The sequence below is a fragment of the Macaca fascicularis genome, chromosome 8 (genome assembly GCF_037993035.2).
Source record: "Macaca fascicularis isolate 582-1 chromosome 8, T2T-MFA8v1.1".
NCBI classification, from domain to species: Eukaryota; Metazoa; Chordata; class Mammalia; order Primates; family Cercopithecidae; genus Macaca; species Macaca fascicularis.
The window spans coordinates 13891266-13957188 of record NC_088382.1 but is presented as its reverse complement, the minus strand read 5'-3'; the positions used below and the strand labels follow the sequence as shown (position 1 = coordinate 13957188).

General features: G+C 49.7%; 1 protein-coding gene and 1 pseudogene across 4 annotated transcripts; one reads left to right on the top strand and one right to left on the bottom strand.

The window, feature by feature from the left end:
- Positions 1 to 22555: 22555 nt before the first annotated feature.
- Positions 22556 to 26012, bottom strand: LOC135964635 (presequence protease, mitochondrial-like). Of its 4 annotated transcripts, XR_010577156.1 has the most exons (4): positions 25473 to 26012; positions 23864 to 24840; positions 23689 to 23785; positions 22556 to 22685 (listed from the first exon to the last, which is right to left on the bottom strand). XR_010577156.1 is itself a non-coding variant. In XM_065518819.2 (2 exons), the coding sequence occupies exons 1-2, from the start codon at positions 25550 to 25552 to the stop codon at positions 24603 to 24605; spliced, it is 318 nt and encodes a 105-aa protein (XP_065374891.1). In that variant the 5' UTR covers positions 25553 to 26012; the 3' UTR covers positions 23558 to 24602. The 4 variants fall into 4 exon arrangements, 1 of the variants encoding a protein (XP_065374891.1); XR_010577155.1 differs by having other exon boundaries at positions 23689 to 24840; XR_012417058.1 differs by lacking the exon at positions 22556 to 22685 and having other exon boundaries at positions 23558 to 23785.
- A 6958-nt stretch (positions 26013 to 32970) lies between these two features.
- On the top strand, positions 32971 to 33862 carry LOC135964495 (uncharacterized; annotated as a pseudogene).
- Positions 33863 to 65923: the final 32061 nt, after the last annotated feature.

Below are 65923 nucleotides of genomic sequence, written 5' to 3'. Positions count from 1 at the left end.
ATATCCTGGGAAGGAGATGATGATACCAGTGGCAATATCGCAGGGGGTGTGCACCCTTCTGTGATATAGTTTTTCACTTTCAGTGGGGGAGAGGATAACATGAATCCCAATACCGCTGAAGGTGTACAGGCCCCTGTGATGTAGTTCCCAATGTACAGGAGAAAGAGAAGAATATTGCTCTCAATATCGCAGGGGGTGTAACCACCCTGCCCCCTGTATATTGCTCCTAATATGCAGCGGGGTGGAGGCTGAGAGTACTCCCAATATCCCAGAAGGTGCACATACACCTGTGATATAGTTCCTAATATCCAGCGGGAAAGAGGATGATTTTACTTTCGATATCACAGGGGGTATACAGGGCCACCAACCCTGGGATATCGTTCCTAATATCCAGGCAGGAAGAAGATGACATGGCTGACAATATCGAAGGGGGTGGACACCTCTTCAGTGATATGGTTCCTCTTATCCAGGGGGTGAATGGATGATATTACTCCCAATAAAGTAGGAACCGTACAGCCACCCTGGGATTTTTGTCCTTAATAACCACAGGGGAGAGGTGATATTACTACCAACGTTGCAAGGGGTGTACACCCCTCCTGTGATATTATTTCTTATGTCCAGGAAAGGAGAAGATGGTATTAGTACCAATATTGAAGGGATGGACAACCCCCATGGGATAGTTTTCTAAAGATACAGGTTGAAAGAGGATGAGATTCCATCCAATATAACAAGGGGTGTACATCCTGCCTGTGATATGAATCCTAAAACCTAGAAGAAGAGAGAATGACATTGCTTCCAAAAACACACAGGGTGTACGCCCACCCTGTGATATTGTTCCTGTCATCTAAAGGAAGACATGATAATACTACTCCCACTACCGGAGAAGGTACACACCCCCTGTGATATTATTCCTCATAACTTGTGGGGGAGAGCATGATATTACTTCCAGTATGACAGTGGCTTGATACCCAGTCTGTGATATTGCTCCTAATTTCCAGTAGGTAAAGTATGATGTTCCTGCCAAGAGAGTAGTGGGTGTACAACTGCCCTGTGATATGTCTCCGAATATTCAGGGAAACACAGGGCGACATTACCTCAAATCTCCCAAAAAGTGTACACTCATTGTGTGATATGGTTCCTAATATCCGGAGGTGCAGAGGATGGTGTTCGTTCTCCTGTCGCAGGCTGTGTATACACAACCTGTGAAATTGTTCCTAATATCCTGAATAAAAGAGACTGCTAATAATGGACACACATTGCAGGGGGGAGTAATTGGCTATTACGATCCACATCGCAGGGGGTGAGGCACTCCCCATGATATGGGGAGTAATAGCAACCCCCTCTCCCCCCTGGCTACTACGATCCACATCGCAGGGCAGTCCAGGACACCACCCCTGCCCCAACCTTGACCGAGACAGTGAGTGTCATGGGACCACCTCAGGGCGGGTGGCAGCTCAGCTTGAAGGTATCCCTGCTTCCAAAAACCAACTGCTCCTGCTAGTTTGAATCTGGCCACAGGGTCTCTGTTGGTGAGACAGGTGACCATGAGGCAGACATCGTGAAATCTAGCACGACAGAGCTCAATGCCCCCATGAGAGGCACCATAGCACTCAGACTTTGCAGACATACCAGCGAAGGCCACAGCAGGCCCTGAGGGAGGAACAAGCTGACCAAGATCCTGGGGTCCTGCCACACAGCCTTTAAACCAGGGACTGGAAACTGTTTCCCTAAAGAGCCAGGAGTCAGTATTTTCAGCTTTGCCAACTGATCTTTGCCTCAAGAATGCAACTCTGCCATGGCTACACCACAGCAGCCTTCTGCAGGTGGCCTGTGAAGAGATGGGCATGACTGCACCCACATCAAACTTTACTTATGGACATGGACACTTCTCAGTGTCATGAATTGTTATTTTTTTTATTTGTTCAGCCATTTGGAAATGTAAAATCCATTCTTGATTCACGGGCCACAAGAGCAGGCAGGTACGGGCTGCCCCTGGCCGACCTCTGGAATGAGCTTAGAGAAGGAAATGACAGGCTGGGCCAGTGCAGCCTCCTCACAGCAGATTCGCTGCAGGAGGGTCCTGCGTAGCAACCACTTCTCATCCTTCATCTTGGCTTCAAGTGCAGCTCAGGTGGAGAAAGAGGGAACAGAACAGGCCTCAGCAACAAGAAGGAAGGAGATGCAGGGTCAAGCAGCCGTGTGGATCCATCACACTCAACATTCACACCAAGCGGAGCACAGGCAGGACCAGCCCAGGGGGGGCTGAAGTGGAGGCTCTGTGGGGTGGGGGCTCTCTTGGTGGGCAAGATTCTCTACCTAAAACTCAAATAGAAGATCTACACAGCAGTAGTTACAGAAAACACACACCAAGAAAAAGGCCAAAATAAAAATAGGACACCAAGTTTGGCCAACCGGGTCTCACAAGCCAGTAGGTAAGAAAACCCAGGAGGGCCCACCAGAGGGGCTGGGGGTGGGTTCCTGCCTGCAGGGGGCCTGGGACACCCCATTCCCACAGACGAGGACCCAAGCTTTGGGGAGGAAGCTGTCAGAGTCATCAGTGAGCTGTTCAGAGCTGGAGCCATAGAGCAGGGGAGGAGCCCTGGCCACGTCCCTGTGCAGGCTCAGAAGCTGGGGTAGAGGCACAGCCCCAGGGGCCGATGCAAACAGTACCGCTGGCCCTCCTCCTGCCCAGAGGATACTCAGCTCCCAAGGGGCCACCAAAGTCTCAAAACCAGGGACACACCACCTGACCCTCATGCCCAGGCCTCCTGGACCAGGCAATGTCCAATACAGGCAGGCAGTCTGGGCTTGGAGCCAGGACAGGGATGGACGGTCCTGCTACGCAGGCCTCCTGTTCCCTACCAGCTGGGCTGGTTGCACTGTAGTTTTGTTCTGGCAACATATTGCTACCCACTTTGGCCACACCAGTCCTCGGCTCCCTGGCTAGGCCCAGTGCTGTCCAAACCACCTACACAGGCCCCACACACCCAGTGCCCACCAGTCTCCCATCAGCCAGGAGGACCCATGCTCACCCCCCGAAGTATCCGTGGGAACCTACATCCCACAGGGACCCACAGCTCAGGGCCAACCTCCATGGGGCCTCTTGGTTGTGGTGGTAGAGGTGGGGGGATTTGACCTCCAGCCCTCCCTTCCTGGCCACTGTGTTTTGTGGGGATCATTCAGTCCTGGGAGCTTCCTAGGGACCGCAGAAGGAAGAGAACAGGGTGGTCATGGCGGCCTCAGCCCCAGGCTCTGGGCCCAAGTGCAAGAGTCTTTCGCTTCTGGTTTGATCTGGGCGGTAACAACAGGTCAAGTCATTCATACAAGGATTGGCTTCAATATAACGCATCAAGGGACTGTGGAGGACACAGATCAGCCTCCAGGCCAGTTACACCTGGTGACTTCGCCAGTGCAGGCTGGGGAGTGGAAAAGCTGAGCCCTGACCTCCCCACCTACCCTGCCCACCAGATGCCAGTAGCGGCCAGGGATCCCTGACTTCAGGCAGAGGCAGACAGCACAGTTGCTGCCTCCTTTGATCCCATCCTAGGGCCCACAGGGCCTGGAGAAACCTGGCAGGGGCTGAATTGGGAGAATCAGGCAGGGAGATGCCAAGTGAAGAATGTGAGGGACTGGGTATGAGGGGCACTAGGGCACAGGGTCTGCTTCCCCTGGAGAGGTGGCAGTGAGACATAGAGTAGCCAAGCCTCCGCAGGCGCCACCCTGCTGCCCGGCACGTGTGGTGCCCAAACCCACCCCAACGGCTGCAGGAAGGTTCTTCATCAACAAAAGGGGAGGATGCACCCACACCTATATAGGCATTGGTGCCCACACACATCAGAGAAGAAAATTACTGCTGTGCTCAAGGTGTGGGGAAAGGAGCAATGTCCCCTTCCTCCCCATGGTGGGTCCAAAGTTACCTGCTCCTGCCAGCACCCCCACCCCCAACTCCACCGGCTGCTGACCTCCACCACAGTGCCATGTCACGTGCCAGGAACAGCTCAGCGGTACATCCCAAAGGGTGCTATCCTGGAGCGGCTGTGCTGGGCAAGTGACACCTTTCCTAGTCACAGAGGTTTTCTTTCTTTACCGCTCCTGGCCCTGGGCCTCGGTTTCCCCCACTGTGGCACAGTGTAAAAATCCCATCTTAAAGGCTAGGAACCCAGAAAGGTCACCACACCTGGTGAAATGGGCGGTGAAACTCCCTGCCTTGGACCTCTTGCTCCAGGACTGATGTCCATTGGGACACGGCCAGGCCAGCATCCTGGGGAGGGCTGCATTCCTTGCCTGGGGAACCTTGCTCCCAGTTAGGAATCACTGGAGTTGAGGCCCCTAATGGATTGGGGGAGGCACAGGGGTAGAATGGAGGTAGCCCCATCATATGGTCCTGTGTAGACCCCAGAAAACAAGCATTGAGTTCAGACTCTTGTCTGGAGGTGGCCACATGAAAGGATTTGGGCTTTGGGGTGTGATGAGGGTCTGGGGTCAGGGAACAAAGTATTCTGGTTTGGACACGCAGGATGTTCTCTGCAGCTCACTCAGGTACAGAGTGTGTTGCTAAGTATATGCTTTTAAAAACCCTAGGAGGAGGGGAACACAAAGGGCCCTGAAGTCAAGGGCATGGTCCAGTCTTTCCACCTCCCCAGCTGAAGACAAGCTGAGGACAATTCTCTGAGTTTCATAACAAAGAAGAGAAGAAAGAAATCAAAAAGACCTGGAGGATAGGCAAGCCAATGAGGGCTGACTGGGATTACCCTGCCTAATCCTCAAAACAAGCCTTCCCTATCTGTCCTCTGGGCCAGGTGAGGAAACAGGTCACAGTAGGACATTCAGACCCTGGGCAGGCAGTTGGCAGCCTGGAGCCCAGGAGGTGCAAACACATTTTTACTGAGGCACATCCTGCACAGCCCTAAATCCATTAAAACTTGAGGCAATACAGCACATGCTTCTGTGAGCACAGGGTTGGGGCTGGGGTTACAGATTAACAGCATCTCAAGGCAGAAGAATTTTTCCTAGTACAGATCCAAATGGACTTTCTTATGTCTTCATCTTTCTCCATAGACACAATAACAGTCTGATCTCTCTTTCTTTCCCCCACACAGAGAGTGTCACCACTGTATGTCAGCCACTAGGGGACAGGCTTCGGCCTCGCCATGCAGGAGACCTTTCAGGACAGACCTGAGGAAGGTGGGCAGAGTGGGTAGGGAGAGGAGGGCCTGGCCTGAGGAAAGAGCAGGCTGGGCCTGAGGTTGTCGGGGGCCTGAGGTTGTCGGGTGCCCGCATGGGCCTCTGGGCAGCACCAGGATCTGATGGGACCAAAGGACAGGCCAGTGGGCCGTGTGGGGCCTGTGACTCTGAGTCAGCAGAGAATATGCCTGAATTACATCCTGAAAGGTGCACCCTGACTCTGAAGCTGAGGACACCTAAGGCATGGAGGTGGGGTGGAGGTGGGGGCAGAGCAGGGGATGGGGAGGGAGCCTGTGCCGGTCCAGGTCAGAGGTGGTGGCTTGGCCCCAGTGGCTCCAGATGCAATGAAGAGCCAAGAGGGACTTTCCTGAGGGACTTAGATGCCGGGGTGGAGGAGCACTGCAAGGTTTCAGCCTGAGTCCCCGGGAGGATGGAGTCACCAGGAGCTGAGGTGAGGAAGACTGAGCGGTGGGGGGTTGTGCGGGGGTGCAGAGGCCTGAGCTCAGTTTGGCCCCTGCAGATTTGAGACGCCCACTCCATGCACAGGCAGAGACGGCAGGGGAGGGGAAGAGGCTGCAGCTCAGGTAGCCCTGGAATGTGCAGCCCGACATGCTGGGGCACTGGGTCCTGGTGCCCTCATGGCTGGGAGCTGCTTCCCTCCTGGGATGCCACAACTCCTTTCGGGCACATCTGCAGCTCCTGTGCCCACCACAGAGGGGAAGTGGGAAAGGCATCTGTGCCTATGCATGTTCTCCTTCACCTTGTCCTAGGCAGGTCCCAGGCAGCACCTCCCCTCCCAAGTGGCTCCCCTTGGCCCCTGCCCCTAGTGTTCACAGACAGACCCTCGAAGAGTTCTGGAGTCAGCGGCTCACTTCTAATGAATAGAACCAGGCAAAAGAGATGGCGGTCTCTCCTGAGATTGAACTGGGGGGGGGTGCCGCAAGTTTTGTCCACTGGAACTCTCCCCCTGGCTCTTGATAGGTGCTAGTTCTGGCAAAGCCAGTCACCTGCCCAGGGCAGAGGGTGGCCTGAAGCTGATGCCACGGAGAGACTGGGGCCTTCAGTCCAACAGCTTGTAAGCAACAGAATCCTGCCAGCAACACAGAAGCGAGCGTGGAAGCAGCTCCTCCCCTGATGAGCCTGAGCCTTCAGAAGACACGGCAGCCCTGGGCAGACACCTGCTGCAGCCGCGGAGAGCCCCTGGCGCAGAGGGCTCAGTGAAGCCTGCACTCCTGGCCCCAGGAGTAATCATTCCTGTGGTATAACTGTGTGCTGGTGTGGCTGGGCCACAGTTTGGAGTAATCTGTCAAGGGACAATAAAGAACAAACACACACCTCAGGTCCTACTGGGTGGAAGCTGTACGGTCAGCACGGCATGTAATATCTTCCTCTTGAATTAGAAGATTCATTGCTAAGGCCAACGATTAAAAAAAAAATACCTCTAGTTGTAGCACCATTAAAATACATGACTTGCAAAAAACAAAACAAAACAAAACAAAAAAACTAAAAAAGAGCCATAGCTATTCTCTTCCATCTTAGCTACAGGAATATATTAATATATGTTAATTCCTTGACTGACTGAGCAATGGGCCAAACTCATGAGAACAGATATGTGAGGACCGTCAGTGACCGCCCTGACCCCAGCCCTTACATACACACAAACTGTTCAACATAAGCCGTAACCTGGGGGGTCTTGACACTCTAAATTTTATTGTTTTTAATTAACTATTTCTATTCCCTAAACAATACCTGTTCATCGGAGAGAAAAATAGCATTACCTATACTAAGCAAAAGAAAGGAAATAAAATGCTCAGAAACATTCACATATGTATGCAGACTCTCACACACACACTCACACACACACGCACAGGCTCACACTGTGTCTAGGACTGCCTTTTCACTTATTTCTATGTCCTGAACATATTTCCACGTCAGTAGACATTTATCCTCGTAGCAGTAACAGCAATTAAATATTATTACAGCGTCTATTTTTACCATCATTTATTTAACTCATCATGTTTGAACTGTTAGGTTGTATCTATCGTTTTTTGTAATACAGGCAATTTGATGACAAATGACCCATCCCCTAATGTTCAATACAAAATATCAATTATATAAGGAGATAAGGGGTATTTGGCTAAAATAAAATTCAGCGTGCCCCACCTTCTCCACATGTACTATGCTCTAAAAAGGCATGAGTAATTAAATTAGCCCTTCTATTCTCCAGCACAGATCCTGAGCCCAGCGGTGGGTGCGGGTGCTTAGAGCACCGGTCTCCTCTCCTACCCGCCAGAAGGCAAAGGCCACTCAACTGCCACCTTAAGACACCCAGGATTCTCCTCTTCTTTTTTATTAATAGAATAAAGCTCAGGGTCAGTGCATGGGAGCAGCGCTCTCCGACTTTGCATTCATCAGAGTAACCTAGGTGGCCTGTTTAAAAATACACATTCCCTGGCTGCGCTCGCAGAAACTGGACCTCAGTGGTTTAGTGGGGGTGTGCATAGGCCAGGTGATTCTGAGGACCACAAGGGGTTAGGAATTGCCCCGTTAATTCTGGCCAAGGGAGAGATCAGACCATCCAGTATAGTCCGCAGCATATTTCTTTTCCCTCTTTTGCAATGAATATTTGATTCTCAGCGGGATGAGCCCCAGGATGAGGCACACATCCAAGAAAAATCCATGCCTCTCCATCTTTTCCCCAGGATTGCCCTTTGGCGAGACTCTCCTTTGCGACTGCTTCACTTTCCCTGGTTCATAGAACAAACCTCTTCTTAGTCTCTTTTGTTGTCTCTTATCTGTTCAACAAACACCCACTGCACAGGACCGTCCTCCGGTAAGCCGTCGAGTGGGGCCGTTTGGGAGCCCTTCTTCGTGGGGTGAGCCCTGAAGGAACCGGGGCCCCATAAGCCCGTGCTTTTGTGGGGGTTGCCCCCTCTCCCATCGCAGGGTAACTGGCACCAGGCTGTTAAGCTGCGGATGGGCAACCGCACATCCCATTGGGTGTGCGTATTTCAGCACGTGGAGTTGGCCAGTGAAGCCGGCCGAGGTCGGCACAGCGTACAGCAGCGGGCCTGTCCGTGGGGAGGAAGGGTCGTCCCGCCTCCCCTCCAGGCTAGTCCTGTTGCGCCTCCTCCTGCCTCACTCTGACTTTCGCGCACCCAGGCGTCTCTGAGGGTCGCGCCCCGATACCCTCCTCCACCCCAAGGCTTCTTCTCCCCAAGGGCCAGGTTGGGGGCCCAGGAGGGCCACAGCCTCCGTAGGCCCGGGAAATCGCAGCTTCGTCAAAGCTAAGCCCGCCGTGCTCAGCTTTTCCCACCACCTGGAGGATCCACTCTCCGTCCGTCCTTCCCGACCTCAGGCTGCACAGAAAACTTGGGGGCGGGGATCGAGGAAGCCGCGCCCCGAGGCTCCCAGCGCAGCCCCAGGAGGAATCCTGCCGGCAACAAGAAGCTGTGCGCGCGGCCGGGCGCGAGCCTCCGCGTCCAGGTGGGGTCTCCGCGCCCCAATTCCACCACGCCCCGCCATCGGCGCTCCCCGCAACTGCGGGGTTTCCACCCGTCCTGGCGTTCGCGCCCACTCAGGGTCTCCCTCGCCCCCCCCCCCGGTAGATGCTCCCCGCGTTCTATCCCGCCCCGCCCTGGCGCGCCCGGTAAACGATGTTACCCCGCCCCCCTGCAGTCTCCCCTCCCCAGGACGCTGCCCCTGCCCCCACTTGTGGTGCTCGGGGCATCTCTAAAGCCCCCAACCAGAGTCCTCCAACCCACCCGCGAGGGTCGCGCACCAGCAACGCGGCCCAACCCTCAGGGACCTCGCCCACCTGTGGCTCTACCCCCGCCTCTGCGGCCTTCCCCACCGCTAGCGCGGCCCCCACCTACGACGACCCCCGCGTAGGCCCTCCTGCCCACACGTGTCCCCCCGCTAGCCCTTGCCCCTACCCCTGCCCCTAGCCGTGCCCCTGCCCCTAGCCGCTCCCCCTCCCCCGCAGCCCCTCCAGTGCGCTCGGGCCCCGCCCATTGGCGCTGGGGCCGAGCAGGGGCGCTGGCCTGGCGGCGGTTCCGAGTCGGGCGCGCGCGGGCAGGGTCCCCACTGCCTGCTGCGCAGCCGGACTAGCGGCTGCCCTCCGCCTTCTCGCCATGGACGCGGACGACTCCCGGGCCCCGAAGGGCTCCTTGCGGAAGTTTCTGGAGCACCTCTCCGGGGCCCGCAAGGCCATCGGCATGCTGACCAGCGGCGGGGATGTTCAAGGTGCGCGCGCCCCCACCGGCGGCGAGGGAGGGACGGACGGAGAAGGGGAGAACAGGGCGAAGTGGATGTGGCAAGGGCCGCGAAAGACAAGAAACCTTTGGCGAGGGAAGAAGAACCGATCTCTGGAAGTCACCAGGGCGGGTGGAAGGTCAGGGGTTCAAGGTTATTTTGGAATTTAGGTGCTGTGCTTCCTGCACGGTGGCTCATGCTTGTCATTCCAGTGCATTTGGAGGCCGAGGCAGGAGGATCGCTTGAGCCCAGGAGTTCCAGAGCAGCCTGGACAACATAGTGAGACTCTGTGTCTACAAAAAATAAAAAAACAAAGAAAAACACATTAAGATGCTGTATGTATTGGAAAATATTTATAGGTCATTCTTTTGAGCTCCATGTCCAAAAGCTTGCTAAAATGCTTGGGAGTTTGTGTACAGGCACGTGAGATTAGGATACATTGGCAGAATCGCGGTGTTCTCTGTTACCCTGGTTTTGCCACCTGGGAGGAGTTACACATATTGAAGGTTAGTAAGTCCACGCCTCTTCTCTTCTGGGGAAAAAGGTACTTTGGAAACCAATATTATGTGGGAACGTGGCTTGGTTGGTACAGCCTCGGCTTAACAGGAGACAGCTGCCCTCAGCCCTGCAGGTGGCCTCAAATACTGTGGCCTCGAGCCCACATGGGTCACACCTGGGCTGTCCCTGGGGAAGCCCGCCACAGCGGGTCGCCTGGGCATTCTTTCCCTGGCAGAGCTGAAGTCACAATTTTTTTGTAGACTCTGTAAAGAGCTTTACCCTTCCGAGATATGATCTTGAACCTGTTGGAGCATTTGGACGCATTTCTTTTAAGGAAGTTCACCTCCAGATGTGCTCAGAGGGCCTGGTCTTAGCTGCCACAGATTTACAAATTCTTACAGTAAGTAGGTTATTCCTCGAGAATTTATCTGTTGTGCCCCCATTCTTTTTGCCATTTTATTCTGATTCTATATTAGTACTTGATTTTCCCTGACGTAGAAGACTATTGCCTGTAGCTAGAGATCAGAGAACACATTCCCATTCAAGTATTAACTTCAGGGGAATTATCTGTCAGATGTGAAATTATGGTAAAATTCCATATATTAAAATGACCATAGCTACCATTTTTTGAAAATATTTTGTATACTAGGAGCTTTACAATTCTTATCTCCAAGCCTAGATACATGATCCCAAGAGAGGCATGCCCTCATTTTGGAAGTGGGGAGAAAGACTCACAAAGAAAAATAACTTAGTTAAGGGCATGAGGTGCGTATGTGATTGTGGTAGGAGCAAAACAGATCCTAATTCCAAATATTGTACTGTCCCTTAGACCACCAAGAGTACTTATGTCTGGCTCTGTCACCCAGGCTGGAGTGTAGTGGTGCCATCATAGCTCACTGCAGCCTCAAACTCCTGGGCTCAAGTGATCCTCCTGCCTCAGCCTTCTGAGTAGCAGGGAAGACAGGAATGCACCATCATGACCAGCTAATTGTTATTATTAATATTATTATTATTATTTATGTAGAGACAGGATCTCACTATGCTGCTGAGACTGGCCTTGAACTCCTGGCCTCCTCTAGTGAGCGTCCTGCTTTGGCCTCCCAAAGAGCTGGGATTACAGACATGAGCCATCATGTCATGCCTCCACCATGCTTTTCAGGGGTGTTTCTTGGTGAAGCTCCTTAATCTAGTTAATGCTCAAAAGTGAGCAAAACCCAACTTGCTCAAAATTACACAGATATTCTTTGGGTGGTTTTGTGAGGGGAACGGAAAGTAACTTTTTATAGCGATGGGAGTCAAGGTGGCAAAAATCATATTAAGGCTTAATACCAACGCCATGGGCTGCTTTTCTTCCCCCAGTAGAGTTCATATTATTTAATTATAAGATAAAATTGAAAATCTCTTTCTTATATTCCTGACTCCCCAGGCCTTGAATGAAGAAAGTGTTTCTCAGGCTAGTTTTTTTTTTTTTTTTTCCCCTGCTTCTTTGGGTATATTCTGTTGTCCCAAGACATGTCTGGAAACTGAAATTAATTTTCGCTCAACCTAAAATAAGCTCCGCAGCTCTGGATCACGGACTGACCATGACTAAGTGCCCACCGCCACGTCACGCTGTGCCACACACCAAGAGTGACTCATTGTCTTCGTCACAGGTTGTGGCTTCTGCAGGGCCTGATGCCTGATGGAGCTGAGTGTACTAGGAAGTCCAGGTGCATCCTTAGGGTGGGCTGGATGCGAAAGCGGTGTCCTTTTTGCCTGTGGTGACATGAACATCAATACAGTATTTATAGAAAGTTCATATAAGTATCAACCTTTCCAATCCTAGTGAGAATAGCTAGCGTTTAGTGACTCTGTTATGTGGCAGGCCCTCAGTGATGCTGGTCACTGACTTATCCCGACTTTACACATGAGCAAGGGATGCCTGAGATGTTCCAGCTTCCGTGAGTTCACAGAGCTCCGTGGTGTGGCCAGGCCCTGTGGCTGCAGCAGGGATGTTCAGGGCTGCGTGTAGCTGTGTCTTCACTGGTGACCTTCCCTCGCCCAGCACCACGCCTGGCACTTGACAGGAAAGCAAGTGTTTGCTGCCTGCCTCCTGCTTGGAATCTCCACTGAGGAGCAGGAAACCAGGGGTTCTAGCTGTCTTCTTCATTTATGAAATCCTTTACAGGAATTCAACCCTCTCTAATCAAAAGTACCCAACATCCTCAGGTCTATATGTATAAACTGTTAAGACTTCAAGATTAGCACCTTAAAACCGAAGTCAGAAGTGTGAAGTTTCAATTGACTGAACATGCATTAGGTCAATGACACACATATTTATTGGACACCAGGCTTGAGCCCACATGGGCACCTTTGGTGTCTAAAGCAATATTCCTTGGGTGGTTTTGTGAGGGCAACGGAAAATGACTTTTTATAGCTATAGGAGTCAAGATGGCAAAAATGATATTAAGGCTTAGTATCAATGTGATGGGCTGCTTTTCTTCCCCCGGTAAAGTTCATATTATTTAATTATAAGATAAAATGGAAAATCTCTGAAGCAATGCTTCAGAGCCCAGTAGGATGGAAGGGGAAACTGAGAACAGTGCCATTTCGCCTCACACAGCTCCGGCGCCCCTCACCATCCTGTGCACACACATTCTTTGATGGGATCTTTTCAGTGTAAAGTGCGGTAATTGATTTTGCGGAAATTACTGGGTCTGGGAGGCAGATGATGAGTGATAGTGTCACCCCGTGGCACAGTGGGAGATTTGTGTGATGGCATCATTTTCTATGAATGCAGACCGCTTTGTGTGCCATACTCGGAGGACCCTTCGAAGCTAGACAGTTTCTCTTCTTTCAAAAGAAGCATGTTTTCCTTCTTGGTTACAGAAAACTAAAAGCTTTTGATACAGGACTCCAACTTTTTATCAGGGAGAATCAGGGCTCTTTAAATAAGCTCTACCAATCGGATGAGCCGTCAGAAACAATTAAAATTAGAAAGATGAAGATACGGTAACAACGTGGTCAGGGCAAACCTCAGGATACCAGATTGCACGTTCACAGTTGCCTTTCTGCTAAGAACGTGCGGGTGAAAATGGAACAGAGGGCCATGTGTCAGTAGTTGGGTTGTGTTTTGTGTTTCTTTTCTACAAGCCCTTTCTGGTGTGTTTGTGTATATTAGAGAGTAGCTGCCCAGAGGCTGTCGTTTCCCTCCCCACTCCTGGGTTCTCTCCATCTTCACCCCCAACTCCCAGTGCTTTGTTTGGAATTGCAGTCATTGTGCTTGTCAGGATGGAAGAGGCAGCCAGACACATGGCAGACCAGAGCACTGAGAGGCAGAGACTTACTTATAAGTCCCGCCCTGGCCCTGCAGTCTGGAGTGCTGATTAGGGTCTCAGTGTTTTCCTCTGCAGAATGGAGGCATCACTCGGTCTCTGTCTTCTCTCCCTGTCTCTTTCTTCACTCCCCTCTTCCCTAACACACATCCACAGTGAAAGTCTTCAGGAGCCAAAAGAGAAAAGGCTGGACTGTGCTGGGCCCCCCCGACCCCAGGGCCCATTTGCTGTCTTTCCAGCTTCCATGTGCCCAGAGTCGCCTGGGGCAGCCTTCGGAGGTGCAGATCCTGACTGTGTGGGTCTGAGTGAGGCTCCGACTCTCACCGGTAGGGGGAGGGCGCCGGTGCTGTGGGTCCCCCTGGGGCCAGTGTGGCGGTTTCCACATCGTGCAGATCAGCTTCTCCACTTCTCCAGATTTCTCCAACGTGAGATGCTCCCAGGAGTCCTTTGGGATTGTTTTCTGACTTTGACCAGGATTTTGACGGAGAAGATTCATTAATATAGGACCCCTTGTCTTAACGTATATATGTAAATGATCTGATCTGAAGTTTTCTGAATGGAAAATGATTGAAAGGTTGGCATGTAGTAGACTTGGGGAGTCATTCCTTCATATCTTTTCAGCTGTGTCTTACCACAATTAAGATTTTGTTTCTGTGTGTGTGGGGTTTTTTTGAGATGGAGTCTCCCTCTGTTGCCCAGCCTGGAGTGCAGCGGCTTGATCTGGGCTCACTGCAACCTCTGCCTCCTGGGTTCAAGCGGTTTTTCTGTCCCAGCCTCCCAAGTAGTTGGGATTACAGACTTGCGCCACCACGCCCACCTGGGTTGTGTGTGTGTGTGTGTGTGTGTGTGTGTGTGTGTGTGTGTGTGTGTGAGTGTGTATCTTTAGTAGAGATGGGGTTTCACCGTGTTGGTCAGGCTGATCTCGAACTCCTGACCTCAAGTGATCCACCCACCTTGGCCTCCCAAAATGCTGGGATTACAGGCCTGAGCCACCACACCTAGCCTTATTTCAGTGTTTCTGTAATCATTTCACACATTAACGGACCACCTTCGGTGAGTCAGAGCAGGCTTTAGGCAAAGGAACCAAGCCCTTTATGCCCCTGGAGCTCTCACTCCTGCGGTGAGATGCGGGTACAATGTGCCTGTAGCTGGACCTGAGAAGAAAAGTTCCTGTCTTATGAAAGGGCCCAGGGGAGCCTCTAGTTGGGGTCCTTTGACCTGACCCCACGGTGAGGGAGGAGTCAGTAGAGGAGGGTGGCCCAGAGGAGGACCTTGGATTTGCCTTAGGGGAACTGGGAAGCAGGTGGAGGGAAGCCAACTGACTGGGAAGCAGACTGACTGTCTCCGATAAGGGTGGCTCTGTGGAGAGGAGAGGACAGGAGGGGAGGTCATGAGTTTAGGGTCTCACAAGGAGCGGCCACAGATGAAAGCTTATGGGGTGGGGCATGTGGCAGGGCAGCCCTATGCCCACAGACACACCCTGCCGAGGAGACCCAGGGACTTGAGTGTGTTGGGGCGGCGGGTAAATGGGCACTCAGCTATTACCGCTGGAAGGCAGAGCGTGTGAGCTGCGGCAGACAAAGGCAGGTGGGGTAAAAGGAGAGTCTTCACAGCAGTGCTTAGAATAGTAGAAAGTGGGAAAACCAGCAAAAACCTATCAATAGGAGATTAATGAATCCATTATGACACCTGGAATGGAAGGAATTTTTGTCAGCGTTTAATAAGGAGCTTTGTGCTGGTCGAAAGTCAGGAGGTGCACAGTACACTCAAGGGCGGTATTGAAGAGCCGATTCCAGAGCAGCTCTGCACAGCAGATCCCCCTGGGGCCAGAGGGGCCGTTTGCAAATCCAAGCAGATCCGCTTCTTGGAGGTTTCTCCAACGGGAGCATCTCCCAGGATTGGGGCCTGCGTGGGTGGTTTGTGTTATTTATGCAATTTTAAATGATCTAGTTGCCACATTAAAGAAAGGCTGGCCGGGACAGGGGGACACTGGGTGCCATGACTCACGCCTGTAATCCCAGCACTTTGGGAGCCCAAGGCAGGTGGATCACTTGAGCCCAGGAGTTTGAGGCCAGCCTGGAGAGCATGGAGAGACTCAGTCGCTACCAAAAATACAAAACAATGAGTCGGATGTGGCGGTGCACACCTACAGTCCCAGCCCCGTGGGAGATTGAGGTGGGAGGATTGCCTGAACCCAGGAGTTGGAGGCTGCAGTGAGCTGTGACTGCACAGCTTCACTCCAGCCTGGGCAACAGAGTGAGACCCTATCTAAAGAAAAAAAAGTAAAAAAAAAAAAAAGCAAAAAAAAAAAACCTGTTTTATATTCAGCATTCAGCCCACTATTTTGATAACAATCAGTTATTGTGTTGATTAATATTTTACACCGTTTTCCGTACTAAGTCTTTGAAATCCATTGTGTAAAGAATCTTAAAGTTCATCTCCATGTGGACGGGGTGCACGTGGCCAGCGACTCCTCTGAGGGACAGTGTGGTCACGGCGATGGGTGGCGTGTCCTGCCTGTATGTAGAAGGTCCCCGTGTGGGTGTTTCTGCGAAGGCCCTGAGGGATGTGCGGGGGAGGGCTGACACCCTGCCACGCAGAGGACCCTGGAATGCAGCACGCTGCCAGTGCCCCCCCGCCCCAGCCCCTCTGCTGCCTGAGCTCTTTCCCAGATGTCCACTTAGCTAACCTCCCTTCCCTTCTTCCCTTTCCTTCTTTCCCCAAACGTCACTCTCAGGCAAGTCTGCAGGCTCTCCGATTGTCAATGGCAGCCCTTCCTCCTCCCCACCCTCTTAACACCCCCACCCCACTTGTTATTTTTCTCCGTAGTGCTTATGGCCATCCACCCCTGGGCATCATGCATTTGTTCACTGTGTTTCTTGCTTTCGGGTCTCTCCTGATCGGAAGAAGCTCCGCCGGGACCAGAGACTTTCTATTTTCTCACCGGCACATCCACATAGCGCCCGGCAGCGATGGCGCTTGGGGCACTTGAGGTGGACAGTGAGCCGGTGGTTGAGTGAAGGGCACTACAGATTTATCTCAAGCCCTCCCCTGACCCTACCGGAAGACACGGTGGTCTGCACAGTCCAGATAGTCAGAGAGGCCCCCGGCTCGATGACTTTGACCCGGCGGGGGTGGGGATGGGGGAACAGCACGTTGACAGAATAGCCCCTTGGTATCCCACCTCCCCATGCCTACATAATCCCTCCATTGTCAAAGGAGAGACCCCTAGAAAGAGCTTCGGCAGCAGGAGTGAGATCAGCGCAGTGCAAGTTCATTTTCTGACAAACCAGTGGCAGCAGTCGGCAAACTGACTTTATTTCTCAAAAAGAATGTTTGCATCGAAATTAACAAGTGAGTGATCAGCAGTGTGGGAAAATTCAGGAAAACCAGTTCAGTGCTGTGAGAGAGGGCGAGGTAGGGAGCTTTAGTACTCCAGACAACGGAGGAGGTAAAAGGATAGAACTAGATTATTTCATTAGATTTCATCTATTCTTACTTTTTTTTTTTTTTTTTTTTTTTTTGAGACGGAATCTCGCTCTGTTACCCAGGCTGGAGTGCAGTGGCGGAATCTCGGCTCACTGTAACCTCCGCCTCCCGGGTTCAAGCGATTCTCTTGCCTAAGCCTCCCAAGTAGCTGGGACTACAGGCGCATGCCACCACGCCCGGCTCAGTTTTCTTTGTATTTTTAGTAGAGAAGAATTTCACCCTGTTAGCCAGGATGGTCTCAATCTCCTGACCTCGTGATCTTCCTGCCTTGGCCTCCCAAAGCCCTGGGATTACAGGCATGAGCCATCGCGGCCAGCCTATTCCTTCCTTTTTTTTTTTTTTTTTTTTTTTTTAAGTACAGTTTGGATTTTATCAGAGCAGAATCCCAGGAAACTGAGATTTTTAAACTGGGAAATCCAGCTCCTCCAAGTAGCCAGGAAATAAGGGTGACCTTGTTGGAACCGAACTGTCGATTCCCTCCTGGGCAGGGGTCGCTGCGAAGGATCACCGACACGAGATTCACAGCAGAGAGTTATTTATTACTAGCGCGCTAGGGTCCCAAGCTCTAAGTTGGCCCTGGGACCCCGAGTGCTTGTTACAGGTTGTTTATATAGGCAAACACAAGTTCAAACACAGCTTAAGGCGCGAAATTCAAACAAAGCTTTAGGCGCGTGGTAATTGGGTCTAGCTATGGCCTGAGCAAGGTGTCTTGTTCTAGTTGGTTAGAGCAGGACCTTATGAGGTTTTTTCTTGGAGTTGCTGATTCCGGGAACTTCGAGGCAGGGTGGGACCCCCGGAATTGGCAGGGTGGGACCCCATGAGGTTGTTTCCCGGAATCGGCAGGGTGGGACCCTATCAGGGTGGGACCCTATCGAGGCAGGGTGGGACCCTATCCAGAGCCACCTGGTGTTAATTTTTTCTATATGGGGCCTAGTTTCTAAATTTTATGAGGCCTAGTTTCAACCTCAGTCATTCTTGCTGGCCCTGGTGTGGGCCGGGGATGACTCTGACTCAAGGAAGAAGCGGTCTTGTGACTGTCTTACCCGCACTGTGGTTTAGTAAGAAGGTGTTAAAAAGTGTGTCATGTGAAGAAAGTGATTTAATAATTGGTCAGAGTAATGACCACGTATTTCCTATGTAACCACTCCCTCGTTATCTCCAACTTTATCTTTGGTTCTCATGACAAGATTATCACTTCCCTGAAAACTGGGGTTTTTGCAAATGACGAAGAGGTGCTTTTCCAAATGGTAAGGTTGTTATTTGGTGGGAAGATGTTTTCTCCTGGAAAACCTTAGGAAAGTTATTTGGTTCTGGGGTTGGGCTCCCAAAACCAAAACGAAACGAGATGGATTATCCCCAGGATACCTGAGATATAAGGACAATCTGTAGCTTGAGTGTGGAGTGAAAGACACTGAAACTGCCCTTTGTCCCAAATAGCTGTGTGCTGGGGCCCTAGAGAGCCCTAAGGAGATGGTGAAACAGGTGACGTTTGAAAGCCCGTACTGCAGGTGTGCATGTCTTCCTCCCTGTCCTGTGGGTGAAGAGCCTTCCAGTAAATGCTGGTGCATTTCCTTCTTACTTTTCATCCAACCATGTTCTCCTCCAACCTAACCCCTCACTGAATGTTCCTGGGGCTTCCTCAGGTTTCACCCTGCAGGGCCCAGCAGGAGGCAGCTGATTTGCCATCCTCACCATTCAGAAGTACAGAAGGAGGGCTTAGAACCACACAGGCTCCACCCCCAGGCAATGAAGTCAGCATCTGGCCTCACAGGCATTATTTTCCTTCAAGTTCCCATTGATGACTCTAAGGCACAGGCATTGTAATAGAGGAAATCAGGAAGTCTTGAAAGTTAAAATGAAATAAGACTAGGGTTTACACTGCAGCTTCAACACTTCACTAAGGTCATTACCTTCCAGTAATCAGTTTATCCCCCTCAGAGCCTCAGCTTTCTCATCCCTCCAGCGAGGTGTCAGGAGCTCTGCAGGCTTCCTGTGAGAATTATCCCGGTGAGGGCTCTGGCTGTGGGTGTGCAGTCAGCAAGGGACGCCCTACTAGGTCCCACCAAGTGCTGCCACCCCTTGAGCTCAAGGACGACACGTGAAGAAAAGCCCTTCGCAATGTAGGGCTCCATCCCACCAATGTGCAAGTGAATAGACGTCCTTTCAGGACCTAGTATTGTGTATTTTTAAGTGTGGTGCCCTGTCACCTGGAAATTGCTAGAAATGCAAGTTCCCAGGCTCCCTCTCCACCTGTGAAACCCTGGGGGTGGCCCAGCTACCTGGGGTGCGGTGGCCACCGCTGGTGATCTCCTGCTGTGGGGTGATGTCACTGTTCTTTCTGGGAGGGTGCAGGTGGACCCAGGGGTGGGAGGTGGGGAGAATCCCGCAGGGATTTCAGGGACTGAGTTTAGTGCTGCGGTTCATTTTTACTCTGCACAGGAGTCTCCTGGGGTCACCTTGTGTATCATGTCCAGCCTTTTTTTTTTTTTTCTTTTGAGAGAGTGTCTCGCTGTGTCACCCAGGCTGGAGTGCGGGTGGTGCAATCTCCGCTCACTGCCAGCTCCTCCTCCCGGGTTCATGCCATTCTCCTGCCTCAGCCTCCTGAGAAGCTGGGACTGCAGGCGTCTGCCACCACGCCCGGCTAATTTTTGTATTTTTAGTAGAGATAGAGTTTCACCATGTTGGTTAAGCTGGTCTTGAACTCCTAATCTCAGGTGATCTCCCCACCTCGGCCTCTCAAAGTGTTGAAATTACAGGCATGAGCTACCACGCCCAGTGGGCTAATTTTTAAGTTTTACAGATGGGTTCTCACTGTTACCCATACTGGTCTCAAACTCCTGGCCTCAAGCAATCCTCCCATCTTGGTCTCCCAACGTGCTTGGATTTGCAAGCATGAGCCACCACACCTAGCCAAACATTGATCTTTCATTTTAAACTTCATCTAGAGATGTGACAAAAACCAAATGAGGTATTTGTTAAAATACTTTATAACCCTAGTACAGTAATAGAGTAATCCAACTGACAGTTTCACAAAACTCCATTTTTGGCAACAAGTTCAAGGTTATACATGTTAATAAAGATAACATTTATTCAACCAGAGGAAAAAGGTTACAATGACAGAATTTATCTTTTTCTTTACTGTGTTGCCTGAGCTATGGTTAAGGTTTGAGGAACTGGTATCTTAAAGAACCTTCAGAAATTTCTCATTCTAGAATTTAGAAACAAACTTTACACTCTCGGGGTTGAGAGAATCCAGAAGCAATCACCACCCCTAGTGTCCAGATGCTACTCTCCAAAGGCCCTTCCCCACTAGCCACAGAAATCAGAGCTCCCTGGGAAACAGACAGTTGAGCCTCTGGAGCAGGGAGGGCCTGCTGTGCATGCTTTAGGGAGGTGGGAGTCGGGGTGTAGAAACCAAAGAAGTGAGACCAAAACGGGCCAACAGCTGGGGCAAATGTGGACATAAAACTAAATTCCATCTGATCACGTAGTCTCAAATATGTACATATACAGAAATATTTCTGTGAGGTCACGGGGTACTAAAAAACAAAACAAAAGACTGGGCGGGGGGGGGAAGAAGAAAAGAAAGAACTCTCTTCCCCATGGTGGGCGCAGTGGCTTACACCTGTAATCCCAGCACTTTGGGAGGTCAAGGTGGGCAGATTGTTTGAACTCAGGAGATCGAGACCAGCCTGGGCACCATGGTGAGACTCTGTCTCTACAAAAAAATATAAGCACTAGCTGGGCATGGTAGTGCACACCTGTAGTCCCAGCTACTCAGGAGGCTGAGGTGGCTCAGGAGGCTGAGGCTGCAATAAGCTAAGACCATGCCACTGTACTCCAGCCTTGGGGACAGAACCAGACCCTGTCTTTAAAAAAAAAAAAAAAAAAAGACAGCCTCTTCTGTCATCATTAGAGGTAGCTCCCGCACCACCCTAACTCCTCCTCAAACTGGACTTCCCAGGGAGAGCAGCCGCCCCTGCCTTTTCCACAGAACCATATTTCAAGATAACCCGACAGCCCCAGCTGATGTGGAGCTCTTCTTTGAAGAAGTCCAGCAAACGAATGAAGAATTACAGAATTTGAAAACTTCACAAACTTTAATAAATGATTCAGGCAATAATCCTCAATGAATATGAAAACCATTAATAGGTTGATGAGGAACTCATTATCACAGGACACCAGAAACTCAAGTGCACCAGCTGCTCCGTGGTTGAAGGGAGAAGGCAGATCTTCACAAGACAGTGGCCGACTCTCAGCATGCACCCCGCTGGCGTGAGACCCCCAGTGGAGGCAAGCAGGCCTCACACGAAGGTAGAATGTGGCCATCTATGCAGAACTCCCCACGAGGGACTCTGCCTGAAAAGGCACAGCCTGACTCAAACTAAGTCTTTGGATCTAACTTCCAGTTCTCAGGAAACACAGGAACATGGCACCCAACACCACACAGGAGCAGCCAGGACACCTGGAAAGTGAGAGCGCCCGGAGGAAACCCGGCCTGCACACTCCTCTGGCGTCTGAGAGGGGGCCCAGGAGAGACCCGGGCTGAGCAGCTGTGATCTGTGGGACCCTGTGCCACAAACACTTTGAGGCCAACTAGAAAATTTGAATATGGAATAAGAAATAGGCAGTTTTAAGAAAGTATATTTTATTCTATTAAAACTGAAAATGGCATTAGCTCATGTAAGAAATAATCTTCATGTTTTAGGGTCATAAATTCAAATATTTAGGAGTAAATGATGACGTTTATAATTTACTTCCAAAAACTTCACAAGGAAAAGGATATCTATTATGTGATAAGTGTTTAGGGGCTCATTATCCTAGTCTACTTTTCTGTATGCTTGAAAGTTTTCATAATTCTTTTTATGTAAAATAATCTTGGAAATACGTTTTTACATTAGCATTTATATGGAAATTATTAGTATTTTATATAAAACATATAACTATATTATTATGATAATGACCTTATATTAGTGACATAAGAAACAAGCGATGTATCAGAAAGTGAGGATGTAATTAAGGTTCTGTGACTGCATCCACTATCGGAAGAGCACTTCTCCATGCCAAGGACAGGCTCGAAGCTTCACACACCCTGGGTCGGGGTGGGCACCATCCATGCACCCCCACTCTCCATGCAACAAAGCTGGAAGTGAGGCAAGAAGCTGGGGGCCAGGACCCTTCTCTGGGCTTCTCTAAACACCGTGTTTGTAACCACCATGCTGAGCCCACTGAAGGCTATCATTGTAAATGTCCAAAATTAATGTCCAAGTAAGATAGGCAAACTTAGGCCAAGAATCTTACCTACACTTAGATATTTCTTAAGCATCGCTAACTGTGAGAGAAGCCATGTCATGAAAATGTAAGAATACAAACAAGTCAACTTTTCACAATCCACCATCAAACTTTTCCAACAAAATATTACCTAGCATTGCTTGGGTGATCGTGAGTGGCATGAAATTGCTTCAGCTGCTCCCACGTAAGCTCCGGGATGCACATTGGGTCACCCCCAGAGACCACTGAGTACATGTGGTGGGGAAGAAGTCTGTTTTGAAGGTGCTGGGAGAATATCCTCTCATTGTCTGTCTTGAAATGTGAAGTAAATAAATAAGAATATGTACATATAAAATAATACACACATGCTACATTACTTACAATATGGCCAATTGATCATATTCTGGTGCATATGCCTGTAATACTTTGCAAATAAAACTCTTCTAATGGTAAACAAACAAACAAAAGACAACCCTGCAGGCATTGTTTAACACTGTATTCAATCACTCATCACCCACGCACAGGACCCAAGGATTGAGAACAATGGACATTTTGATGTGTGTTGCAACAACGCATAGCCGAGGGCTGTAAATCGGAGGGATCATCAGGTCTGCCTTCCAGCCACGAGGGAAGTGGGGAGAAGCAGTCACCCCAATTTGAGTTTCAAGAAGACTCCTTGGAAGAAAAGACCAACAAATTGAGAATGAAAAGGTAAGAAATAGTTCACCAGCTGAGGGGGGCTATGGAAATCAGAGAGCAGGCCACCCATGAGCCTCAGGAACACCAGCACAGGCAGGTTGTCAAAGTCACAAGGGGACATGAAGACACTGGCCCAGGACAGCAGCTCTTAATCCAAAATGGTCTCAAGATTCCTTTACACTCTGAAAAATTAACCCATTTATTCCTGAGGTTGCAAGTTTTTTTGTAAAAATCAGACTTTGGCAATGACCTTGAGCTGTAGGATATAAATAACTCCCAGAAGCTTAGGATTCCAATAATGGAACACTAGGCACAAATGGGTTTTAATGAGGACCCAAACAGCTTTTGATTATGTGGGCTTTTTTTTTGCCTGTGTAGGTACCTGTGTGTGTTTATATAATTTTTCTATATTCTAAATTAAAGTTGATTAAAAAATTAAAGTATTAAAAATACTTATGCATTAAGGTAAGCCATCATTACATGTTAATATAAATATGTTTGAAAAATACTTCTCATAACAAAGTAAAAAACCGACTACTTAGAGTGATGCTGTGTTGCCTTTTTTGCAAATCTCTGTAGTGTCTGGCTCAGAGGTGAAGCTGGACTCCCCCATCTGCTCTGTATCCAGCTTGCTGTGTGTCACACACCTCACCACGCAGCCTCTAGAAAGTACACCATGTACTTGGGCAAGAATGAGTGAAAAAGACAATGTGTTGATAGTGGTATGAAAATAGCATTTCTCTTACTGCAGATCATACACGGGGGTCATCAGACATGGTCTGAGACCTGCTGGGAAGAACAGCAGCCTGGCCCTGCTACCCCCTGGCTTCTGCTCACAGCACTGACCCCAGCTAATCCAAGAACATGTCACCTATAATGAGAATATTGAAGAAAAAGCAACCATCTTTCAGATGTGTCCATATCATGATACGGTACATGGGTAAGGTAAGCTGAACACAACATAAAAAAGAAAACTTACAAACCCTCCCTTCATCTCATTAAAGATGACTCCTTTAAAGACCAAGGGCATCTGGGGGTCGCTGGAGTTCTCATGTTCCAGCCGCCATCCTTCCTGCCTGAGGACAAATAATTATAAGCGGACAGTGACTCAAATACTAAAGTCTGTATCAACTAGTTAATCACTCATGACATACCAGAAATCCAGCTCACGTAAACCTGGGAAAAAGGTGGCATCCAAATACACTGAGAGGAGATTCTGAAAATCCTTGGGATTTTGTGTGGAAAATGGATCCAGAGTATAATCACTAGCTGGGTACAAAGGAAAAGTGAAATTGTAAAATTTAACAGATTTCTACTAAAATTATTGAATCTCAAGCCTCATTTCCCCTTTGTACTAGGACAGTAAATTGTAGCTATTCTTGAGATGGGGCAGTGGCTCCATGCTCTGGCCTCCGACCTCAGCAGCTGTCCCAGCTCATCACCCTGAGTGCCGGCTTTCCCATCCCGTCTCAGGATCTGCACTGGACGGGCACCAGGGCTTTCTTCAGCGAACATCTAAACTCTCTCAAGTGTCTCCAGAGACTTTCACACGTCTACAAAGATGACCTCATTCTGTAAGAGCGTGGATTTAACTTGCTCTTCGATGTCACTCCTTCACAGAGTGCACTGTTCATCGTCACCCTATCCACTAGCGTCAGTCTTACTAAAAGTCAAACATCAATGTTAGTGGTAACTCTGGAGGCCTGGCATTGTAATGATATCCCCAAGAGAAAATTGTTTTGAACCTTTCTAGGAAAAGTTCACGTACGTTTTATTCAAATGCCAGTTTTTATAATCTCGCTACCATGTGGCTTTCCTGAAGAATGAAATTTCTAACGTCCTTCAAGTAGAGAGAGGTAAAACTTTTTCTAGAACATGAATTGCCCACTCCTGTCATCCCTTCTCAGAAACTAACTGAATTCCAGTGGGTGCGCCTGGCAAACGCAAACACGGTTTTCCGTTCAGGATGCTGGTCTTACCTGTGAAGGCGTTCATGAACGTGGAGAGGGGCCGGTTCAACATTTTGAAGAAAGGGTCTCTGCACGGATATTTCCGAGACCCACAAAGGACGGTATGCTCAAGAATGTGAGGAACACCGGTGCTGTCCATGGGAGTGGTGCTGAACTGCACGCTAGGGAAGAAGGAACGGCACGCCAGGGAAGGGGGACGAATAAGGAACAGAAGGCCAGGAATGGGGAGGAACAGAACGCTAGGGAAGGAGAATGACTAGAATACAAAACGTTCATCTTAGTGCTGCGGACACAGTTCCCAGATGCATCATCACCTCAGGCTACTAGAAGTTATCATTCTGACACCACAATCCTCCAACACAGGGTTTCCCAACTCTAATGTAAATCATTGATTCAGACTATAACATTGTATTTTGATGAGATTGTAAGTCCGTGTAAGCTTTTCCTTATTTTTCAAGATGCTCTGTCAATAAAAATACTAGTGAGATGATATTTAAACCACGTAACATACAGTCAGTGCTTTAAACCAAGCTAGTCTAACCCACAGCCTGCAGTCCGCATGCTCAGGATGGCTTGGAATGCATCCCAACACAATCCCTACACTTTCTTAAAACATTGATGTCCTCTATTTATTTATTTTTTTTTTAGCTCATCAACTGTCCTTAGTGTTAGTGTATTTAGTGTGTGGCCTAAGACAGTTGTTCTCCTAATGTGGCACAGGGAAGCCAAAAGATTGGACATCCTTGATTTAAATAAAACTTTCAAAACCATGTTCTTAAAATGCACGACATACCTGAACAGATTATTCCTGTCTTCTCTGGCCAGGTGTAAATACCTGGCTCTTGTGTCATCGTGGCTGAGCTTCATGGCCATCAGGAACGGCTCGGGAACAGATGTCACCTGAGTTAACCAGAAAAACACGAGCAGTTAAACGTAGACGAAATAGCCTGTGAAATGGTGATCTTCGACACACTGAGAAAACTGGATTTTCTGCCTGAAATTAGATGATGCCGGGAAGCCAGTATTTCAGAGCTGGAGAGAACAGAACCATCCTGTCCAAGTCCCTTATCCTACAAACAAGGAAAGAAAGACCTAAAGAAGGCAAATGAGAATGTGTGTATATATATGTATATTTTTGAGTGCTTATTACTGGCTAGGTATTTTCCATTTTTTTATTTTTTAATTTTTTATTCTTTTTTGGCTAGGCATTTTCTAATCATGTCACATAGAATCCTGTGACGGAGGTATTCTCATCCTCATTTACAGATGAAACAACTGAGGCTCAGGGTGATGAAACAAGCTGCCCGAATCAGAGCCAGGATTCGCCCTGGTGTCTGCCCTTCCCACGGTACTGTGCTGCACCTAAGTAACACAGCACCCTTTACAACACCTGCTGAGTGCCTCCTGCTTTTGTGTACTGCACCTCAGTAACACAGCACCCATTCCAACATCGGCTGTGTGCCTCCTGTTTCTGTGCATATAATCTCCTGTAGTGCGAAGCACGGGCCTGCAGGACGGGCAATGCTGGAGTGGGCTAGCCGGCGACAGCGGGGAGAGGGTCCAGGATCAGTCTTTGCTTCTCCTAGTTTGGGATGGATTCTCGGTGGTAGCTGTAAGCACTAAGCTGGGGCTTCCAGAACAGCTGGAGGGGCTGGGAGGATAGAAATGCCCCCCAAAAAGATGAGACTCCCCACTCCTGGGGCAGGGTGGAAGATCTTCTCCTACCTTAGGCAAGCCTCCTGGTAAGTGTCCATACTCTTTGGTATGAAAGAAACTGTCTTCTCTTCCAGTCAGGCCAGCCGGCCCAGCCCTCTCCCGCAATCACATACCACGTCCCTGTGATCACCACACCACTTGCCACTCCCTCCGTCCAGGTGCCATGAGTCACCTGGCCAAGCACACACAGCAAGTCACTGGCAGAGGTGAGACCTCGGGTCTCCTCAGCCCAATCTAGGGAGCCTGCCATCCAACAGTCATGCATAAAGCGGCCCACTACGACCTGCATTATCTACCGCTGTTAAATTACTTGTTTCCAAGCTTACCGTACTTTGTATCAGATGATCAATGCATTTAAAATCAGCAGATACAGTGAGATGTCTGCTTTCTAATAATATATAGCTTTAATAATAGCATTCATGGTAGCTATTTCTCAAACAAGAAACGTGACTTATCATAAGTTTCTATGGCTGGACACAGTGGCTCACACCTTTAATCCCAGCACTTTGGAAGGGCAAGGTGATATGGTTTGGCCACATCCCCACCCAAATCTCATCTTGAATTGTAGTTCCCATAATCTCCACATGTTGTAGGAGGGACCTGGTAGGAGGTAACCGAATCATGAGAGCGGTTCCCCCATGTTATTCTCATGACAGTGAGTATGTTCTCATGAGATCTGATGGTTTTATAAGGGGCTTCTCCCTTCACTTGTCATTCTCTTCCACACCACCCTGTGAAGAGGTGCCTTCCACCATGATTGCAAGTTTCCTGAGGCCTCCCCAGCCATGCAGAACTGTGAGTCAATTAAACTTCCTTACTTTTTAGCTCATTCATTATAAATTACCCAGTCTTGGCTATTTCTTCATAGCAGTGTGAGATTAGACTAATACACAAGACAATAGGATTACTTGAACTCAGGAGATGAGACCAGCCTAGACAACAAAGTTTCCACCTACACCTACACCTACACCTACACACACACACACACACAAAATGAGCCAGGCGTGGTGGCACCTTGTCCCAGTTACTTGGGAGACTGAGGTGAGAGGATCGCTTGAGCCCAGGAGTTTGAGGGTGCAGTGAGCCAAGATCATGCCACCGCACTCCAGCCTGGGTGACAGGGTGAGTCCCAGTCTCAAAAATAAGTACATTTCTATAGAATTTGAAAAATAAAGGAGAAGAATCTACCACTCTGGGTGAGGCCCTTATTAATAGTAGCCAGTACTATAAACCCAGGTGTCTGCCCGGCCTTTGCAAGATTCACAAAGGCACTAAGTCTGTTGTCAGGACACCCATGCCTGGACATTGCCTGGAACCCCCTAGTCACTTCCCTGGCTCCCTTGCTGGAGCCCTGCCCAGAGGCAGCTGCTTTCTCACACCACCCTCTCCAGCTCTTCTGTCTCCCCCCAGCAGCAGCAGCTCCCACTCCTCCTCCCGCCCTTGTCCTTGGCCCTCTGCATGGCATCCACCATGTGCCTCCAGTCACAGCCGCATCAGTCTTTCTAGACAGTAAGCTGTTTATCTTTTACATTTGCTACAACATCAAGCATAGCACAGAGCCAACAGCTGGCCAAATATGTGAAGTGTTGTCATTTTTAGTTACTATACTAAAAAAAAAAAAAAAAAAAAAAATGGAAAAGGTTTAAGCAAATAACAAAACAAAAAAACAAATGAATCCATTTTAATATAAACCCAAGTAAGTATAGGTCCACAATTTCTTCGTTATAATTTTGAAACCCAAATGGCTCAGAAAACTGAAAGATTCTGCAGAAGTTTAGAGCAAACTATTTGATGGCAAAACCTGACTGAACAGATCAGGACACTGAGTCTTCGTGCTCACACTCAGAGAATCATCAGGTTTGGCGGCAGAAACCCTAGTGTGTCTAGGGTTTCTAGAAGGGCGTGCTATGTTGGGCGGGGCTGTGCAAGTGATGGGAGGAGCTTAGTGAGGGGTGGCTCTTTGCAGGTGAGGAGTGAAGCCTAGTAGGTGGGGATGCAGGTGAGCTGGGCCTTGAGGATGGGGCTTGCAGGAGATGGGGTGGAGCCAGTGGGGCGGGGCTGCAGGCAAGCTAGGCCTTGGGGGCGGGGCTTGCATGCGAGAGGCGGGGCCTTGTGGGGGCAGGGCTGGCAGAAGAGGGTGGGGCTTGGTGATGGACCGGGCTGTTCAGGTGAGGGTAGTGGCCTAGTTGGGGGCTGCCGGAAGCTGGGCCAGGTGAACCTTGGTAATCCTCTGTGGCCTTGGTCCTGTGGCTCAGGCTGTGCCCAGCAGGGAGGCCGGCCCGATCGAGCTGCGGTCTCCTCCCTGAGAGCGAGGGCTCCTTCCCCCAGCGCGAGTTAAAGCACCGTGTGTCCACCTGTGCAGTGGCTGGTCCCCATGTGACCTGGAGGGCAGAATCCCTGGGTCCTGCCTCTGGTCCGGGGCTTCTGCTTCCCCTTCCTGCAGTTCCTGGGAGCGTCTGTGTGTCCAGGGGGCTCTGATCCCTGTCTAAGGACCACGGGTGAGGGGTCAAGATCGCCCGCTGTGGAGCTGGCCTGGATCTTGGTTCTGTGGATCCTCGCTGTGTGGTTCTGGAGCAGTTCTGTCCTCAGGAGAGGGATCCTCACAGCTGCCTCTTGGTGCCGTGAGAAGAATTAATAGGACGACCCCCGGGTACCTGCTCGTAGCCCTGGGCAGGGCCAGCCCTGTGTCTCCACCAGTTCCTTCCCTCTGTGCTCCCCGACACTGTCACATCGCCAGCCTTCATTTCCTTTTCCTTGGACCCAGGCAGCGAGTGCCCCGCTGGCCTTGGCAGCCCCTTCTCTAATCTGTCATCAAATCACTTCCTGACGGACAGCACTGACCAGCCATTGGCATCACCAAAGCCCTACAAAATAGAACCCAACTTTCGTATTAAGCTGTGCAGAGCTGTCCCAGCCCCACTTCCCACAGGCTGGCCTCATTCACCATGGGATCCGTGGTTCTCACCTGGGGCTGGGGGTGCCCCTGGCATCCGGTGGAGAGTGTCAGGGATGTCCCTCCAGGCCCAGTACAGTCCCCCAGCCAGTGGCCGGCAGATAGCAGCACCCAGCCTGATATCTCTGTGGCTTCCGGTTCCCCGAGGCCAGCTGTGCTTTGCTGCCTCTTCATCCTCTCAGACGGGCGCCCTCTCTCCACCTTCGCTGGTTAGCAGGTTCCATCCATTAGAGCTCAAAGCACTGCCTCCCGGCAGCGCAGCCCCTTCTCCTGGCCTGCCGTCTGCCTGTGCCCCGTGGTCTGTGACATGTCCTCGCGGGCCCATCAGAGCGAGGCTCCCAGGGACGGAGCGGTTCCTGTTTGTGTCTCTGTCCCACCTTCTCTGGACCTGGCACCGTGTCCTTTGCTGACAGAGGTCTTGGGTTGATTGTCAGCAAAGCAGACAATCTATATGGCTCTAAATGGCTGTAAACATGCTTGATTGGAGTATTTTAAAAATAATTGGATATGTAAACATTTGAGTGTGACACAGGTGGATTTTTGGGCGAATGGTCTTGTTCTTCAGGGAATAACCACAGGCCCATCCACAAGGACCATTTCCAGCTGATTTATGGAACACTGTTCTACCTAGTTAATTTTTAACCTTATCTCAGCCTGAGAGGTAGGTCAGCATGTGACGAAGATCACTGGTTTGAATACTATCCTGCTCCTTTGGAGCTAGACCTTCCATGCCTCTGTTTCTTCCTTGGTTAGGTAGGAAAGGTATGAGCTACCTCAGAATTGTGAGGCCTGCATCGAGTGACCCCATTAAAGTGCCAAGAACTGCACCCAGAATGTTGGTACTTAAAGACCTTTAAACATTCCGATGTTGCATTTTAGTACCCGGGTAAAACAGCAAAGTTATGACAGAGGCAGACGCAGACCCTCGGTGAGGTGATGGCAGGAGGTGGATCACCGACCCTGGAACGAGGGCGTGGTCTGTTCGAGGCTGAACAAAGTGCATGTCGTTGTGTGTGCCACGGAGGTCCCTCTGGTGAAGTCCTGGAAGGGTCCATGTGGCTGAGCCGTGCAGTCTTTCCATGACGTCCGGCAGGAGCAGAGCTTTCGGGTGCAGCCTTGCTCTTGTGTGCACGGCCCTCAACTGTCTCAAAAGTCTGAGGCTTAAAGCAGGCTTGGGGTTTCCTTACACCTCCCAGACATCTAATTTGCCTGGCAAACATGTTTTTCTTGGGTGTAAAGGTGAAGGAGTGGGTGACTCTGGTGAAAGTGTACTAATTACTGCACTTCTGGGTCAGTGACGCTTGGTTGAAGACACTATCTGCCCTGGGTGGACATCTCTGGGGTGGTGAAAACCGGTGGCTGGATGTCACGGGGTTGCCAAGAAGATGCCAGCTTTTTCCTTTTTCCTCAGTAACAACACCCTACTTTGTTTAGGGAAGCAGCACACCCAGCTGAAAATCCAATTCTCTTGTACGGCGAAGCGGCTGGTGACACAGGTCCAGATGCTGGGATGCTGATGGGGGTTCCTGGAGTGGGAGGTGTCGGGAGGCTTTCTTGACCCACAGCAGCCCTGAGCCCTTGTCCGGCCGTCTTGCCTGGGGCATGATGCCTGGAGGGAAAGCAGCTTTGGGGACCCAAGTGCCAGAAGCCAGAGTCTTGGCCTGTGGGGCAGGCCTGGGCCAGGCTCCTCAGAGGATGTCACAGAGCTGCTGCCCATGCGGGGACCACCCACCTCTGAGCCCCATGCAGATTTTCCTCTGTAGCCAAGTGAAATGCTGGTACGGCGAGTGAGGCAGTCAGAGGCACCTTTTGTGGAAGGAAGACAAAGCTGGAGAGAAAGAGGTTTTCCTAAAAGGTAAAAGGAGCTGATACTTCGTTAGGGATAAGTCCTAGGAGTGTGGTTGCTGATGGGTGGAAAACTGTAGCCAGAGAATAAGTGGGAATAGCCCTTGTTGGTATTTAACTGATTGGTTCACGAATGGTCTGAACAGTTCTAGTGAAAAGAACATTTTGGAAACAGAAGTTTTCATCCTGCCTGACAAGCAGCATGACCGTGGGCTGTTTCATCCTTCCTGGGCAACAGTGAGAGGGTCTCAGGCCCTTCTGGCCCTGTGCTGGCATTTCCTCAGGGTGTGTGTCCCATCCCGAATAGGCTGGAATGCCTCTGGGTGCAGCTGAGCCTCTTGAAAAGGGAAGAGTCATGTGACGTGCTCTGGGTGAACAGGAAAATGAGGGAGGACAGGAAGAGGGGCCTGGAGGTGAGGAGGATGGTGAGCAACCTGGGGACAGGTGACGGAGGGTAGCGCAGGGGACAGGGGATGGAGGGTAACACCACTTCTCCAGGTGCCTTTGGGGGATGCTGCCACCTCTCGCACCCCAGAGTGAAGTCAACAGGATTCTGTTCCCAGGAGCCCCAAAGCCTGGCAGCTGGGATTGGCCCAGTATGAACCACCGTTCACTGGCTCTGCACCCTGAGACAGGCTCCCTGGTGTTTCCACCCTGGCTTCCCATCTGGACAGTGGGACCCTGAGTGTCACCTTCACAGCTGCGCCCGGAGTCCTGGACTCCAGCGTGTCGTCGGCACTCGTTAGCGTTTCTTTTGTTGTGGTCCGTGGATGAAGTGGCTCTTTCTTTATGTGTTCACAGCCCTCCTGCTCACTTTACCTTCTGGGAACACTTTTTAACATAGCTTCGTATGTGGGGAGGACTCGAGTGATTAATCGAATGTTTCGTCAGGTGCGGTTCTTCTGTTTCCCAGTTTTGACACAACATTTGGTGAAATTTCCAGGGACTCCTGTGGTCAGCCTCACAGTTTCACTCTGTCACTTTCTAATGCAGTATTCTTTGGGAGTCTTTTAAATTAAGTACCATCATTTCAAAATAAGTTTTATAATATGCAGTTTCAGGTTAATTCTTTACCTTTGTGTGTCAGGCAGTGGCTCTCCACCTGTGAGTAGTCAGAAAGGTTCGCGCAGTTTTCCAGGGCGGCCTTTGCATTTACTGGAACTATTAAGAACTGTTTCCTGCTTAGGCCGTGGTTGACACACAGTGCGCGTGAGGCCATGCGTGGCTTAGCGTCTTCTGCAGGCTTAGAGGTCACTTTCTGTTCTTCCCCAAGCCTGCTCTGCTGTGCCGAGTGTTCACTGCGGGCGACGGTCACACTGTCTGGCACAGGCCACCGAGGCCACAGGGCGGACTCCACCTAGCGGAGCCTGCAGAATGGCAGAGCCCAGCCCTTCACAGGGAGCAGAAAGCGCAAGCCTGTGATCAGAGCTGTGCTAGCCCAGAAAGCCTCCGAACAGGTTTAATTTAGGAATCAGCTCCTACCAGCTGCCCATGTTTAGGATGTGTTTGAGATTTTGTGATTTTTCCTGCACTGAAGCTACTGGGCTGGCTCTGAGTCACCGTCATGGGACTTCAGGTTGCCCCGACGGGAAGCGGCGGAGGCGGAGGGCCGCACAGAGGCTTGCTGCCGTGATAATGAAGGGCTTGTTGCCTCTTGGAACAGCGAGTTCAAGCTCTTTGTAATTGTCAGCGTAAATAGTGACCCGCTGAGGACATGGCTGTAATTCAGGGTGGCATGGTTGATTGTCATCATTGATATCAGGTACCTGCCTGTAAAATGATGGTACCCATAGTGCGGCTCCAGGAGGGCAGCTCCTGCCAAACACACGTGCTCCTGGGCCCCCGCAGGCAAGGTCGTGCTGCCAGCCAGGCCTGCAGCGGTGGGTGCAGGGGGTCTTCATGGCACTGAGGGCCTCCCTCGTTTGCTTGTGGGGCCCAGCCCTCTGTCCCTCCCTGTCCCCATTGCGGTTCCTCCCTGGGTTCTCCCAGCCCCATGCACACCTCCGTCTTCACAGCTTCCGTAGTTTTCTCGTGGGAGCCCCACGTGGGCGCCTGGGCAGGGATCGTGTGTTAGTCGAGTTCTCTCCAGCCATCCCTAGCTCATGGCTCAGCAGGTCCCTTCAGATGAGTCAGTCAGCTGTGTGGCTGCATGTTCAGGATACTTGTCAGGGGCCTTCCTCAGGTCAGAGCAAGACCTACGCTCACCTCCTCCGCGGGACTTTGGAGCCTGCCCTGGAGAGACGCCAGCCACGTCCAGAGGGGCCGCCCGGGTCCCCGCGGGCTGGTGGGAGTGACTTCTGAGCCACTCGAGGCCCCACTTTGTGTTCCTACACCCCACAAAGCCACTTAAAGCACCATATTCTGGTGCCGTGTGCCTCTCGAGTGTGGCACACAAGCCTGGACGGGGATGTGAGCGGGCACTGCCTTCCTCAGGCTGCACTTGTGTTTTGGGGCCCCTGGAGCACTCCTGCCTGTGATTCTCGCTGCTGTCTGGGCTCCCCTAGAGGGTCTCACCCGCAACCTGAGGGCCACATTGGCAGCCACTGAGGAACCGGCAGGTCCGGCGTTGGTCCCACTCAGTCCTTCTGGACTTTGGTGACAGAGGAGACAGCAAAGCTTCAGCTGGGAACCCCAGACCTTCTCTGCTTGGGACCCTGGGACTGAGATAGCACAGATCCTGCCATCCACGTGCTGGGGTCCCCCCTGTGCAGCTCCCTCCTCTGGTCAGGGGCCGCGCCCTTGGGCTGGGCAGCTCCGGGTCCTCACACTCAGGGGCTCAGGGCGGGTCCTGGATGCAGAGAGAAGGAAAAGGACGGCGGTTTGAGCCCAATTGTGTTGGCTTCATCTTCTGCCTCTTGTCCCTAAATACATTTGCAAAGTTTTCCAGATGAAAACTCAGAAGGGATTTTTAATGACTGGAATCTGTGAATTCCATGGAAGCCAAGTCTGTCCTCAGCTGGTCACTGTTTATGCTAACAGTTATAAACAGCATGAACTTGCTGTCCTGAGAGGCAACACACCCTCCATTCTCTCTGCAGTGCAGCTGTCTTGGTGGATGGAACATGCCCCTCCTCCCTCCCTCTCCCTTCCTCTCTTCCTCCCTCCCCCCTCCCCTCTCCCTCCCTCCCCCTCCTCTCTCCCCCTGCGCCCCCCCATCTCCCTACCTCTCCCCTCCTCTCTCCCTCCCTCCCTCCTCCTTCTTCCTGTCTTCTCTCACCTTTCTCCCCTTACCTTCTCTTCTGGGTGAGGGACAGAAGAGAAGAGACCTCCGGAATCTTCTTCTTCATCCAAGCAGCTTGGGGGCAGCATCAACAGCTGCAATTTGCCTGTCCCAGCAGGTGCCTCAGGGCAGTCTTTCTAATGGGAATCCTGGAATCATGTCTTTCCTTAATGTGTCCTAAAGGCTGGAGGACATGAAGTGAAACAATGCTCCATGCTCAGTCCTGTGATTTTGTGTATTTATTGGACTTACTTTGAAATTAAACTAAATGATACCCAAGGTAGAGCATTAAAAAAAAAAAAAAAAAAAAAAAAGAAAGAAAAAAACAGGCTATGGTGTTTGAAAAACAAACAAAACTGTTTGGTTTGTTGGTTTGTTCTTAGACCTTCACAGGCTCCTAGGTCACACGTTTCAGTTTCTCAGCGAGTGACTTTCTCTCTGGAAGCCATGTCAGCCTCTTGTTTGAGGATGTCAGCCACAGCAGAAAGAAGCACTCTATAGACCCTGTGCTCAGCACCTTGGCATGAGCTCCTGCCATCTTCTGTTCATGCTCATCACAGCTCTGTGCAGTGGGCGTCCTCCCGATCCATGTGGGAGGACAGAGGATGGAGGCGGAAGGGTGGGTGACGGCAGGATCACATGAGGCGTCTCTCCTGAGGTAGGGAGGGGAACCGGCCCAGGACCTCAGTGCCCATCGCGTCCTTCCTCCTCCTCTTCTGCCTCTCTGTGACTGTTTGACTCAGGCTGCAGGGACAGACATGAGTATGTGCAGAGCGTGTGTGCACCCCTGGGGGTGTGTGCTGGTGTTGGTGGGGACAGATGTGTACAGAGCGTGTGTGCACCCCTCGGGGGTGTGTGCTGTTGTTGGCATGGACAGATGTGAGCATGTACAGAGCGTGTGTGCACCCCTGGGGGTGTGTGCTGGTGTTGGCGGGGACAGATGTGTACAGAGCGTGTGTGCACACCCGGGGGTTGTGTGTGCTGTTGTTGGCACGGACAGACGTGAGCATGTACAGAACATGTGTGCACACCTGGGGGTGTGTGCTGGTATTGGCATGGACAGACGTGAGCGTGTACAGAGCATGTGTGCACACCTGAGGGTGTGTGCTTATGTTGTTTTGTAAGCGGCAAATATGTGGCCCTTGCGTCAGGCGGCCCTGCACCCATGCTGAGTCCATCAGTGGCCCTGGGGTTGGGGTCTCCATCTCCCCAGACAGCACTCGAGTGTCTTGAGGTTTCAGATTCTTCCTCTCTGGGTACTTGGGCCTCCTCAGGACCAAACATCAGAACCAGCCAACTGCAAACTGCGAGAATGTTCAAATCCATCTTCAGTAGGAAAACAAAAGCAATTGGAATAATTTTCCAACATGATCCCGTGGTTAAGCCATTAGATACTCCAGCCAACAGATTGAGTCACTTTAAAATTCACACCGATTAAAATGGTTTTGAGGGTTGCAGAGCTTTACCACTAAACCTTGAAATAATTGAAGCGTTCTGCTCCACTTGCTTACTAACTAGGGTTGGGGATAACTTTCAGTCCAAAGTAACAACCTTCTAAATCCAGCTTCGATGCAAGGCTCCCACTGACACAGGAAGAGACAGTGGCCCTTGTTTATTCTCCTGTGTTCACATACTTTGTCATTTTTTTTTTGTATCCTGATCATCACTTCTGCTTTTCCAATTCAAACTAAAGGGAGTTTAGTTCTGTTTTGGAGAAGCTGTGGTTAGTGGTTTCTTTTCATGGTTTGCTTAATCTCTTAAGTCTGGTGCTTACGTTTACCCAAATGCACTTTTCTTTAGTAGGACAGTGCAGTAGCCCAGGGCTTCTTCCTCCATATCTGCTCCCCAGGAGGCCCCCTAGGAATGGGCACTGGAGATCCAGCCGCTCTCCGTGTGCCGTTTTTTTTTTTTTTTTTTGAGACGGAGTCTCGCTCTGTCGCCCAGGCTGGAGTGCAGTGGCGTGATCTCGGCTCACTGCAAGCTCCGCCTCCCGGGTTCACACCATTCTCCTGCCTCAGCCTCCCGAGTAGCTGGGACTACAGGCGCCCACAACCGCGCCCAGCTAATTTTTTGTATTTTTAGTAGAGACGGGGTTTCACCGTGGTCTCGATCTCCTGACCTTGTGATCCGCCCGCCTCGGCCTCCCAAAGTGCTGGGATTACAGGCGTGAGCCACCGCGCCCGGCCCGTGTGCCGTTTTCTTTGAGTCCAATGTAGGTTTGGCTCAGAGAAGAAAAGAGGCCTCCAGGTTAGGTACCTCTGGCTGCTTGCTTGTGAAATGTTTAATTTTACACATTGATAGTTGTAGCTCGCAGTATTACTGCAGTCATAAGAACAAGAAACACTCCCATAAAGTAGATAGGCAGAAAAAACCCATAAAAATTTAATAAAGTGCAAATAAAATGATGTTGTAAGAATGTACAGTGGGAAATGCTCTCAGTCCAGCCAGATTGGCTGCGGCGTCCTCTTGTAAATACATTCAGCCACGTGTGGCCCTGATTGCAATCACTACTGTGAATTGTGATCCAGAATGTTCTTGGGGGGCCGATGCCTGGACTGTGCCAGCAGCTGAGTCTGATTGGGTGTCACGGCGGTGATGTGCTTAGTGCGGCCAGCTGGGCTGAGGGGTGGCCACCCATGCACTCGCCACGTGCAGTCGTTATTCTGGTGATGGAGTTGCACGCGGCGCGGCTTGTCCACCTGGGCTATTTAAAGTACCGGGAACCCGACCGTGGGCGGGTGCCTCCTGATATGGGAGCTGTCTTTTTTATCCAGGGCCCTCTGGCGCTGCAGACCCCGGCTGCTGGTTCCTGAGCCCATAGGGAGGCACTGGAGGGCTCTGTTGGGCCATGGAGGTCCCCGAGCAGGTGGTCACTCATTGCTTGTGGAGTGGTCCATGGCCTGTGAGTTTATTCCCGGGGTCTGTGTGGGCAAGACTAACCATTTCACAGCTGGGCACTTACACAGGTGACACTAGTTAAAGTGGAATCTATATTAGCTTGCACGGGCGTGCGTGAGGAGCTGGGAGGGTGGGGGAGGCTTGGCCTTAGCACTGGAGACCGGGTTCCTGATATTTCTGCCAGGGCCCCTGTGGGTCCTGAAGACAGTGGGTGCCCTATGGACCAGGGGATGCGGAAGCCTCTAGAGGCTGTGGGAGGAAAGGAGACGGTCGCTTCCCCAGAGCCAGCCCTGCCGACACCTCAACGTTAGCTGGTGGGACCTGTTTTGGACTCCAGCTTCCAGAAATGTGAGAAAATAAGTCAGTGTTTAGGGTGCTAAATTTGGGGTGATTTAGTGGAGAAATAGAAAACTAGCCCACAAATGTGCACGCATTGAAATGTGCTCTGTCCCGGTGTTCACAGTGGTGTGAGGGGGATGACATCAGGTTTCGGGGAACTGTGCAGTTTTAGTGAAGGAAGGGGGCTCGCCACGCCTTTCCTCATATAACTGAAGGTATGTATGCCTGCCACACCGCCCAGGAGACAGGGACTAGAATTCTGACTTTATTTCTTATGGCAACCAAGCCACAGTCAGAACAGGGTGAGGGCTGAAATGAGCTTCCTGCAGCCTGAACTGGGAAGAGGAATCGCAAGTAGTTTGTTTTTCTACACAGACCTGTCCTTTCAGGTTTTGTTGAGTTCTGGAAAAAGGGAGAAGCCAGGCACACCTCGGCAAGGGACAGTGTTTCTGCAGGTGGGGCGGCTTCAGCCTGAATGTGGCCGTGTGGCTGGGAGGCTCAAACTGCCCTCCAAGGGCACTCATCTGTTCCTATTGCACTAATACCTCGTTTACAGAAATCCACAGAAATTCCAGAGAAGTGCGGGAGGCCTCTGGTCTGAATGGGTTTGTGTGGATCAAGGTCATGGGGTGTTGTCGCAAGTACTTATCCTGATCTGGCAGAAGCTCTGTTCCCAAATAATTATTCCACAGTTTCAGAGCCTATATCTGAGTGACAGTCTTTTAACTTTGTTGCATGAAAGCAAACAAAGTATGTCTTGAGGGTCTAAAATTCCATTTAGTAGTCACGGCTGTAAACTCATACATGGGGCTTTGGGATGGAGTGAAAACCACCGTCACCTGGCGTGGACGCTGCGTGGTATTTTTAGCGTGGTGGCCTGCTCGTGCCTTGAGTTCCATCTGCAGCATGAGCAACAGCTGTGCATTTGAGAAATGTAGGCAGGTCAGCTTGCTCCTCCAGGGGCCTGCGGGGATGCGGGTGAGGGGCCTGGGATGAGGCCACGTCAGTGGGAAGGAGCTTGGTTGTGTCAGCAGATATGGCTGCCTCTACAGGCCCGCAAGCCAGCCAGAACCCAGTTTTCCTTTGGTCATCTAATGCCAGAAAAAAAACCTGTTTCTTAGAGATTCTTGTAATTTACATTAATGAACTATTTGACCATACATAAAGTGTTATAAATGCATGAGGTTTTACAACTTGGCAGATGTGTAACTCACATGTTAGGATTGAATCAAACTATTGAAGATACTTGTTTCACTTGAAGGTTTTTAGCATTTTATGCACAAACCAAATGCCAATAGCATTTTGAAAGCGTATTTTGGAATTTTAAACACAGAATGGGACAGTGCTGGGTCTCTGGGATGCTGGTGTGGTGGACGTGACCTCAAGTTCTTGGAGCTTGCAAGCAAGCAGGATTCCTAAATTGTCACACCTGCAGTGCTGGAAGTCAAAGTGGATTTCTGTAAACGAGGTATTAGTGCAATAAGGAACAGATGAGTGCCCTTGGAGGGCAGTTTCTGAGCCTCCCAGACACCCCAGGAAGAAGCGGGGGAGGGGGGGCAGTTACCCACCAGAACCTGGATGGTGGAGCCAGGTTTGCTGGGGTCCTGCGTGGCAGGTCATTACGTGCAATAAGGAACAGGCGAGCGCCCTTCGCAACCGCAAGTGGTAGACGCCCCAAGGTGGGGGATGGGGTGGGGTTCGGTTATCCACCAGAGCCTGGATGGTGGAGCCGGGTTTGCTGGTGGTCCTGCGTGGCAGGTAATTACGTGCAATAAGGAACAGGTGAGCGCCCTTGAGGGCGGTTTCTGGGCCCCCTTCGCAACCGCAAGTGGAAGACGCCCCAAAGTGTGGGGGAGGGGTGGTGGCCGGTTATCCAATGGGGCCAGATTTGCTGGTGGCCGCTGCGTGGCAGGTCACTGAGTGGAGCGATGGGAGGTGAGTGGAGTGGGAATAGAGGACGTACCCTCCACAGCTACTGCTGGGAGTTCGCTCTGGTGGCAGAGGGGGCATAGAGGGATTCCCATCAGGGGCAACACAGCTGGGGTCCCACGTGTGCTGGATGCCGAGGTGTGGCCGCATGTGATCTCAGTCTCCACAGCCGCTCTGGGACGTGGATTCAGTTACCTTCCCATCTCACATTTGAGAACTCTCAGGGGCTCACATCACAGCTGGGTGGGGTGGAACTAATGTCTCAGGCAGGACGTTGGCCCCAGAGCCCAGCTCTTAACCCACCCCTGCTGTTTTCAGTCCACCAAACTTGTAGAGAGGGGGGTGTGGTGGGGGGGGCAGAGGTCGTGCGTTTCAGGGGCAGCTGAGAAACCAACACAGTAGAAGAGGGGCAGGAAATAAACCAGGCAGGAGACACAGGCAGTGTTTGGGAGATCTGCGCGGGGTCTGGGGGCCACCTCTGGGCCTGTGAACCCCGTTCTGTGCTCTCGGCTTGCCCAACCTTGGCCCTCAGACACATGCTGCGCACTTCAGGTGAAATCTCAGTCCCTCGCGTGGTGCGGGCATCTTTTCTCCCTGGCTTTGTCTCTCCTTAAATCACAGAGTCTCAGTGGGGATGGTGGGGTGGTTGGTGGTCCATGGAATTTGCCCTCCACCTCCCCATCCTTGTCCTGTCTGGCCTGTTACCTGAATCTGTGTCTCTTCAGAGCCTGCAGATGTGTGGAGGCCACGGCAGCCTCTCGCTGACCGACCTCTCTAACTTTTGTATTCATCAGAATCATGTTAAATGCTGATTCCTAGGCACCCCATTAGACTCTCTACGCCTGCCTGGTGTGGGTACTTTGAGGAAGGTACAGAGGGTTGCTGGGCTGTTCCAGGAGGGAATTTGCATTTGTGGAATGTCCACTGTGCTCCTTCCAGCACTCTACTTTCCACACACGTGGCATTAAACCTGGAAGACCTCTGGGTGCTGTGCTGGGTGAGGAAGCCCCGGCTGGATGAGGGGCTGCTGGGGCTCGGACTTGATTCCTGGGCTGGGGGCTGCGGGCTTACTCTGTTCAGTGGGCCTGCTGATGGGATGCCCTGGGAAGTCCTGCTGTGCACTCAGGGAGGTGCAGAGACAGGCTCAGGAAATACAGACCATGGATTTAAAAATTCCTACTGGAAAATCTTTTATGAGCAAATTTGCATCTGACTGAAGACAAGCATTGCTTGAATAATTGGATTGTTTACAAAACTGGTCCTATGAACAGATTAGTTTTCATTCATGCCTTGTGTATAACGTAAATAGGAACTATTACAGCAACCTATATTAACTTTCAATTTTGTATCAGATTGCATTCCAGATTACAAATGGCTGCTTGATAATCTAATTGATAAAACGGAGGAATTTGGTACTTGGAACCCAGAGTGAAGAGAACAGAATTGCTTTGGTTTCTCAAAAGCATGTGACAGGGGTGACCTGGGGTGAAGAGAAGTGGTTGGAGTCATTACACTCGAGGAGATGACCTGCCCCAGCTTTTCTCAGCTGTCTTCTGGATAAAACAAAAGAGTGATAAACGTGGAAAACTTCAGCACTGAGTTCGTCTATGCCCTGAGCTTCTCATACGGTCATTAATGTGACCGGGCTGTATCTGTGAAGCCTCCATACAGGCACGAAGGAATTAGGCTAGAGTAAGACAGCCGGCATCCTCTGGCGTCTGGGCCACGTGTCATTTCCTAAAGCCTTTTTGGATGAAATGACAGTCGCAATGTCTGATGTTCAGAGGAGTGTAATCTCACGTATGAGATGCAGATTTTAAGCACCAAAGCCAGGAAGCTTGGTGGGAGTGGCCATCTTCCAAGTGGTTTTCTGTGCTGCCATGGACGAGGTGTGGATGTGTCATCCGTTGGTGAGATCCACTAGTGAAAGGGCTAAGCAAACCCTTATGGGGGAGGGGGGTGGTGTTTGTGAAGCTACATCTCTTCTGGCATCCCAAGTAAATACATTTTATAAAACTTGTGAATTTAACCCTGACGCTAACCCTGAGTGTTGAAGTCTGGTGCAGTGTCTTGAGCCCTCTTCTGCATTGAGGGTGAGTGACTGTAAATGACCAATTCCTCAGTGGTGAAAGTTCAAATTTAGCTTCCCTGAGGAAGCCAGACCTCAGTCACCCATGTCTCCATTGTAAACACTGCGGCCTCTATATGGGTGGCTGCAAGTTTCCAGGTCCTCCTTGGAGAAGCAGCCGTGCGGTGCTTGGTGATTTGATAACATCAGCCACCTGCTGTCTTGTCTAATCATGGTACAAATGATTCTCCTACAAGGAAACATCTGGTTTCTTCCCCGATCCATGGAAGAAGCAGCCCACCTAGTAACTGCACCGTCCTCTGTACATTCACAGTGAAGTCTGTCTGTGAGGAGTGTCATGTATGTCGTGGGAATCACGGGAATTGCCTTAATTCTTCCTCTTTTTGAGGGCTCGAGCAGCTCTGCCTGTTTTACCTGGGATGAGCAGCGGGTGGTCTCTGGCTGCTGTGGGACTAGGGCTTGGGGTGCGTCATCACATCTGGTGGCCTGTCGAGGTGGGCATCAATGTCTTTTGCCTGTTGGCTGAGGCAGTTGTGATGCCATGGGGGTCATGCTTGTGTCGGGGCCAACCCAGTTCTTCCCATGCACACCTCTCCTGCTGGAGTGCCTTTCCTTATGATGACGTGTTGAATTAGCGTGGAGAATGTGGAGAGGCTCTGGGCCTCTCCTTCCCATTCTTACTCCCTGGAGCTGTGATGCCCAACAAGGGAGCCCATAGCCAGAGGCTCCTTTAAATTTAATTAGAATAAAGATTTGATTATATAGCTAAACACATTTGAAAAGAACTTCACAGATTAAATTCCAGATTCAGCCCTTCAGGCCCAGTGGCCACGTTTTGGGGCTCAGCAGCTGTAGGTGGCTGTTGTCTTTCAGTGTTGACTGAGCAGATTGGGATGTTTCCAGTTCAGCAGGCAGTTCTCTTGCATGGTTATGCCTGTGGTGAGGGCACCTTGGCTGGAGAGCCTCGTGGGGATCCCTTAGGCCTCTGGCTGCAGCCAGGCTGCACGGTTCCTGTGCCCTGGGTCCTCTGAAGGCCCAGATGGATCCCACCACAGAGTCAGCACTGCTAGACTTGGGTACTGTGTGTAGACAGCAGAGGGGCATGTCCAGGCCTTGCTGACTGGCCTCCTTGGCCAGGCTCCCCTATCCAAGTCTTCAGGGGAAATGCATCCACCATCCACACCGTGCACCAGAAGAAAACTGCAGGCTTCTCTGTGGGTGGTGAATTGAGATCATGCAGAGTGACTAGGCTTGGGCTCCTGGCCAGCGTGGAGCCTGATGATAGCTTTAGGTGGAACCTGACATGCCTCCATGTGTACATGGCAAAGAGAATGCAGTGTTGTCAGCTTGAATCTAAATGTGCTCCCGTTTTGAGGTGGAAGGTTCTGGGATTATTGGAAATTGGTGATTGTCCTGCTGTGGAGTACTTTGAATGCAGGCACTGGTTTAGGATAACCCTGGTTTCCTGGTCCTGTATGTGGGCATCCCTGACTCTGCTGGGCTGGAGGAAGGCAGGGTAGACGGGAAGGTGACAAGAGGTCAGGTGTTTCCAGCTGTGGGGAGTGATGCCATCAGATGGCCGAGATCAGGAGGGTGGTGGCCAGGGGACCAAAGCGGAGGTGCGAGGAAATGCCATGTTTCCTGGGGCGTGGGGAGGACCTGTTGAATTCTATTCCTGGGCAACAGTTCTTCCATTCTCAGGAATCTCTGCCATTGTAATTGAGCAACAAATTCAGTAATTGCTCTAATCACTTACTGTTAAGTCCCCATTCCACTTACCATGAATTAGCAACAGTGACAACAGTTTGCCTGGTCAAGCCTTGCCAAGAAAAAACCGTGGAACTGGTTTTAGTTGCCTTGATTTCCTTCCAAATCAGATTCCTTAGCGGCTTGTGTCCCCACAGCTGCTGCAGTTCCTCCTGGGCCTGGCAGGCACATTCCACACATTCACATCTCAGCTCAGATGCAGGCGTGCACATTATTTACAGAAAATCGCACTGTGCTGTGATCGGCTTGAGCTGACATTTTCTAGGTGGGAGGTGGAGGCCGAGGACCTGTGAGGGACTGTCCGAGTGTCCTCTCATTGACTTGGAGCCAGGTGTACATTTGTTCTTCAAAAGTTCTAATGGTATGAAATTAGAAATATGAATTTTTAAAATTCACGTGTTATGAACTCTGTTCAGTGATTTCCTCTGAAATGAGAGACTATTTGCAGACAAGGCAGTTGGCCTGCAGCTCTCCTTAGAACTGTCCTAAGACCTCGATGCCATCCTATGGTCTCTTCTTGGATGTGGGGTGCGCTGCTTGAAGCAAAACCAAAGGAAAGAACGTGGTCAGTGAGCATCACTACTGCAGCCAGCTCAACGCGCACACCCACTGGGAGGGGGGCCGGATCACTTAACATTGTAAATGCATTTAACACTAAACCAGCAAGTCAGCCAGGACTTTCTGTAACCAAACTGCCTGGCTCATGGGAACCTGACACTTGACTTTTCGGAAGAGAATACTTGCTTCTGTGGAGTGTCAATATTTGTCTCATTTCTTGAGACTTTGCTCAAAGTGATGAACATGTGTAAATTTGGACCTTTTTCTGTAAATTGGGCCACAGAGCTCTCTAGGCACAGTCAGGGGAGTAAAAGGCTGTGAAAGATGCCACCTGATGTGAGCCATGGCCAGGCACTTTGGAACCTGGGATCCCATCTCCAGCCTTTCAAAGGACATAGAGGAATATAAAATGCAGATGGGAGAGTTCATATTTTGGGCATCTCTGTTCTTTTGAAATCGAAGTGCAAAGAAAAAGTTTTGCCTCGAGGTCTTACCCCACACTCGTTTTTCTCCAGAGGTTTTAAAATTTTCTTAACTGCTTTTTTCTCCCCCGAATCTTGGGGAACTTCTATCTTCATATCTTCTTAAAAGATATGGTTAAATTGAACACTGAAATTTAAAAACATGCTTTCATATTTTTCTTTTAACGATGTATCTGACATTGGTGAAGAACTAAGTGGGTGTATTGGTTTACTTTTTTTTTTTTTTTTTTTTGAGACAGTCTTGATGTCTGCCCAGGCTGGAATGCAGTGGCACGATCTTGGCTCACTGCAGCCTCACCTCATGGTTCACGCCATTCTCCTGCCTCAACCTCCTGAGTAGCTGGGATTATAAGTGCCTGCCACCATGGCTTGTTCATTTTTGTATTAGTAGAGACAGGGTTTCAACATGTTGACCAGGCTGGTCTTGAAATCCTGACCTCAGGTGATGCTCTCACTTTGACCTCCCAATGTGCTGGGATTACAGGCATGAGCCACCACACTCGGCCTGGGATATTCTTGATTGTAATTGTAATAGATCCCTTTAATAAAAACAGAACAACAAAAAAGCTGTCTGAAAAGTCTCAAAATTAAAGAGCTCGCTTGGACAGGGATTTGGACACCAGTTGAATGGCCCAGCACAAACCATAGTTACATGGTCCACTGGGCCTGTTAGATCCTTAGGGGTATTTGAAGTGGTGGGGATATTTGCATTTCTGCCTCTGGATATCGTGTTAGTATGAATTCGACTAGTGTTTGAGGGCCAGGTTCAGATCCGGGAAAACAAGAGCCCCTGCTCTCACGGCACTTCTCTTCTATGTGTGTGTGTGAGGAAAATAGAAAGCATAAGATATTTTTTTCAATGAGCTGGGAAGATGGAAAAACAAGCTTAAGATGTTTACTTGTTCAGAAGAAGGAAAGTGCAAGGAATACTCAGCTTTGCTGCTGCTGAAGGAGGCCCCTGGTGGAGGCTGTTTCAGAGGTGGGGTTTCTCTGAGAAAGGCGGTAAGAGGCAAATAGGATGCCCCATCTGGTTTGCCAGAGATGGGGAAAGTTAATATCTCCAAAACAGCCTCAGCATTCTGGCAAAGGCTTCGGAAAATCAGCTAGGGTGTGGGACCCTTGTTGGCCGCTTGGTAGAAGGAAAACTTTGCTGGTCCTGAGGACTGTACTGTTCTTCCACTGCTATAAAGAACTACCTGAGGCTGGGTAATAAGGAAAAAAGGTTTAATCGGCATACAGTTCTGTGGGCTGTATAGGCTTCTACATCTGGGGACACTTACAATCATGGGGGAAGGTGAAGGGGAGGCAGGCATGCCTTCACATGGCTGGAAGGGGAGAGAGAGTGAAGGGGAAGGTGCCATGCACCTCCAAACAACCAGATCTCGGGAGAACTATCATGAGGACAACACTTGAGGGATTGTGATAAACCATTAGAAACCACCCCCGTAAGTCAATCACCTCCCACCAGGGCCCACCTCCAACACGGTTACAGTTCAGCATGAGATTTGGGTGGGGACACAGCCACACCACGTCAGGCTTCCCATTCTTCTCCTGCACATGCTTCGCAAATGGTTCTGTCATTTGTTTTTGTTTTTGTTGATACATAATATATGTACATATTTTCAGAGTGCATGTGATATCTTGATTCATCCCTATGTTGATCAAATCTGGGTACTTGGGATGTCTTTCACTTGAAATATTTTCTTTTCCTTGTGCTGGTAATGTTCAAATTATTCTCTCCTAGCTGTTTTGATAATACACAGTAGATGACCCATTGCCATGCCCCTGTTGATTTGTCAATAGTAGGTCTTGTGCTCCCATTAGGCTGTGTGTTTGTGCTTGTTACCAGCCTCTGTGCATCCTGCTTATGAGTGGGCTCTGCTGGGCCCTGTTGACCCACTCTTGGCCTCCATGAGATCTGCTCTCAGCTCCTGCTTATGAGTGAGAACATGCGCCATTTCTTTGCTTGGTTCGTTCGCTTAATGTAATGTCCTCCAGCTCCATCCATGCTGTCGCGGATGACAGGACTCTCCGCTGTGTGGTGGAGTATTGTTCCTGTGTATGTTCGGGCCACATTCCCTTCATCCCCTGTTGATGGGCACTCAGGTGATTCTGGACCTTGGCTGCTGTGGATGGTCCTGCATTGAAGCTGGGAGCAGTCACTGGCTTCATATTCGGGGACGTGAGCCACTTTGATGTTCTCAAGCAGCCTATCCCCAAAGCCCTCCGTGGAATGCCGCATTCCTTTGTGTCCATGGCTTCCACTAGGATGAACCGTTGGGAAGGGGCTTTGAACGCTTGGGTTTCTGTCTTTGGTAGCCCGCTGCACTGACCAAGCAGGGGTCCCAGTGACCCTGGACACCACCTCACATAAGGTCCAAAGATGTAGTTAGGTTCTTTTTTTAACTTAAAAACACTTTTGACCTGGTTAAGCTATAGCATTATCAGTTAGTGTTTTTCCTATTGGAAAGGTGTATATTTTATTTTCTAAGAAGGAAAGAAATCCTGTTAAATACTCTAACCACAGATTAAATCATGTCAAGGAAAGGTACTATTTTGGGGGAAAATTGTCCCTTCATGTCAAAGATCAAGGAGGTGACTTACATTATTTCATTGAGTTAATTATGAAATCTTAAGTGGTTTTGAGAAGACGAGCTGTGGATGCTGCAAGACATGAGACTGATGCTGATTTAATGTCAGTCAGCCCTGACAGAATGTGGCTAATATTTAAAGCTTGCTCCAGTATTGCTTGATAGATTGTAAGTTAATGTAAAGATCTGTTTGATGCTTTTATTATACAAAATACTATTGAGAAAAAGTTTGACAGCCAAGGAACCGCCTTCAACCAGTTTCTTCCTAATTTCTATCACAGAAAAACTTGTCCTGTTAATTCCAGGATTTACTTTTGAAAAGTTCCTGTAAGGAGAGCAGAGGTATTGGTGGTTGAATGGTGACTTGAATTTAGGTGAAGATCGTTAAATATTTCATAGTCATGTTTTTCTTGGTGATTTTAGCAATTTTATATTAAATTTAGAACTGCGAATCAAACCAAATGTGTTCTTTTGCTTTTGTGATACTCCTTTGTATGACTATAGTGGTAAAGAATAATAAAATGTGTATAGGGTATTTTCTCTGTGTAGATGTTAGGATTTTTAGGGGAACAAATTAGTCATTCTTCTAATAGACATTGTGCTGTGTGTTGGGTCCTTTGTGTATTAGTTGAATTACTATAATGAGGACCACTTGAAAGTATGTTTCTATACAAGATCTTTTATATGCTGCCTTGTGTTATGCAAAATCCTTCATCCTCTAAGAAGACTAAGTAATGGGTTGGAGGAGAGGTTTAATTCCCCATTAGGTCTATTCCGAATGCCCAGAATTGAATGCAAGTATGAATTATGTTTTTGAAGTGGGGAGTGTGTGGTGGACTCCTTTTTAGGTCATGGGAGGGAGATAAAGCAAAGATCAGATTTGCTGATGAACATTTGTGCATATTCTAGTGCGGAAGTCATATGATTTGACTGCACCTGCGTACTCTGATTTTGGTGTCATTAGTGTCCGTAGCCACAAGCCTCAGCCGCCTCTGGGATCCACTCTGAGGGACTGTGGTGAGGGTTATTACAGAGTCATGTGTGTTAGCGAATGGCACAAATGGCCTTGTGGGCCTACTTTGGCTTTGTTTGAACCTGTAGATTGTTAAACTAATTTTAGTTTAACATTCTGAGGATTATAAATTGATTCTTGTCTAAGAAGAGGTTTCTGTTGTCTTTGAAGACAGGAGCCACAATACAGGAGGTCCCTGGCTCACAATGGTTACATTTGTGATTTTTTTTCAACCTTGTGATGGTGTGAACTAGTCACACTCAGTGCATTATTTGGCCCGAGATGGGCTGCCTGTGGATCAACCCGTTGTAAGTTGAAACTATTATGTCAAATGCACTTTCTATTTAGGATATTTTCAGCTTACGTTGGGTTTATTGGAACAGTTTCATCCCATGGTAAGTCAGGGAGCATGTGTGCTCATAAAAGTAGAGACGATCTCATAGATACCATTAGGTATAAAGTCTCTGATGTTACAGAGATACGATGAAAACAATCAAGTGGGACTTGGAAGCCTTGGAGGGACTCACATGGTGGCTCCTGGAATGCAAACGTGAGTGCTACTGGCATCTGGATGTGACGTCTGTGCCTTCTGCTCAGCCCAGTGGGTTATCAGCTGCTCTCGAGGGCAGAGAGGTCCAGCATTCCTGTGTTTAGGTGTTTGAGCTGCCTTGAGGCTAGCTCAATTCTCACTGGTATCTTCAAGGCTTTAGGCCTTCTGAACAAGCAGGAGGAAGGATGACTTTGTAGAGCTTTGGAAATCTCAACGGACTTCAGGGCCATCCCCCTTGGCAGGAGAGAGCCCCACTGGAGGCGAGCAGGGTGCCGTGCAGGCCTGTGCTGGGCCCAGGCATGTAGGGACGTTGTGAGGGCCACAGGACACAGATCGGTCTTGGTTCACAACTGGTGTCGATGGCCACGCAGCATTTGTGGCAGGTACATGAGTGCAGGGACGTGGGTTTTGGGGTGTGCGTCCTGGTTGCCTAGTTGCTTGGAAGACTCCTATTCAGACCCCAGCCTGAGTCACCGTGACAGGCCTCCCGCTTCACACACCACACGGAAGCCGTGGTGTCGGTCACTGACGCCCTCCAGATGTCAGAAATGCGTGTATATCTTCCCTGGTCTCAGGATGGGTCTTGTTTTGAGGTTATAGTAAACGTTCTTTAAGAGGGGTTTTGGATATTTTTTTGTTTGCAAGGAGGCAGCAGGGAGTGCTTGAGCAGTGAGATCCCCTTCCCAACCAATGAGAATTCAGATCACAGCAGGTAATTACGGCAGCGGGGCGAGTGGCCAATCCTGAACTGTGGCTATGGTTGGAGTGTTGCCCCGCGGACAGAGCTTGCTGGGGCCTCCGTGGTCCCCTGTGGGGTGTGTGGAGCGCATGAACTGGGTGCTGCTGGGCCGTGGCTGGTTCCCCAGCCTGGGGTTTATGCAGGACTCGTTCTGAAGACAACTTGAAACCCAGGAAGCAGCACGAGAACGGGTTTGTGCGTTTCTGGATACTTGGTGCTTCCTAGTCTCAGTCGCTTTGCAGGCTCTGAGGGATCTCCCAGGAAGACTTGCACAGTCGGCCCCCGGGGTGGATGGGGCTGCAGCGGGTCTTGCAGGAGCTGGAAGTGGGGCGGGGGGTGAATGTCTCACAAGCGGGACCTTTCAAATGGGCCCAGCAGGATGCATCTGTGGAAATGGTGCCACCTAATGCAGGGCTGCGGGCAGCAGGGCCTGAAAGGCTACAGCGGGCTCTGTTTCTGCTCTCTGGAGAGAGTCTCTGCATGGTTTTCCTTGGTTTTTGTCTGTCTGGAGGCTGCTTCCCCCTTTCTTGGGCTTACCTAGCCTTCTGAGCTTCCTTATTGAGTATGACAAAGCCCTGAGAAGGCATTTTTATCGCATAATTATGTTATCCTGGTAGCAGGATAAATGATCTGCAAATGTGGGTGACTCAGTAGCTCTGAGGGTGCTCAATATCCAAGACAGAGGTGGGAATGAAATGTTCAGGCAGGCGTCAGAGGATCTGTTCTCTGCTTCACACTGGGGCCCTGGTTTGCTGACAGTCTTCACACTCGATCCAAAATGGGGATAATGAAATCTCACGGATTCGGCTTCAGCTGAGAGCTCCCTCCAGCACAGTCTTGTGTGAGTAACAGTTTATATGTTTGGTGCGAAGGGCGGGCCCCAGTTGATCTTATTTGTGGTGGTGCTTATGGTGGCTTTTCCATAGGAATGTAGACTTTATTAGCTTTGGCAAGGAAATCCTGAGTAAATCTGAATAACGTTTCAGGAAATTCTGGAACCTGCAGTGAATCTGTATGAAATTGAGATTTGGATTCTCATGATTTCCTAATGCTACCCCGAAGCCCAGCAGTTGAGATAGTCGTAGAGCTTCAGTTGTGCTTCCCAGTTCCCCATTTTAAAAGGAACACGTTGATTTCATCTAGAATGTTCTGATCTCTGAGTGCTGCCGGCAGAGTGACCAGCTCTCTGCATCAGAGGAGAAGCCAGGGCTGCGCTTACGTCGTCGCGGCAGCTGGGAGCTGACCCTGGACCTCAGGCACCTGTGATGCTGACCATTTGCTGTAAACTCCAAGGGTGCATTGGTCTCCTTGGCGCTTTACAGTCTTCTGAAGCTTTTGATGGGTCTGCACTTTATAGCTTTTTCAGGAGTAGATGGCCTTTTCCCACACCCTTGGGCTGAGTTTTGTCAGAGGCTGGTGTGTGGGAAGCACCACACCCACATTCTGACAGGGAAGACTCTGGTGCCCAACTGAGGTCAGAGTGGAAATTTGTTTTTCCTTCCCTGCAGTCTGGTCCAGCTGCTCCCTGCTTGGTCAGAAGAAAATCATGCTTATCCAAGTCATAGGCAAACCCGCTAAGTCAAACATTTGTCTTCTTTCTTTAGTATACCCATTTCATTTATATGGGGCAATAGATAGAGAAATGTCTTTTAGGGGAAAATTAATTTCTTTAATTACAAAGAACTTTTTGGATAAAAACTGTAATCAAGAGGCTATTTTTGTAGAAAGAGCTAGTTAAATACTATAGTTGGAAAGCTCCTTATATTTGATCTTAAACTTGGGCCTGGTGTGCATGTCCACACGCTCGTGCTCATGACACCAGGCTCAACTGTGAACTACAGGCACTGGTACATACTTTCTGGTTGCTTTTTGAAAGTCTTATTGCTTGGCCTCTCTGACTCAAATGTTGAGTTATGTTGATTCTGTTCAGAATGTTCATCCCTCCATCTAGGGTCCAGTCGTCTTTCAGGGAGGAACCGTCTTCCTCATCTTTGTCTCCTACAGTATTGTATATTTAATAGTGAAATATTTATAGGTTACATGGGGGACTGATCTGTTCATTAGGAAAACAATGCCAATTTTCACATCATTAGAATGGACTTGTTAAATGATTATGTTAGTATAATGAAGTTTACATGGCAAAAGAGGCTTTGCAGATGTGACTGTAACGGACAGTGAGATGGGGGAGGACCCTGGGTTGTCCAGGTGGGGTCCAGTGTCCTCACATGTGCCTGGTTGAGAGGGAGTATGAGGGTCTGCCCCAGAGGAGGAGACCTGAGAAGGAGATAGAGGCCAGAGGGCTGTGGGGCTGAGGGCGGCGGGGGTGGGGGGATGATGCAGGGGCCGGAGGGGCATGGGTCCAAGGGTGGGGCAGGGGCCAGAGGGGTGCAGGGCTGAGGCTGGGGCAGCGGTCGGAGGGGTGTGGGGCTGTGAGCCAAGCTGCATTGTGGCCTCTATGAATTGGGAGACTCCAGGCAGGAACACAACCTACTTGACCCCTTGACTTCAGCCCTGGCACTCCTGACTTCCAGGGTTGAGAGGAGGTTTGCATTTGTGGTAATTTGTTGCAGCAGCAATAGGAAGTTAATGCATTGTATCTGTTCTTCACTTCCAAATCTTTGAAAAGTAACCCTGTTGTATCGGCCTTTTGTGTGCTCTAAATTCTAATGAGATGGTTTGTAGGAAATAATGGACACAAACGATGGCAGAACACAAAGTTGGACAGAAGCGGTGTCTTCTGTGGTTCTGTAGTTTGGGTCTGTGAAGTTAGATTTCGGTCACAGAGTGTGTGGTCTCGTTCAGCGTATACCGGAAATACTTGTTCAGAGCTCCTGGGGAGTGGTCTTTAACACTGTTAGCATTAAAACTTCAAGCACATCAGGGACAGAGTTCCTGAGTCAGTGTTAGGTGACCTTTGAATAAGAGTGGGCATGTAGAATCTGCCCACTTTACTAGTATCAAGCAGCAATATCTTTTTTTTTTTTTTTTTTGAGATGGAGTCTCCTTCTGTCACCCAGACTGGAGTACAGTGGCACGGTCTCGGCTCACTGCAACCCCCGCCGCCTGTGTTCAAGTGATGCTCCTGCCTCAGCCTCCAAGCCTCAGCCTCCAAATTGCATGATTTATTTTCCTGTTTTATATACTTAGTATATGAAAACTCTGCAAACTTTATTAATACAAATGACATGCCAGAGCTTATGAGAATCCAGCATTTTCCCATGCAAAGTAGTAGTAATGTGGAATTCCTGGGCTGGTTTGGTTTTATAAGACGTAGGGGAGGATTCTTTGCCTAATTTCTGTGGAGCTAACAATTGTTAATCACCCAGCACTCTTACCTCCCCCAACAGCTCAGGTGAGGGGTGTTACCCCTGCTGTCGAGAGGCGGGAGACTGAGGCTTAGATGAGCAGGTGACAGGTTACTATCCAGCCCCACCCACCCCGTAGTTTCCTGCCATGGCTCAGCTGTCTTCCTGTGAGAAAGGACAGACACCTTGGTGCTGGGTAGAATTCCTTGTGAACCCTTTTCCATCCTTCAGGAAGTTCTTGCTTTACAGTGGTGGCTCATGGGGAGGCCTCTGGCCCATGGAGAAAGTGGCTAATGTAACATTACTGTCTCTGTTTGGCTGCTGTTGATTGGGTTATTTGTAAATAGACATTGCTCACAGCTCTGGAGGCTGGGAAGTCCAAGGTCAAGGCACCTCTGCAGATCTGGTGCCCCAGGGCCTGTGGCTCACAGACGGCAGCATCTGGCCAGGTCTTGCATGGCAGCGGGCATCTCATCAGGCCTCACATGGTAGAGGAGCAAGAGGGCTCCTTCAGGCCTCCCAACAAGGACACCAAACCCAGTCCTGAGAGCGGGACCTCCCAAAGGCCCTACCTCTTAATGTATCCCATCGGAGAGGGTTTCAGCATGAGGTTTTGGGGACATTCAGGCCAGAGCCATTGCTCTGCTGCTATGTTAGGGCTGCCATGGCATCATTACTGCAACAGAGCTGCAGCCTTCTCATCTGCATTTGCTGCAGGAGGAAGACGCAAGTGCCTGTGCAAGTTGGGGTTCGGTGCAAGAAGTGGAGGGCCCTCTGGGAATCTTAGCAGGAGGAACTTAAGGGCTTTGAGAACTGACACCTTAGGACTGTAGTTTTCTTCAGACTGTAAAAACCTTGGTGTGTGACAATACTGAACATTGCCTGAGCCCTGTGATCCTGTAAAACACTGATTGTTAAGACATTCTCCTTCCCCACAACTATGCCCCTACGTTGTTTACTGCAAGAAGCCCCTTCCCATGTGGCTTAGGCTGACTTGTGAATGACCATTTACTGAGGACAAGCCCAGGCACAGGCCTTCAAACCCCCCCATCTCTGCCTTTTTATAAGTGATTAACTAAACTGCCTGTTCCCACTGATCAATCAGGACAAAACGCTTGTTAGCCAAATCTTGGTTCCTCCTCTTCTCTCCTTACCTGAACCTGAGTCCCCTCTGAGGAAACCTCTGATCCCCAATCAGCCACCCCATCGCTTGCTTCCCCAACCGCTTCCTCCTGGCCTTGTTTCCCCTTTCCTGTGAAGGAGGGAGCAGTTCTGGCTGCTCTGAGATGCCAGCAGGCCTGCCGTTGGAGCAGTGGGCACCTCCCACCTTGAAATGGTTCTTCGTGGTGCAGTTGCACCTAGGTAGGTGGACTTGTCTTTGTGGCCTTCCACAGAGGACGGTTAGGGTGGGCAGGAAAGAATTATCTGCTACAAATCTGCATTCCAGGCTGTTTCCAGAAGTGGGAATTCTCATGCCCTGAAGTCTGGGAATGAATTTTTAGTTTCCCAGCTTCAGGTGGAGTTGAAAATGAGTGAGGCAACCCACCACACCCATCTGGAGCCAGGAACTAGAGCCGTTTTTAAAGTGGCAGTTTCTCCATAAGATTAGCAAAAAAATGCACTCAGCACGTTTCTTTCTCATATGCATTTGGCCATCTGAAATGGGAATGGTGGTTTTTGAAGCATGGATGTAGTTTTAAATTTTGAGTATTATAACCCTTAATGTAGCTTGTTAGAATGTTGACCTGATTATCTGGAGATTTACTAAACTTTTGGAGTGGTAATAATGAGTTGATCTATATGACTTTGCTTTCTAGGATGCAATGAAAGTACTATAATTAAAACCTCTGCAGTTGGGTGCAGCAGGCGATTGGCCAAAACAAATTCTTCCTTTTGGTTTTCTTTAACCAAACAAGGAAGTAGAGTGTAGGCTGAAGTGGCAAATTCATTTCAGAGCACGCCAGAGCCCTCAACGATAGAGCAGCCTTCTCAGGTGAACGTGTAACGTGCCTTGAGTCTTGGCAAGCCTGGCTACTGATGTGTGCACGTGACACCACGGAGCCACACCTAGGAAGATGTGGTTTCTGTAGCAAGATTTGGAAAACCAAAGTGCAACTTAATTATCCAACTTTGTTACAGAAAGAGCTTTGGCCAGATGGCCAAAGACCTGATTCTCTTATGATCGAGACTTGGTTATAAAATTGCCCTTACTTGGTGCCAATCAGTGTTGGTCCACAGCGGTACTCCTCCAACCTCACTGAATAGTTTGGAGACTGAACTGAGACTGTGAAAATCTCCTTAAGGTGAAAAGGGCTCTGGGGCACCCGGAAATATCCGCACACCCGTGGCCATTCCCCTTTAAGGTGGAAAGGACTGCTGGGTCACGCGAGAGCATCCGCACACCCGTGGACGTCCTCTTTAAGGTGGAAAGCGCTGCTGGGTTGCCCAGCAATATCCGTACACCCGTGGCCATTGTGGCTGTCCCTCTTTCTGCTCAGTCACCTCTGTGTTCCTGCATTTAGGCTTTGGGACACTCATGAGCAGCTTGTCCCCTGGGCTAGTGAGGAAGGAGTGGGAGGTTGTTCTGAGGCTCTGTCACCATCTGCCCTGTCGTGAGCTGGGCAAGGCAGAGGCAGTGACCCCGGAGGAGTCTGGTCAGTGAGGGCTCCGGCAGGAAGTGCGAGGCTTGGGGTGGCTCTGCCAGTCGTAACCAAATGTCTTCCCTCTTATTTCCATGATTCCTTCTAGTTCTGCGCCTTGCACTGCAGAGTCTCTGTGTGTCTATAAATACACATTAGTTACGATACAGGTGCCTCTTTCCCCTCTGGGGCTGGGCCTGGGGAGTAAAGTGCAAGACCCCCTTACTGCTGGATGCCCACCAGCACGAGGCACTGCCTGCCCTGCTAACTAATGCCTTCAGCGAGTCCTGGAAGTCCCCTCCTGAGCACCTGGCCTGTTGACAGTGTACACGGGAGACAGATGAGCTCCCCTTGCCCCACCCTGAGCAGAGACTGGGGAGGTGGCGGCAGCAATATCCCCCATGGTGTATCCTCGGTGCATGGAGGAAAAGTCTGTTCATGCTTAAAACAGCCCATCCTCTCGAAAGCAGGGGGACAACCACATTTCCATCTGGAATCTTAAAAAAGGGCCCTTCTCTTTGAGAGAAGAATGTGGCATGTATGTGTGTCTTTTTTTTTTTTTTTTTTTTTTTTTTTTTTTTTTTGAGACGGTCTCCCTCTGTCACCCAGGCTGGAGTGCAGTGGCGCAATCTCAGCTCATTGCAAGCTCCGCCTCCTGGGTTCAGGCCATTCTCCTGCCTCAGCCTCCCGAGTAGCTGAGACTACAGGCGCCTACCACCACACCTGGCTAATTTTTTGTATTTTTAGTAGAGATAGGGTTTTACCGTATTAGCCAGGATGGTCTCGATCTCCTGACCTCGTGATCCGCCCACCTCAGCCTCCCAAAGTGCTGGGATTACAGGTGTGAGCTACCGCACTGGGCTGTATGTGTGTACCTCCTTACAAGTCTTGCCCGACCTTTGCATTTAAAAATTATTGAAAAACTTAAGGATGTAACTGACAAGAACTTTATAGGTTTCTCCAAGTAAAAATTTGGAAAAGTTAAGTGAACCCATAATGTGTTTATTAGTCCCATACTTGGATTTTAAAGGTGGGTAAAACATCTCCCAGTTCTTCAACCTGATTTCTGTGGAATCATGAATGAAACGTGCTGAAGTTGCCGTGCGGATTTTGTTATGTGGCGGTGACAAGTGGGGCTGGTCACTAAACAACTGGAAGGATCTCTGTCCTTTCTGTGCTCCTGTTGGACACTAGGCACGTGCTTGGCTGTTTTCTGTGTGTTGTGTGGGCAAGATGAGGACAGAATTTTCAGAAGCTCCACACGGTGGTATCTTCTCCCTTTTCTGTTAAAACGTGTTTTCTGCTGCTTCTACATAGACCGTGTTTCTCTTGCCTGTCTACGTAAACACTGTTTAACAAAAACTGTATTGTAGACATGTGAAGCTGAATTCCACATTATAAAGCAGATAGAGATGACTGAACATTGTTTTGTGGAAGGAAGGTTTAAAATGATTTTTAGCTTTTTCCCTGAAAGAGGGAATAATTTTAACTTTTTCCCTGATATAGGGAATAATGAAATGGGAAAATAATTAAATTTTCCAATGTAATTGTTAGATTATATTTAATTATTTGTTAGATTATTCATGTATTGCAAGGGATAAAGGAACTAGATCACCTCATGCACCCAAATGAAAATTTAAAGGGTATGGGCGAATTCATTTGAACTCTTTTAATTTTTTTTTTTTTTTTTGACAGTCTCACTCTGTTTCCCAGGCTGGGTGCAGCAGTACAATGACAGCTCACTGCAACCCCAACCTTCTAGGCTCAAGTGATTCTCCTGCCTCAGCATCCCCAACTGCTGGGATTTACAGGCATTCATCACCACACACAGCTTATCACCTCTTGGAGACTAGCTTTGAGTTTGGGCATTCAGTGAACTGTATTTTGGTTAATTCCCAAAGTTTCTCACTGTTTATCTTTAATTTGCTAGAAATCTAAATGTATTGTGAAATGCATCACATTTCCTTAGCATTCACGGATTCCCTGTTAATGGGGCAGAGACGGAGAAGGGCAGAAGGCGTTCGGACATCAGGGTTGCAGTTGAGTGCTTGCCCCGAGCACACTGGAGCTCTGGGCTCTGTGGCCCCACGGGGGTCCTCTGTCCACTGAGGGGGTCAGGTTACCTGGAAGGTCCCTCCAGCCTCTGCGATTTTGCCCTTTTCAGGTTAACATCTCGTCGTTGTCCTGGGCAGCATTGCCTTTCATTCACTGACCCACGACTGAACAGCTGGTCAGTGGCCATTGCTGCTTCCTTCAGCTGGGAGTTGGTGACGTGATTACATTTCCATGGAACTTGGTTCTTGGTGTATTAAGGGTTCAGTTGTGTCTTGATTTTTAATCTGCACCTCTGAATTGGTCTTTTGATTGCAAAGAGATTGCTTGCTGGATTTGTTTCTGAATATTTCTTGGATAAGAGAAGAACCTCGCTTATCTGTGTGTTCCTTTAATGTGTTTTGGCAGGCATTTAAATGGGTGTCTTAGCCCTTAGCCCATTTTCTGTGTGTGGTGGATTCATTCGAATCATTTATGTGAAGTCTCTCTTCCATTAAGGCCAGAGGACGTGGGGTGCTGTCTCCCTACACTAGGGGGAAATGGCATTGTTCTGCCCTCCTCCCTGGGAACCCTGGGGTTTCCAGGTCTCTGGACTTGGCTCCCACACTGCGAGAGGGGCTGTGGCTTCTGGAGCCCGTTTTGTGCGGAACTGACTCCTTCACTTGCTTTATTTCCCACCGTCTTTGCTGCTTTATGACACAGGGATGAGGGAGTCGGGCCCGGGGGCCACGCCTGTGCCTGAAAGGCTCGATGCAGAAACTCCTCATGGGAAGGATGTTCCTTGAGGGCAGCTTGGAGTCTTTTCCTACTTTTAACAGAGAAGTAGCTATTCACATAGTTCTATTCTGCTAGTGATGTTTCAAACTAATTGGTGTCGAGTTATGAAGATGTCCCAGACACCCATGATCCACTCCGGGGCAGTGCCGGACATTGTGCTCAGATGCCTTCAGACCACATTCAGATGCCAAAGATTCTTGCTTGGTTATTCTTAAACTTACGAGAATCTAAAACAGGAGCCACGGTGTGGATTTTCTCTTGAGCCCCCATGCCTTTGCTTTGTATTTTGGGAATGAATGACTTCATCAAGGGGAAAGAATTTGAGGAAGGAGCCTCTGAAGCTAGGGAGGGAGTGGGGGGGCAGGGAGGCAGAGGGAAAAGGAGCTGTAGGGGGAGGAGCCAGGCTGGGGCTTCTCCCCATGATGCTCCCCCACCCCCTGGCGCGAGGCCCCAGGGATGGATTGACTTTCCCACAGGAAATGTGTATGAGGATTGCGTGTCTGTTTCATGGGCTGGCCATTTGGATTGAGGGAATGTCCGTCTTGTGATTCCTTATTGATTCGAATGTTGAAAAGCTTTGTGCTCAATACACAGGGGTCTCTTGGTGCGATGGGAAATGTGATCGCAGCCGCCTTCGGGGTGGGAAGGGCCCTCGAGACCCTCAGTGGTGGCCGGTGCCGGCCTTCGCCTCCCTGGGTGAGCTGCCCTCAGGGTGGGAAGGGAGGTCCTCGGTGGTGGCCGCTGCCGGGCTTCGCCTCTCCGGGTGAGTGCTGCTCCATCCCCAGTGTCTCCGACTCCTTGCCTGGCACCTTCCTGGTTGAAGGCCGTGATCCATCAGCCTTGTCCACGCATGTCCTGCAGACTAGTGCTGACTGCAGGTCCAGGGGTGGTCAGAGGAGGCCAGAGGAGGCCCTGGTGATGCGAAGCTATACGTTTAATGGTGGCGCTGCTGAGTGCATGAGCCGCCTCAGCCCAAGAGTCTGGGTAGGAGCGAACCGCGGGGTGGAGGGAAGACTGGACAGATGGGTGCTTTCCTCGGCCCTTGGGAGCATGGCCAGGTCCATGCTCAGACCTCCTGGCTTCTCCCATATTTCCATAAATAGCAAGGGAAGGACTTGGGGCACCCAGGGACCTCATGGGTATAAGCTGTGTCCTTGCGTGGCCCCAGCTGCAGCCAGTGACGTTATTCTCTTTAACCTCAGGCTTATTTTGTATAAAAACACAAAGGAACAGAAGTAGTTCAGGGGCCTCTAAAGACTTATGTAATTGTTAATAGGCCTACTTTTATGATTTCTTATGTATTAAGGGCAAATCATGAAACAAATTCACTTCTGTTTGAAGAAATCTTGACCGTTTTCATTTTTGTGGCAAGCAACGTTGATTCTTTGCTTAGGGCGTTAGTGCCCTCTTGCCAAGCGCCGCTGCCTGGCGTGTCCTCGGCACACACCTCTGTCCATTGGTTTCCGTCCACCTTTCCGCCTAGAATTGTAGGAGGGGCGCTGAGATCTTAGGGCTAGAAAGAAACTGTGAAGACCACTTTTAGGGGCGGCTTTTAGTCAGGGTTCTCCAGAGAGACAGCCAGCCGGGTGTGTGTGTGTCTCCAGAGGGAGGCTTGCTGCAGGGGCTACGGAGTCCAAGAAGCCCCAGGACCCACAGCCTGCAAGCTAGAGTCCTGGGAGGGCGTGGCTTGAAGACTTGAAAAGCGGAGGGTGCACATCCCACCCGGGTCTGAGGAGCTGAGACCCAGGAGCACGGGCGGCAGAAGACAGATGTCACTGGCCCATCAGCCAGACAGGTGGAGTCAGCTCAGTCTTCCCCCCCTTGCTGTTTTACTCGAGCCCTGGGTGGATAGGGTAGTACCCTCCATGCTGGTGAGGATGGGTCTCCACTCAGTCCAGAGGCAAACATGCATCTCACACAGAAATAATGCAGAATCAGCCATCTGGGCACCTGGGGCATGCTCAAGTCAATGCACAAAACCAACGCCGGGAGTGGCCCTGATGTCTGCGTGTTCACATCATTCCACGCACATTTCTCAGTCATCTCCTCAGTGAGTTTGTAAGGTCGTTGTGTGGTTCTGGGGGTCTTTGCCCCGGGTGGTGGTGGTGATGACAGGCTCCCCAGCGTCCCAGCTCAGGTGCGGTAGGTGATGCCACCAACAGCTCCTTATTTCTCAGACACTTGAGCGGGTGCTCTGTGCAGCCAGTTCCACCTGCAGCAGCATCTGTTCCCTACGCTGATTCCATTCGGAGTGTGTGCCTGCCTTCTGTTGGGGTGCAGCCTTCTTTCAGGGAGGAACTGTGTCCTGTTCGCCTATGTCTCCTGTGGTGTATCTCATGGCTGAATAAGTACCTATAGGTTACCTCAGTGGCTGAATGATAGGTTCATTGGAAGGAAAACTTTATACTTTTTTTTCTTTTTGAGATAGAGTTCCACACTTGAATGCCTAGGCTGAAGTGCAATGGCACGATCTCGGCTCATTGCAACCTCCCCTCCCAGGTTCAAGTGATTCTCCTCCCTCAGCCTCCCAAGTAGCTGGGGTTACAGGTGTCTGCCACCATGCCTGGCTAATTTTTGTATTTTTGTTAGAGACGGGGTTTCACCATGTTGGCCAGGCTGGTCTCAAACTCTTGACCTCAGGTGATGTATCCACTTCGGCCACCCAAAGTGCTGGGATTACAGCCATGAGCCACCACACCCAGCAACTTAATTCCTTTTTTTTTTTTTTTTAAATCATAATGGGCTTGTTAAATGCTTAAGTAAATGTTTATTTTTAAAAATGTCATCTGTGACCTTTCAGCTTTTCATAGCAATTCTCGAGTGAATATTTAAATAAAGGCCCTTTAGTTATGGGGGAGAAGCGGTTATCCCTTTCAGCAGAGGGAGATGGAGGAACGGGCCCTGGTGGGTCTGAGCACAGGCAGTCACCCCAGCCTTGGTGCTTGCTTAGGTCTGTTCTTCCTTCACCGTAGCAGCGCCCACTCTGATTGTCAGCTTAAAAATAAGCTTTTTCCTCTTTCTAATCAGAACAGTTAGTTTGTTAACCATCACGTTAAGGTATTGAGAATGATGGCTTTCAGGCCTCAGGTATGACACAAATAGTAAATGCAGCTGACCCTGAACGACATGGGTTTTGAGCTTCGAAGGATCACTTATGTTAATTTTTTTTCTAACCTAACCCTTATTGAAAAAGCCTGGCTTTGTGAAGGGCCGAAGTTTCCTACATGCGGTTCCATAGGGTGGCTGCGGGTCCTGTGGACACGTAGATTTGGGTAAACTCGGGGGGTGTTCTGGAATCCATGTCCCTGTGTATACAGAGGGACAACTGCAGCTTTTTAAAAGTTTGTGTCCTGCCTTGTCCTAAAAACGCTCCAAAGTGGATGCAAAATTATTTCATTTTTTGGTTTTCTTGGTGGGATACTGATGTTTATTCTTCAGGGTCTAAAATCTTGAGTGAACAGAGTTAGTGCTTCAGGAACAAAGCCAGTCTGGAAACACATATTGAGATATCCACCTTTTCTTCATGGTTTCACAAAATGTCGTGATCATGTTTTATTCGGTTGAACCGTAGGAAACTGCTAATATTTGCTGTTTTTGGCCTACAGAATGGCAAGTTCGTACGATATTAAAAAGAAAGGTTTTCTGGATGGGGAAAATAGGAATCAGTAAGAACCTGAAGTTGTCTGTCATGGCCTGTGAGTCACAGGTAAATAAACCTGCGTGAGGGGACGTTGGCTGTACAGTATTTTCCTTCTGTTTTAAGACTGTCAGAAAAAGGTCAGTTCTATTGCTTTGGGTCCCTGCACCTCACCTTTGCTGCAGAGGGGACTTGCCATTATACCTCTTGCCCCCAGTGCCCAGGAGGCTGATGCCACATAGTAGAAGACCTGCAAGTCAGTGGACATGAACAGGCACCGGACACGCTGTGCACCTTGGGATGCATCTGAGAAGTGCATGCTTGCAGCAGGTCTGGGGTGAGGGTGTGTTCCCTCTCCTCTCCCTTCTCTGGCTTTGCAGGCCTTTGAAATTGGTCCTGGAAAGTGAAATTAGTTAATGCTGATCAGCTCGGGGTCAAAGCCGGAATCAGGCTCATCATTTCCTGCAGTGATCACAGCAGCAGGTCCTAAACTCAACATGACCTGAACCCGGAGAGTCGAGGTTCCACCCTGCTTTGTGACTCGGTTGTGTGCGGTTTTGAGAAAGTGAACAAAGATTTTCTTGACTCTGAGGGGGTCGAAGAGACCCGCCCTTCACTAGGGGTCTGTGTGAAGCAGTGGACCCTCCAGTCAGGAGGCAGCAGGGACTCAGGAAAGCCCCACATGCCCTCCAGTTCCCTTATGTTGAAATGGTTTGTACTCGGCCATGCCGGGTCATTTTGGGAGGTAAGTGGTGGGTTCACATGGGGTACGCAGTATTCTTAGGTGTCAGGTGCGAGAGTTGAATTTGTAGAAGCTGTGCAGATAGGAAAGGGCCTGGCAGGGAGTGCTGTTTACACGGAGCCGATTTAATGCGAGGTCTGCGCTCTCCCTAGGTCCGCGTCTGACTGGTGTCTCCCAGTCTGCAATGGGACGTTTACGTGACTCGGCGCCATCGTCCCACTCTGTGTAGACATCTGAGGATCTGTGCGTGGCTGCTCTGTTAGAGTGAGTTATGCTAATGAACTGAGAAACAGTGAACAAACCCTGAATTGGTCAGCACTGGTTCCATGGCCAGTTCTGCCATGGTTGGAGTCGTTCATCGTAACGTGTGCTGGACTCCTATGCTGAGCTCTGATTTTCAGAGGCCCTTTAACTTGGCAGCTAACCAGCGGCTTCCTTCAGAAGACATTTGAGTCCCCTTTACCTGCCAGGGTGACCCTGGGAGTTTGAAGGTGAGTGAGACAAGCCCTCCCTGTCTTGTGGATTTTACTGTCCAGAGGGGAGACAGATGTAGATGGTGAAGGAGGCCCTATCAGAGGTCAGCACATGTCGGTTTTATTTCTGTAGCACTTGCTGTGTTCAGGCTGTGCCCCGGGCCATGTGCAGAGCATCTGGGGACCCTGCCCATGGCATCCCAGGCACAGCTAGCATCTGCACCATCTTCATACTTGACCTGAGTTTTGGGGGAAGTACCGAGGATGGCTTCTACCTTTGCTGGAGAGGGTTGGAAGTCAGGGCAGTCCTCCACAAAGAGATGATCGCCAGCTGATTCCTCAAGAAAGAGAGGTGGTTCTCACATGGGCGGAGCAGGGCAGCATGCACAGACCTGGGTGTGGGGTCTGGGGCAGGTGCATCTGAGTGGGGTCTGCTGGGAGACAGCGGGAGTGAGGTGTGAAGGCAGTTGGAATTTACAGGATAAATTATCACTAAGGCGATGCTGGGGAAACAGATAAAATCGGGACTCTCTAGGGTAAACGTGGACCTAGGGTTACCCTGGGCGTGGGTGTTTTCAGGCTCTGAAGGCAGAGATTTAGGAAATTGGGCAGAGTTGAGCCCCAGATGAGGATGAACGCTACTCTTGGGGGGGATGTTGAATGAGACAGGGATGGAAACCCAGTGAATGTCCTGGGGTCAGTCTGGCAGGAAGGCAACAGAGGAGACCGGTGCCCTCAAAGGCCCTATGGGTCCTGCCTCTCAAAGTGCTGGGATTACAGGCATGAGCCACTGCTCCCTGCCGTTACTGGTAAAATTTCTAAGCTACTGTCTCATACCCACTCCCGTATTTTTTTTTTTTTTAAACCAGGTTTATGGCTGTATTTTTTCCAAGGGAACCAAACAGTTACCTGTTTGAAGTACAAATAACACGATGTTTAAAACCAAAAATGTCAATTTGCACAGAAGTTTCCAAATACCCAGTTGGTTTGAGCCTTGCCTTGCAGTGCCACTACCTGCTCTTAAATTTCTACACGATGTAGAGATAGCAAGGCAGGGATGACTCGTACATCTTCAAGTTTGATTCTACTAACTTGGGTATATTTTCAATTATTTTGGCACACCTGTGAGTGTCGCAAGCAATGCCAGGGTATTTGAAGTTTGTCAAAGGAAGAGTTGGGAAGATTTTCACATTTTTAGAATTTTCATAGTAGTTATAATTTACAAAGAATGTAAAATTGTGTAGTCATTATTTTACTTTTTTCTAGATGTGTCCCTAAACAGGGTTGATAACTAATTCTACATCACAGGATTCAGAACTGTACCCTGTTGAAGCCGATGCCTGTAATCGAGGAATTCTGCCTAGTCAGTTCACTTTAAGCGTGTTTAAAAGGTTTTCTTTATCCTAGTTGGAACCTGTGGCTATAGTTTGTGTTCACTGCTGAGGAACATTCCATGATGGAAACCATAATTCATCTGTTTTTCATATCGATGGGCATTTGGATTATTTTGGGAGGGTGTGTATGTCTATTCAGCCTTCATTTTTTCAGGATTTTTTGTAGAAGATAATGTAACAGTGTAACATCCTCTGCTAGGGAGCCAACACGAACCCTGATTACAGCCACACAGACACTCATGCCTTGTTACCAATACACAGAACAATTTTTTTAAGTTGAAACACAGTAGCAGAACCTGAAGCCATGTGAATGGGTCCTCCGATCTTACACTTGGAATTCACTTTTTATTACTCTGTCTGCTAATTAGGAAGCATATCAATTATACAGAAATCTGAGAATGTATAATTATACATTTATAACAGAAGAAAACTTATTTTTAATACCCCAGAACACATGGCTATGTTTTTCCCTCATGCCCCACCACTGTTTTCTTTGCTTGAAATGCGAAATGACACTTGAATGCAGTTTTCTAGTGACTGTTAGACTGGCATAGTTCTTCAGAGACAGAGGATGTAAAGCACATGGAGAATTTCTGTTTGTGGAATGTGATTTCCTGGTGGCCTCATTCAGGTTGCCGCCGCCTTCCCCTCTGGCCGCCTGCACCGTGGGATGTCTGAGGAGGTCCCTGTTTCATCCTCTGGAAGTTCTGAAAAGGAAGGAGAGGAGGGCGTGCAGGGTGTGGTACCTTTGTGTTGGTCCTTCGAGCTTTTATTTGGAGTCTCGGCTGCCTTCCTGGTTGCTGCCTTTATGTCCCTAGCTCGTGGCTTTGTCCTTGTGTCTAACAGGCAGACAGATGGAAAGGGAAGTTGTATTCAGCCAACAGCTTGATCTTATTCTCAAGGCTGAAATCGACTGGGTATTTGGAGATTTCTATGTAAATTGGCATTTTTGATTTTTAAACATGGTGTCTTATTTGTACTTCAAATGGGTAATGGGTTCTCTTGGAAAAAATATAGCCATAAAGCTGGTTTTTTAAAAAAGGGGGGGGGAGTGGGTGTGAGAGAGCGGCTTAGAAATTACACTAGTAATCACAGGCCGTGGTGGCTTATGCCTGTAATTCCAGCACTTTGAGAAGATGAGGCAGGTGGATCACCTGAGGTCAGGAGTTCAAGACCAGCCTGGACAACATGGTGAAACCCTGTCTGTACTGAAAATATGAAATTTAGCCGGGCATGGTGACACAGGCACCTGTAATCCCAGCTACTTGGGAGGCTGAGGCAGGATAATCGCTTGTACCCGGGAGGCAGAGGTTGCAGTGAGCCGAGATCGCGCCACTGCACTCCACCCTGGGCGACAGAGCAGAAACTCCATGTAAAAAAAAAAAAAAAAAAAAAAAAAAAAAAACCACCCCGGTGATGGAAACCTGACTGCATCATCTGTGATGGAGATGGCAGATTATGTCGTTTTTAGTGACAGGATGAATTGGATATATTTGCCTTCCCGTCTGAAGCCCCAGCACCTGGTCGGGGCACCCCT

Bases quoted from the DNA above. Each gene is read 5' to 3' on its own strand.
- LOC135964635 (XM_065518819.2), bottom strand. From the start codon at position 25,552: ATGGCCATGAAGCTCAGCCACGATGACACAAGAGCCAGGTATTTACAC. The intron at 24,841-25,472 runs GTATGTCGTGCA...CTTCTTCCCTAG, and splicing joins GACAGGAATAATCTGTTCAG to CGTGCAGTTCAGCACCACTC.